General features: G+C 45.7%; 2 protein-coding genes across 6 annotated transcripts in view; one reads left to right on the top strand and one right to left on the bottom strand.

The window, feature by feature from the left end:
- The window catches only part of Cisd1 (CDGSH iron sulfur domain 1), a 13179-nt gene extending 3602 nt beyond the window's left edge, over positions 1 to 9577 (bottom strand). The window contains exons 1-3 of one of the 5 annotated variants that reach the window (XM_059281996.1): positions 5074 to 5156; positions 2358 to 2594; positions 690 to 895 (exon numbers count right to left, since the gene is read on the bottom strand). In XM_059281996.1, coding sequence (XP_059137979.1) covers positions 690 to 895; positions 2358 to 2364 — 213 coding nt within the window. In that variant the 5' untranslated portion in view covers positions 2365 to 2594; positions 5074 to 5156. Of the gene's footprint in view, positions 1 to 689; positions 896 to 2357; positions 2628 to 5073; positions 5157 to 9444 lie in introns of those variants that run through there. The other 4 variants (XM_059281995.1, XM_059281994.1, XM_059281997.1 and 1 more) reach the window with 4 other exon arrangements.
- A 1546-nt stretch (positions 9578 to 11123) lies between these two features.
- Positions 11124 to 47227, top strand: Ipmk (inositol polyphosphate multikinase). Its single transcript, XM_059282176.1, has 6 exons — positions 11124 to 11331; positions 27171 to 27256; positions 29902 to 29998; positions 35300 to 35472; positions 38660 to 38741; positions 43741 to 47227. Exons 1-6 carry the CDS (start codon positions 11193 to 11195, stop codon positions 44352 to 44354), a joined length of 1191 nt encoding a protein of 396 aa, XP_059138159.1. The 5' UTR covers positions 11124 to 11192; the 3' UTR covers positions 44355 to 47227.
- Positions 47228 to 71416: the final 24189 nt, after the last annotated feature.

The following is a 71416-nucleotide window of genomic DNA, read 5'->3' as shown; positions in this document are numbered from 1 at the left end:
GAGCCTGCAGGTGTCCATCTGACAGAATATAATTCTCATCACATCAAGTGGGTTTCAATGGATTCAATACAGCCAGGTATTTAATTACAGGAACTGTAGTTAAAAGGAGGCTTAGGATAGATATTACCAGTAAGAAATCTAAGCCAGGTGAGGTGCTACACACCTATAATCCAAAACAGGAAGGCGGGCACCAGTGTAGCCTGGCTCCAAGGAGCCTCTGCAGCTTCACAGGCTACCCAGCAAGATCCTGTCTCTCACACACACTTCGCTCACTCAGTTTCTCATTGCACTTAGGCTGTGGAATTTCCTCCCGAGATCCCCTTGGGGAAGAATTCCCGAGAGAAAATCGAAGACATTTTTCCTTCATCTTTGGGTTTTTTGATGGTTCACTCAGTTTAATTCCTTGAGGGTATGATGTAATTTCACTGCATGGCAGCTGTATATGTGAGAAAACATATTCCGCAGGAGTATGGAAAGCTGTGTGTGCTGAGGCAAGCCTGCAATCCCAGCACTGAGACAGAGGCAGCAGGTTGGCAAGTCTGCGGCTAGTCTGAGCTCCCTGGCAAGAGCCTGTCTCTCACAAACAGAAGGCAGTGTGTGAAAACCAAGGAGGACCAGACCCCACAGAAGCATGGCGGAACAGGGCTCTCCACCAGCCTGGCACACGGGCACACTGGCGCCGCACTCACCTTTTTGGACCTCCAGCAGCGGCAGTACACAGCCTTATCTCCCAGGTCCTCCATGTCGAAGGCGTGCACCACCTTGGGGTTGTCTTTCTGGACGTGAAGGTTCACCATACCTTTGGAACGAGTATCTTTAACGTAGAACTTTTTGTAAGCCAGGTAACCGAGAGCAGCTGTCCCAGCGGCAAACGTCACGGCTGCAATCCACTCAACTGCAACAGACAGGGGAGGGAGGGACCGTGAGAGGCAGTAGAGCTCCCGAAGCCCGACAAGCATAATTTTTAAAATCACATCCATTTCTTATTTACGGGTAGGTGGCATGTGCTCACAGTACACGCTGAGGTCAGAGGGCAACTTCTGGGAGTTGGTTCTCTCCCTCCATTGCGTGGGTCCTGGGAATCGAACTCAGTTTACAGGCATGGTAGAAAGCACCTGTACCTGCTGAAGCCATCCTGCCAGTCTGATAACGATTTTCTTTTTCTTTTTCTTTTTTTTTTTTTTTTTGACCACAGGTTAATTTTATTTAATCAAACAATGTAACATGTCTTTGCATTGTTAACAAAAGTGGTGGGAAAAATATGTAACACACCTTAAAATAATATTCCACAACATCACGCCTTTTGTTTGGACAGGTGGTTTAGGCCAAACAAAATTGAAGGCAACTCATGGGCCTTCTTCCCTCCCTCCATTTTTCATTCTCCCTCCTTCCTTCCCTGAGTCTCCTATAGCTGAGATCTAAGACCTTGATCCTCCTGCCTCCACACTCAGTGTTGTGCTAACTGTCTTGTGCCACCACACCCAGGCTTCTGGCACGCTAGTCAAGCACCACCAACTCCTGGATGTTTAGGTCTGGCTTTCAAAGTAGAAGTGATTTGGCAAAGCGTATGCAGAAGTTCTAAGGACGGTGAGGCTCTGCAGGCGACGGTGATGGATTTTCCTGGGTCCTCACCCACCGAATGGCAACGATTTTCAATGTTACTAAATGACCCAAACACAGTGGTGCAGAGTTCTTTTCTCAAGGCTTTCCACCACCCTCCCTAATGCAGATGTGATTTTACTACTGAGTGGACAGCTAAGTTAATACAACAGAGGGAAAAGCAATGGTTATTTTCTTTCTCTAAGACAGGAAAGGGGAAAGCAACGCTTGATAATCTTTCAAGTGCTCCTCAACATTTTCAGTAGCACCTGTACCTGCAAATACCTACTGCTTAAAGAAGAAAACAAAACCTGAAAAATAAGATTCAGGTTATAAACAAAACAGAAAGACCAGGAGTGATGGCATTCATTAGCAAATGGAGTTCACTTAAAGAGCAAAATCCCGCAGTGGCTTTGAAATGCTTTAATTTATCAAAACCCAGTGCACCTCCACACTAACACAAATAGAACCAGATCTGGACAAGACAAAGAGAGACCTGTAAACCCTGCTCCGCCCCCCTAGTCACTGAGCATCCCCAGGATCTGCGTGGCAGGGTTGGTTCTAGGTCTGAAGTTATTCAAAGGCTACCAAAATCTACAAATTGCTTTCTCACTAAAATACAAAGCAGATTGTAATAGTCTCATATGAAACATTCAATAAATTCTTCATTTCTATTTTCTTTCTGAATTTCCTAAAATTTCATTTTAAGCAAAATGTTATTCTACTTCCCAATAATAATAAAAAATTGTTGGACTAACAGGCCATGTATTTATTCCTTCTGCATCCAAGGACTCCTTAGAAACCCAAGTGCTTAGCAGCCACCTCGGCTCCAGGCAGTGATGGCAGAAGCCAGGTTCAGCATTATCTGGTTGCCCTTGGCCTCAGAGGAGAGTTGTCTAGTCCCAGCATGGAGGGGCTGCAGGAAGAAGTCGATCGGGGTCAGGATAAACACACTGGGCTGCTTCCTAGCACTTCCTCAGTCAGGTCTTCAGTGTCTGAAATGAGTTCCCAGACTATCAAATAAAGCCCTAGGGAGATAAGTACAAAAACATTTTTATTGCCAAACACAATCCCATGGGCATAGTGGACCCCAGGATGCTTCTGTCCTCCTGTCTCACAGTGGGACAGATCTGATGGCGTCTACACAGACCAAAACTGGAGCTCAATCCTTTTTTCTTTCTTTCCTCCCCCCCCCCCCCCCCCCCCCCCCCCCCCCCGCCCCCAAGACAGGGTTTCTCTGCGCAGCCTTGGCTGTCCTGGAACTCACTCTGTAGACCAGGCTGGCCTCAAACTCACAGATCCACCTGCCTCTGCCTCCCAGATTCTGAGATTAAGGGCGTGCTGGAGCTCAGTCCTAACAGCTTCACGTACAAGAGCCCCTACACCCACCCCTACTGCTTTCATCTTGGTCTTCTCATTTATTTAACAGCCTCCATCCAATGTTTCTAATGGTCACACTCTATGGATCATGGACTCTATTTCCAACTACAGTAGCATTTTTCTCTGTAGAAACCAATTTAGATTGGTTTCCATCCCAGGTCATTTCCATTTCTTCTTGCTAGGGCACCTAGAATAAACATTAACTGGTATTCTGCTATTCCCAGGTGCCACCTGACCAGTGGTCACCTGACAACTTCAAACCTTTGACCTCCTCAGGAATTTTCCTCTTTTTACAGTACTGGGAATGGACCTAAGGCTTCCAGTATTCTAGGCAAATGTTCTGCCTCTGTGATGCATCTCCAGCCCTTCAGAATGTTTTGTAACTCACATTTTGTGTAAATGTCTCTTGAACTTCAGTGTTCAAGTGGGGCTGAAATTTATTTCAACTTGCTGGACTCCCGTCCCCTTTGATGAATAGCTCAGGAAGGAGCTGCAGGTAGCTATATACCCAATGCGAAGCCACTCACAATTCAGAGGGAAGAGTCTGAGGTCAACCTTAGCTAGACATTGGACCCCGTCTCAAAAGACGAAAACCTCGATTTCACAGTGTCTGCTGACATGTACTAGGAACTCAAAAGGCAGTTACAACTCCTCTTCTAAATTAGGATTGGACCCTGTCTCAAAAGCTGAAAACCTCAATTTCACAGTGTCTGCTGACATGTACTAGGAACTCAAAAGGCAGCTATAATCCTCTTCTAAATTAGGTTAACACAGCTCCTTGAATATTGTGATCTTAGTTCTTTTTTTTGCAGGAATTTAATTTTGCAGGTAAATGACCCCACCCCTGATACCTATTTGCTGTAATGGAGTTCAGGCTCCACCTCCTGAGAAGCTTTTTACACTTATTTTAATGATCCCCACAAACTTAAAATGTCCTGAGAGTCATAGAACAACTGGCTGGCATTAATTTGGTTCAAGGTATGAAACATTCCTCCAGTCTCTTTTTTCCTATTACCATATTAATATATAGGATGACATTAGAAAACAAACCCCAAAGAAACTTTTACCTTCTCCAGAATTTTTGACCAGGGAAGAAATGAAAGCGGAACGGGCACAGAAAAGCAGCCATACCATAGACGTCACAGCTGACGCACACCCTAGGTACTCGAGGGTGTCTGTCCCATGGGACTCAACACACAGGCTCTGTGACCAAATGGCCAGCAAGGACACTGACTGCCCCGACAAGTGTCACAGTATCATATGCATGCTAGAGAAAGAGCGTCACTTCAAGTGATTGCTTTAGACTCACAGAGCTGCATAAGGCCTTAGAGGGAAAAATTCTCTTCTTCCTTCTTCCCAAATTCTAATTTCTAATCTCATCAGGGACAGATTGCTACTTTCCAGACAGAAGAAAAATGTTGCTACTTTATCACTCCATTTCTGAAGCCTCAATCAGTTTTTTTCTGGCAAAGAGTGGCAAACACCTCTGGCAACTCCAGGGCAAAGAAGGAAAAGGGAAGTAGAGAGACAGATAAAAACGATTCAAATGCCAACCCGGAGGAGGAAGAATCAGAGAGTAAGCAAATAACACAACCCAAGAACACTCAGAGCATGGCAGAAGCCTGTCTCAGAATTAGTAACTGTCAGGCTGGAGTCCCTCATCTGCCATCTGAGGCTGAGTGCCTGTTGGGGTACCTCTTCACACTCAGGGCATGGCAGGGCTGGTCTTAAGTTCACTCACAACTGCAGAGACAACACAGGACTCTGATCTGTTCTCTGCTGCCTCCTTTCAGACCGTGAGCCCTTTCCTGCCTCCTCCAGGGCAATCCTCTTTCCTTTGCTAGATACAGTTCGTAAGGGTGGGTTGTTCCTGTAGATCCTCAAACCTGTTTTCTTCTACATAAACACCATGAAAGGAAGATTAGAGCCAGGCAACAGGACAACATGATCTCTGCTTCCTCATGCTGCCTCGGGTCTGCTTTATAGCCTCTGGTTTCTCTTGGACGTGCTCCTAAACCCACAGCCCTCTTTATGACTGATCCCTCAGATATGCCTTACTGGGAGGGTTAATTCGCTTTGACTTAGAAATCTCACCCTTCTTTTCCTTCAGACTAGTTTCTGCCCAAAGGACCTTCACCTACCCACTACCACCAACTGCCACAGAACCGGAATGTGCGTGGGTCAGGAGAGGGGGAGGGGCACTGTGCTGAAACCAAACCTTCCGGGAGTGCTGTGTTTTTCCCTCAAGATTTGGTACATGTGGCGTCAACGTCAAGGGAGCACTATACAGTGATGGATGAGCAATTCACCTTGATTTTCATCTGTCCCTTCCATGGCCTCAGTGTTCTTATACCAGATGGCTTTTTCTAGACCTATGTTTAGACCTGAGATCTACTTGTCAGACTCAGAAAACAAAAAGCATCAGTCAGCCAGGAGCACCTCAGGCACCCATAGGGATGCACAGGGTTACTCTTTCCCATTCCAGAAAACATCCACCGAAGACAACAGCTCTTATTTCAGCTTCAGCTCGGAATCCCACTGCTCACTATCTGCTTACTATTTTCTTGGTGTGACCTGTACATTCTTTTGCAGAAAAAAAAAAATCCTTTAAATAACTTTCTGAAACTCATGGAACTAGAAAATATCATCCTGACTGAGGTAACCCAAACCCAGAAGGACAAACATGGTATGTACTCACTCATAAGTGGATACTAGATATAAAGCAAAGAACAATCAGACTGCAACCCACACAACCAGGGAGGCTACAAAGCAGAGGGGACCCTAGGATGACTGTGGCTTATAATAAGTTTTGGTATTATTCATTTCACTACTAGGATAAGAATTTGTACTGTATCAAGCTGATAATAGAAAAATAAATAAATAAATAAATAAAAATGAAAAAAAAAAAAAACCTTTCCAAGACTCGGGAAACTTACTGAATTAATATATTGTGATAGAATGAACTGGAAAAACACAAAGGACTCTGCAGAAAGTAAGGATATAAATAAAGGGTATAAACAGATGGGCCAGCATTGGTTATGTGCTTGTGATGACCCGGGCTTGTGGTGGACAACATAGCACATGAAAACACATAAATCCCTCTTTACACCCTGTGGACAGGACCAAGTAAGGAAATGTACAAGAGAAAGCAGGACAAGGCATAGAGCTGGCAGGAGGGCTCAGAGGATACCGGTGCCTGCTGCCAAGTCTGTCTACCTGAGTTTCATTCCTGACCCACACTGTGGGAGGAGAGAATAACACATAAGTTGTCCTCTGACCTTCACCCAAGTGCTGTGACCCTTGACCCCCTCCCCTCGAACTCATACAAAGTAAGTCATTTATTAAACAAGAATTTTGATTTAAGAGGCTGGTAGGCTAGCTCCGTCCGTGAGTCAAGGCACTTGCTGGAAAAGCCACATGACCTGGATTCTGTCCATGTAACCCACAAGACTGAAGAAGAGACTACAGAGCTGTCCTCTGACCTCTGCTCTGCTCAGCAGCAGACCTCTGTGAGTTTGAGGCCAGCCTATTCTACATAGGGAGTTCCAGGCCAGCCAGGGTTAATATAGAAAGACCCTGACTCAACAAAGAAACAAACAAAACAAATAGAAACAAGCATTGGCCACGAGATAGCACAGAGCCGGGAGAGAATGACTTTCTTTAGTCAGCCTTGTGGGAAGGGAAGGGTGAAGGATGACAGCGGCCTCTGTGAGGTGTAGAGGCATTAAGACCAGGAGGAGTTCAGAAAGGCCATCTATTGGGCAAGAGGAAGAATCATGAGATTGCATACATGGGCATCGAAGGCCACTTTCCAGAAACCATAATGAGCTCGCTGGTACTTGCCCAAACTATCTCACACTCACTATGGGGAGGGTCTCAAGTTCCATCACATTTCTGCATTGCCCCTCTCTAACTCCAGTAGTCCTGGTTTGATATCCACTTAGTTTTATTAACCACCTTCCCTCGGGACCACAGGCTTTCCATCCTCAATGTAAAGAATTCTGCAAGCATAGACATTCTCCCCGCCACCCTTAATTTTTTTTTTTTTTTTTCTTGAGATAGTCATGTTACATAGCCCAAGCTGGCCTCCAACTCTTGATTCTCCAGAGGGCTGGGATAGCAGGTATTTGCAACCACTCCTGGTTGTAAATCAGTATTTTATTTTTCAACTAAATACCAGTAGGCATGAGGGTCCAAGGTGTGGCTCAACTGGTACACTGCTTGCTTTGTTCTACAAAGCCCTGCATAAAATCCACAGTACCAAATAAACTGGGTGTGATATTGCATATCTACAATCCAGCACCCAAGAGGTAGAGGCAGAAGGATCAGGAGTTCAAAGTGATCTTCTGCTATTATAGCAAGTTAGAAGTCAGTCTGAGTTACATACAAGACTCTATAAAAAACAAACAAACAAACAAAAAAACAAACATGTTTTTCCAGAGAAGCAGGGCTCCATCCCCAGCACCCATGTGCCTGGAACACCAGTTCCAGGGTAACTGACTGACACCCTCTTCTGGCCTTCATGGGCACCTCACGCACACCATATACCAAAATACAAACAGCCAAAACACTCACACATAAAGTAAATAAATCTTAAAAGGGGGGAGGGATTTATTTCCAAGGCAATCTACATGCCAACTTTGAGGGGGAAGGAGCTGGTAGAGGAAGCTTGCAAAGCCTTTGGGACTCTCCCCATGGTTTTCATAATGATCTCTCTGTCATTCCTATTTTTAAAAAGTTACCCTATATAACAAAGGCGAGTACTTCAAGTTGAAGCTAACTGGGGGTTTCACCATGAGGTTTCATATTCCGAAGATAATGGTAAACTCATGGAGAGTCACCTCTGAGCTTCTTTGTGCCCACAAATGAAGCAAAACCAAAACCTTATCTTTTGACTGCAGGAAAAACCAGCCTGCAAATGGTGACAAGTCCTTGGGGTTCACCTTCCTTTTCAACAGCACACTATCTAAATCATGGTCTAGTATCCACTTCTACAATATGATCCCAGATTTCAAACAAAAACATATTTTGCAATCTCTTGGCTCATCTCACACATGGGCAACAGTGTTCCCACAAAATTAAAACAACTGCACCACAAATCACATGAGTATTTTATTTTGTGCAACAGTCTTATTGCCAAGAACATTGTTTTTTCAGGTGTGGTGGCACAGGCCTACAGTCTCAGCAGTGGAGAGGTTGATACAGGAAGATTTTGAGTTCAAGGCTAGCCTGGGCTACAAGGAAAGACTACGTCACAAACAAACAAACAAACAAACAAAAAAACCCAAAACCAAACAAACACCCAACAGCAAACAAAACAAAACCCCCCGATTTTAAAAACCATAAAGAAAATTTAAACTCACCAAAGTGCATGTATTTAAAGGAGTCCCAAGATGGCTATCCTTTGGAGTAAATTTTGCAAAAGAATTGTCTTTAGTAACTTTAAAATGTTTGGTCATTGGCAAGATGGCTCAGTGGGGAAAGGTGCCTGCTGCCAAGCCTGATGACCTGAGTTTGATCCCTGGGACTCACATGGTGGGAGAGAATCAACTCCTTACAAGTTCTCCTCTTACTTCCACATGAGCCATGGCACCCGGGACACTCACGCAAGTAAATGTTAAAAAAAATAAAAATAAAAGTTTTTCCTCCCTCTTACCTGCCAAGTCAGTTTCATTGACATACGGTAGAACCTTCCAGTATATAGAACCTAACTACTACAAAATTGAGGTCCAAGTTAGGAATGGTTACAGAATTGAGCACTATATTATCTATAGGTAATCAGTATTTGCTGAATGAATCAATGGGGCTCATCGTAATTAACTTTTACCTTTACTCAACTAAGGTTGAGGTAACCAAACCCTGGGGTGTGGCATTTTATACCTGGGCAGAGTCTCTATCACGCATATCGCACAGCTTGTGGTCAATTTGTACAGTTTAATCACCTTAACACTAGCCAAGTTTCACAAATTCTCTAAATTTCAGCCAGATTTCTTCAAAATACTGTTTTCAAAGCTTGGGGAAGAAGGCTACTTTCAGTTGTTTCTTGGACCACTGCCATCAGTGGCCCGATGCAAGGTGCGTCAGAAACTGGGAAATCGAAGACCTCGCTCGGATTGGGTTTCCTTCACCTCGGCTCACAAAGCCAGCAAAGTATCTACGACAATGGGCATTCCCGGACACCAGGGTCGGAGGGAGCTGCTAGTTTCCCCACACCACTTCTCGGTGCCCTGGGGGGGGGGGGGGGGGGAGAACGACTGAGGGACAGAGGATTTTCGGGGTGGACTGTAACCCGCTAGCCTGGTTGCGCACATCACGGCTGGCTGGGGAAGTGGTCCAGGGCCGGGATGCCGCCGGCACCAGCATCCGGCAACCCGCGAGCTCCCGGCAGGCCTGCGCCTGCCCTTGTGCGGGTCAAGGTGACAGTCCGGATAAGGGTGGCGGGGGGACCGGCCGCGGGCGGCTCACCTCGCACAGAGGACTCGCTGCTGATGCCCATGGTGCGGGCAGCGGGAAGGCCGTGGCAGGACCGCGCGGGCGAGCGCTGGGGGACCGCGGAGACCCGAGCAAGACGCAACCTCCGGGCCCACTCACAGCCACTGCGCAGGCGCCGCGGCAAGCTGGGCAGCGCGTGTGAGGGCGCGCCGGTAGAGTCGCGCATGCGCGGCGGCCCCAACCCCGGAGGACCGGTGAGGATTTGACAACCGCGGGACAGCCCTGGGTGCCAAGGTGGTGACTGCGTCTGCGCTGGCCGGGCGAGCCTATCCAGGCCGGGTTTTACAGGTGGTCCAGTTGTGAGCGTTTCAGGTGACTAAGGACAAGTACCCGCAGGACTGTCGCCCTATAGCCCGGCCATAAGCCCGCTTTGGCTATCGGTCACGCAAAGGGTGGCCAGCTCAAGGCTGGGTCCTGCAAATCTGGCCAGCTCCGCTGTGGGTCCCGCCAGGCCAGACTTTGCCATAGGGTGCCAGTGCAGACACACAGGCGTTGATGGAACTGCATCTGGAACCTCTGCTAGCCACACTGGGCCTCCGGACCTTCGGTCTTTGACCTTGCCAGTCATCTACCCAGAGAGTCCGAGGAAGACAAAAACAAAAACAACTTGCTCCGGCTGGCGAGGCAGGTCAGCGGTACTGTGCTTGCTCAACGGTATTGTGCTTGCCCAACACGCACAACGCTCTGCCTTCAATTCCCAGCACTGCCATGAATAAATAAACATAAGTAGAGTGTTCATCTCTTAAAAAAAAAAAAAAAAAAAAAACAAGTGTTCACTTAGGAAAACTATTGAGAAGGCCGCAGAGTCTTAGAGATTAAGAGCACATACAGCTTTTTCATAGGACCCAAGTTTGATTCCCAGAACCCACGTAGGTGGGCTCACATGCCTGCTACTCCAGCTCCAAGGAATCCTGCTCCTCTGGCCTCCCTGAGCACCGGCATACACATACAGTTAATCTTTAAAAAGAAAAGTGAATTAGGATGACTGTCAATCTCTAACACATAAACTTGTCACAATACTTTGAGGCAACAGTCAGGCTGGGTGCCAACTGGAAGGTGTGAGAAGAAACATCTTCACTCAGGATGCTCCTGTCCCTTTGATCTGGGAGGGCAGGGCGTGGTGGGAGGTCTGCCTATCACCAGCCACCTCTCTAGGTTGCCCTGCTGCCGTCTCCCAGGAGTGGAGCACCTCACATCGGGACGTGCCGGGGATGCTTGCTTGTCCCGGGAAGCTCTGGGGTGCTGGTGATGAAGCAAACAGCGGATACGTGGGACAAGAGTCCCATCCTGCGGGGCTCTGAGCATGCTCAGTGCTGTTGGGCAGTAGGCTCAGACTCGGAACCTGCTCAGTTTGGTGCTGGTCAATCTTCTGGACGTGCTCCTGGAAGGGTGAACGGGTCTAGCGGGTGGCTTCTGCGCATGTTCAGTGAGGTGCTGGCGGGGATCCAGTAGGGTAGCCTCTGGGCATGCTCAACACGGCGGGGCCGGATCCAGGCGAGTAGCGTTTGCGCATGCTCAGACTGGTCCTGTCCGGGCCGGAGCAAGCAGGGGGCGGGCAGAGGCGGAGCCCAGGCGCCCTTATCCCGGGCGCGGGCGGCCGGAGTTCAGAGTGCGGGCCGCGGAGCGGGCAGCGCGGTCTCGGTATGGGTCCGCGCGCTGGGCCTGCGCAGGCGATGCCGCCCGGTCCTTCCTGACGCCTGACGCCGAGTGTCGCCGCCCCGATGGCCGCCGAGCCCCCTGCGCTGCGCCTGCGGCCGCCGGGGAGCACCGGAGACAGCCCGCCAGTGCCGCGCCTGCTCGGAGGCTGCGTGCCGCTGTCGCATCAGGTGGCTGGCCACATGTACGGCAAGGACAAAGTGGGTGAGTGCAGCCTCGGTTCCCCTTTCTCAGTCTCCGCTGTAGCCTGTCCGGGCAGTCCCCGGCCTCCGCTGTGCCCTGCTCCGGCAGTCCTCGGCCTCCGCTATCCTCAGTCTCGGTGGTCCTCAGTACTTCGTCGTCGCCACCCCTACAGTCACCGGCCTCCACTGTCCCCACCCTGCAGTCCCAGGCCTCCAGATCGTGGTCTCAGCTGTCCCCACCCTGGCAGTCCCCGGCCTCCCATCCGGATCACAGCTGTCCAAGGCTCTTCTGTTCCCTACCCGGCAGTCTCCGGCCTCTGCTGTTCCCGATCCTGGTTGTCCCTAGCCTCGAGTTGCCAGCTCCCGCCGCCCCAAGCCTTCCCTGTCCCCAGGGCTAGGAAGCCGGGCGCCCCCAGGCGCGGCCACAGGCTCCTAGTGGTGCGGAGAGGCGTGCCCCTTCGCCCCAGGGAAGGCGAGTGTTGATTGGAGAAGGCGTTGTTAGTAAAAATAAGGAACTTGGTTTTCTTCTCTGGACCGGGAAGTAAATTCTCCCTGGAGCTCAAGATCTGTTTATAATCGGGAGTAGTAATTGCAAAAGGGACTCAAATGCACACGATGCTAATCCGATGCTTCTCTGCTTGGTGCAGCTGCATCGCTGGAGGGGAAGAAAAAAAAAACAAACTGCTATATGTTTTTAAACTTGCCTTGGCTCATCCATGATCACTCCCTGTCCCTTGAGGAGGGTTCTCGGTGTCTTTGATTGCGCTGGGAGGCGTGGTTCAGCAGTGCAGAACCTTGCCTCCTGGGTAGGCTACACGCCCGGCTGTTGCATAGATCAGTACACAAATAAAATATGCGTTCTTTCCTTGTTCATTTTTATAGACCGCTCCTTGGCATTTGTCATGTAGTTTGTGAGTTCACGATTTATCAAACAGCACAGGGTCTACTCCAGGGCAGAGACTAATTCATCCCGCTACTCACAGTGGACATAGGAAGAGTAAGATGGACTTGGAACTCTTGTGGATAGCTGACCCGGAACAACCGTTTTTGTATTTTGTATTTTGCTGATAAAGTGGTTCAGGTTTAGGCTGGTAAGGTTATACATTTTCTTTTTCTTTCTTCAGTGGTATAGAGGATTCATTTTTAAGACCTCAGACAGGCTAGGTAAGAGCATTACCACTGACCTACATCCCCAGCTCTCCTTTATCTGTTTTTCTTTTAAGACAGGGGTTCCCAAAGTGCCACTTGGAACTTTCTGTAGCCCAGGCAGGCCTTGAACTTTCCATCTTCCTGAGTGGCTGGGGGTATAGGCATGAGCCAACAGGTCCTGCTAAGGTAATACATCTTAAGACAATCTTGGTTAAGTGACACACTTGACTGAAGTCACATTGCTATTGTGTCCTAGAATCAGAAACCAGCACCCACCATATATTTTGGCCATGAAAAACACACAGACTGGAGCTCAGCTACGTTCAGGAAATGTTGAAAGACTACGTCAGAGTTAGGGAACTTGAGGTTCTTGGCTTAGATATTTCCTCCTATGCATCATGTCTGGACTCAGCTTGCCCCGAAAGACAGGATTCCTGTAATCTAAAGGTGTTAAGAAAGTGATTGTTTCCCCGGGGGTCCTGGAGAGCTGCTTCTTTGCAAAGGAGAACAGACCCAAATAAAAATCATCTGTGATTGGCACTTCAGACTAGCTTATGATACCAGCAACCTCCTTAGACTCATTGGTGATGGATTCCAAACCCTGGCTGGGTGGCAGTGGCGCTCGCCTTTAATCCCAGCACTCGGGAGGCAGAGCCAGGCGGATCTCTGTGAGTTTGAGGCCAAGTCTGGTCTATAGAGTGAGATCCACAGAGAAACCCTGTCTTGAAAAACAAAAACAAAACAAAACAACCAAGTGCCTTGAATGTGACTGTATTTCAAGCAGTGCAGAGAGAGCTAATTTCTCAGCCAAACTGCCTAATCGAAAGAATAATTTTAGATTGCAAAGAAGGTAGTCCCCAATTTTAGTATTAAGTTTTGTTTTTTGTTTCCCCCCCCAGTTTCACTAGATTCTTTTGACTCCCAGAGATGAAATTCTTCATGTTATGCCTGCAGTCTGCTGTTTGTTGCTCTGAGTTCTCAGATATTATTTACCCTGTAGACCGCGCTGGCCTTCATCATCTTCCCTGATCATAAACAGAGATAGCAAGGGAGTCAGCAGTTCAAAGTTCAGCTGTTTAGTCTTCCTCCACTGTCACAGGGAGGTCACATTGTTGAGACCAGTGGTTCTCAACCTTCCTAATGCTGAGACCCTTTCATACGTGGTGACGCCCCCCAACCATAAAATTACTTCTGTTGCTACTTCCGTAACTGCAGTTTTGCTACCATTGTGAATCGTAATGTAAACATCCGTCTTAGATGACCCCTGTGAGAGGTCTTGCAACCCACAGGTTGAGAACTTCTGGCTTAGACCCTACTCTGCACTTCCTTAGCTCTTGATAAGCTTTTGAAGATACTGTGGCTGTTTGTATTTGCAATATATATATATATATATGTTTTTCAAAACAGAGTTTCTCCGTGTAGTTTTGATACTTGTCCTGGATCTCACTCTATACACCAGGCTGGCCTCGAACTCACAGAGATCCGCCTGGCTCTGCCTCCTGAGAGCTGACATTAAAGGCGTGCGCCACCGACACCCGGCTTGTATTTGTTATCATTTTTAACTGCTGTCACTCTCGCTATGGAACTGGAGTTTTCATTTTAGGATTGATCTTATCTCCAAAAATAAAATAACTGTTGATTTAATTAATTTTTAAAACAATGAAAAACATGGGACTTAGAAGAACCCAAGTCGGCAAACAAGCCAAGTGAAAGCGGTTAGTATTTCTGACACCGCTTTGGTTTTATGTTCCTCACTGAGATCAATCTCCATCAAAAAGGACATTGAAAACTTAGTTCTCTGGATACAAAATGTTTACCTTCTGAAAGTTATTTTAAAAAAAAAAAACAGCTTGTGATCTTTTAGGAAAAGAAAAGAGTGATGCCCTTGCTCCGATTGTCCTAGGGTTAATCACTGGCGGCAGCATTCTGCCTGTCCTTGGGCTGTTGTTTTGGGGCACTTACTACGCACGTTAACAGCATTCTGAACCTTCATACCGACGATGTAGTGGCATCTGCTCTTTTTTTTTTGATCTGTGCTGTACCTTGTGGTTCATTTGATGTAGAGGTGCGATGGGGGGTACTTGACCTGTGATGGGGGGTACTAACCCTCACCAAACACACTGCTCTCTGGTGGCCTGGTGGCCTGGTGGCCACCTGGGAGCTGCCCTTTGCCCCGCTTCAGAGTGTCTCCTATAGAGTGCGCATATCTTTGCATACCTGTTCCTCTCTCGCTAGATGACGTTGTGTTTTCTGTAACAGAAGGTGTGTTAGACATTCCTGGACACAATAGCTCACCTTGCACATTGTGCCGCCAAAACGCAACAGCCACATCAGTGTCGATCCCCAGAGTTCTCAAATGTTTGTTTCCGACCCCTTTTCTGTTTTAGTAGTTTAATCACATACCACTAGTTTCACTTAAAAGCTCTCGAAATTTTAAACAAGTAGCTTAAAGCCAGAATTGGTGCCTCGGCCAAATTTGGTATGCAGCAGTGAGGTAGTTGGTGGGAGAAATGAGGGTTTAAGCTGACGCTCATGGTAGGAACCCTCACACCTAGTTGGTGTTAGTGGTCCGCTTGTTCTGAAGTTAGTACAAAGCACCGTGAAGCTTTCAGGGGAGACGAGGAACAGCGGAGAGAGGGAAAGAGGCATGTTGCCCAGTCTGCCTTCTCAGCTCCTCACACGTGACTTTTTTTCTGAACTTTTCTGTAAGTAGGTTGCATATGTCCTGCCATTTATATAGTGACACTTCTGGGTGGATTTCCTAAGAACATCCATATTCTCTTCTGTAGCCAGGGTGTATTTATGGCATGTGGGGATTTAACTGATGCAGCTCCGTTGTTATAATCCTCACCCTCACTTCGTCGAGTTTGGATAATGTGTTTCATCCCCCACTCGTGGTCCTCAGGACAGCAGCCCTCCATCTTTACCACAGGCATTCAGTTACGACTTGCTGTGTTTGCAACACAGCCCCACCCTTTCTCTTGAGTGGTGTTGACACTGAAGAATTCACGTTACACATTTTAGGAAATGCTGTCCCCTCTCGAGTCTATGAAGGTTCCATAGGATGAGACTCAGGGTGTAAGTTTCTGACTGGAACATGATGCTCATCGGGAGACCCACGGTAGCTGGCTGACCTTTATTAGTGGTTAATTTTGGTCATTTGCTTCAAGTATGGGCCGGCTTCCCACCCCGTCGTTAGTGCTTTTACCCCTGGAATGAGTAAGCTGTCTGTGGTAGACCCGTGAAGGCCGCCGTGTGGGTATCTGGGTATCTGGACCATCGTCAGACCTCACCCCTAGATTTTGATGTATAGTGATGATTCTTGTCTAAAGCAGATGGTTGTGAAATTATGATTTTCCCCTCAATTCCACCACTGCTGTTAACACTCAGCATTCTAAGAAATCACCTCTCTTTACTCCTGTGCTTGTGCATCATTATTTATGACCCGTCGGGACGCCTGTCAGACCCAACCACAGAACTAGTTTTCCCCTTGTCGTGGGGACTTCCTCTCTGTTCCAAGTTACTCTTGAATGACATGGCCCCTCCCCAGCTGTAGAATTAGCCTTTTGGGCAAGGAACCCTGGCTCCCTTTTTAGTGGTAAATGCTGTTTCTGATTTTTTTTTTTCTCTTTTTTCAGTTCTATGATTGAACTCAGGGCCACAGGGCCACTTTCCTCACAGGAAATGACCCTTGGGATCTAAGCCTTGGGTCTTAGGGGTGTTGGTATTGGGGTGTCATCGGTGGCTGGCCCTTTGTGGATGCAGCTGATGGTGTGTAGATATTTTGGAAGTCACAGCTGCATAGCTACCTGAGTCCTTCCCTTTCTGGACTCTTAAATTTACCTTTCTCCTCTTCCCCAGTGAGGACCCTGACTCCTAGTGTTCTCAGTCTATTTATTCTGTTGCGTAATGGTATAATTTTTACAATTTTTATACCCAAATTTCAACAGAAAACAAACCTACAATAAATAACTCAAGGTCAGGTCTTTTTTTTTTTTTTTTTTTTTTTACTTTACGATTTATTTATTGTATTTGTATGTGTTTGTGCCTGCACGAGTTTAGAACCACCACATGTGTGCAGTACCTGTGGCAGCCAGAGGGCATCAATCTCCTGTAATTGGAGTGTGATCAGGTGATTGTGAACCATCGGATGTAGGTGCTGGGAACCGAATCTCGGTACTCTGCACAAGCAGTAAGTGTGCCAGCCTTTAAGTCGGCTCTCTAGACTCAAGTCAGGATTCCTACCCACACAGAGATTATGAGATTAGAAACTATTCAAAGGTTTTTGGGATTAGAGTTTTTAATTATTATTGCTTTCCCCTCCCTTTTATAGTAATATTCATTAGAAATCTAGTTGGTTTCATCTGTTTCTTCTTAAATTAGTTTCCCCCTTCCCATTTTGTTCCAAAGGTCAAAACCGTAGAAAGGGTTTGGTGTGGTGGTGCAAGCCTTAGATCCTAACACTGGGGGGGGGGGGGCGGGGTGCAGAGGAAGCAGGGCCAGCCTGGTCTACATAGCAGGCAGATCTCTAGGAGTTGGAGGCCAGCCTGGTCTACATAGCAAGTTCCAGACCTAATCCTTCCACCACTTTCCTCAGCGGTCTTCGTAGGTAACACATTTCAGTATTTTCTTGTGCATCCTTTCTGAGTTTCTCTAATAACGTAAGTTTTTCCTCCTGACACATAGGGCTGTATGCTGTAGATACCTTTTTGCAGGTGGCTTTAAATGTTCACACCATCATCATCTAAAAATCAGTATGCTGTCTATGGAGGATACAGCTTTTCTTTCTTCTCAGCTCACTGTGCCCCCGGGGTGTGTAGACCACAGTTTATTCAGCCAGTCTCTTGGGTCTGCTCTGTCTCACTGCTCAGTGCTGTGTGGTAGGTAGGCATCAGGATAACTGAGTAAGCATCTTACTTTCTATTTCAGGGCGGCCTTGCCTTTTTCTGGCCCTTTGTGACCAGGTGTAGATTTTTAACCCCTCCTCACTTTCCCTAAGAAACCCGGTGAAGTCCCGCTTGGCAATGCTTTCTCGCTTCACAGATTGCTCAGGAGCAATTGATTTGATCTCTTCACCGCCCTGAGCCCTCCAGAGCTCAGACAAGTGTCACTTTCTCTCCCTCATGCCTTCCTTCTCTAGTTTCGGCAAGTGAGTGCCAGTGTTCGTAAGAGAGGGGTCATACACAGAGTTCACCAGGCTTCCCAGACTGTTTAATGGTACTCTAAATTGTTCTGACTTTTTAACGAACTTTTTGGAGGGAGGACTTTCAAATCTATAAAACATTGCCAGAACGGCTGTAAACCGGCTGTACCCAGTCACTGTGATGGCACCGTGTGTGCAGGTGATGGTTTGTAGAATTGTTTAAGAATAAATCATATCATGACCCTTTGTTCGAATAATTGTGCATCTCCTAAAAAATACGATGTTCTTCTTGCCTACTTAGGATAAAACAATAAAATTCAGGATATAGTGTTCGGCAGGTGCTATCATTGCAATGAACCTGACCTCAAATCTGGGCTCACAGGCGGCGGGGCTGACCCTGTAGCCTGTGCTGTGAGCCCTGTGTGGCATGTTCTTTCCTCTAGTACAAGGTAGCCCATTCGGTTATCGTTGGTGTTGGTGCTCTGCCATTTGGAGAATTTTTTTATTTTTTTAGTAGTGCTAGGGAACTGAACCTAGAACCTTTCGAACTAAGCGCACACTCCATCATGGAGTTAAACTCCCAGCCTTCATATTTTTTGACCACGAATTTATTTTATTTACTTATTAGTTTGTGTATATGTGTGTGAGAGAGGCGGTGTGTACGTGTTCGTGTGTGCGGCAGCCAGAAGTTTCTATTGAGAGTCTTTGTCAGTATTGCGTTCATCTTTCTCCCTCCCCCTATGGGCGTAGACATAGTTATTTAGAGGGCACATCGTGTCAGTTTGGTAAAACAGCATCAGTAGCTTCCCTACTAGGGCTACGGCCTCTCCAGCCCGAACTAACGGTACTAGAAATGAACTCCTTCCTTGGAGAGGGCCTTCAGTCCAATGAGAAAGCAAGTGGTGGATGACTCTCATACCAGACTTGGCCTATCCATCTGACCAGTCAGTCTTGTTTCACATTGAGCCCCCCACTGAGTTAGACTGTTGGTGGCAGTTCTCCACAGCAGTCTGGGTAGCACCTTCTGGCACCATTGAGGGCTGGCCAGGAGAGAGGAAGTTCTAGCCCATTTCTACTTTGATTTCTCTATGTCCCACAACGAGGGTATATGATGTCTTACGTCTGTCCACCTTATTTTTTGAGGCCACTCACTGAGTCAGGATCTTGGACTCTAGACTAGTTGGCCAGCAGACCCCAGGGATCCCCGTCGTTGTCCTAGCCTCCCCAGTGCTGGGATTCTAGGCATCACATCCATTGTTTTCAGTGGGCACTGGGGTCAGGATTCAAGTCCTCATGATTGTTCAGCACGCATTTTATCGACTGACTCATCTTCCCAGCCTACTCTTTGTGATTTGCATGTATGTGTTGTGTGTGTGTGCATCTATGGAATATGTGTGTGTGTGTGTGTGTGTGTGTGTGTGTGTGTGTGTGTGGTGCAGGCATGTGGAGACCCAGTGTTGATATAAGTTGTCTTCCTTCATTACTCTACTGTATTCATTAAGGCAGGTTCTCGTGCTAACCCTGAGCTCACTGATTCTAACTACTTGGGCTAGCCAGCTGGCATAGGCATCCGTTGGCTCTACCTCCCAGTAGGCAGCCACCATGCTTTCTTGGTTGTGTGTGGGTTCAAGGCATCTAAACTTGGGGCCTCATTTGCATGGTAAGTGCCATCTCCCCTTTATTTTAAATGTATTTATTTATTATTATTTACTGAAGCAGAGTCTTATGTAGACCAGCCTGGCCTGGATCTCAGTGTGTAGCTCAGGATGACCTTGAATTGATCCTCCTGCCTTTGCCCAAGTTCAGGGTGATAGGGATGTACTACCACATCAGATAATCATGATCTGTTTGCAGCATCTGAGATATGAGATTTTCACATACCTTCAACTGTCTGATTATTTCATTATAATTAGGGTCAGAGACAGATTGAGCAGTTTTGACATGTGAGTTCATGTGTTCTTGGATTATATGGCACAGGTTATCAATGGCATTGCTATTACCAGAACTTTGCTCACATGGCTAAGTGCTGGCTGTTGGTATTTCTACCTTGGCGTTACCATTTTTGCCATTGTAATCAAGTAACTTGGGAGGAATATTTGAGTGTTGTATACCCCTTTTCTTACTTATTTAATGTGGTAAGCATCCACTAAGAATTGCCAAGCTCATGTATCGCTGGGAAGGCCACACCATGAAATACTCCCGTCTTTCTCCAGTAGTTGGCATTGTGTGTTGGGGACCCACTTCTCTCCCCATGAATTCTTTTCTAGGATATACTAAGATGTCTCAAAATTCAGTCAGCGGATATTACCCATATTGTTGCTGCTACTTTTAATCATCACCAAAATGCCATTCTCCTAAATTTGGACAGTGGCAGCTTCTGGAGGCCCGCTCCTGTGTCTCTTTGACATTTCCTGTTTTTTTTTTTTTTTTTTTTTTTCTTTTAAAGTGTCTTCTCTGTTTCTGGCATAAAAAAAGATGATGCATGCTTGTTTTGTGTCTTCCTTGTTCCGGCCCCGGAACTGGAAGGAACTGTTTGTGTCTTTGAGAGATGAGCGGCATTTCAGATCTGGATTCCAGGTGTGCTTGGTGCTCGTGTGTAGTTCTGCTTGTCCTTTGAGCAGACTGAAGAAAGAGACAGACAGCCTCATACTTCATGTATCAGGGTTATGTGTGTTTACCTGCATGCATGTGTGTGCATGAATGCAGGCCCTGGAGACTGCAGGCAGGGCCCCGCCCATGCACAAGCTTGAGCAGCCTCTCCCCGGGCCTGTGCCTGTATTTTGAGCCCAGCATCTTAGGGCATTGTCTCCTATCTTCTCAAAGCATGATTGTGTTTACTCGCTTTGAAATCCTAAATAAACTTTTGTTCCTGGAAAATTGTTCTCATATATGTATTGTTGCTGTATGAATTTTACCTTTTTTTTTTTTTGAAATGAGGTCCCTGTAGCTTAGGCTGACTTGGGACTCCTGTGTAGTCCAGGTTGCTCTAAAGCTCATATAGGCATGAGGTACCTACCGCTCCTGGCTTTTACCATTGCTCCTGGCTTTTACCATTGTTTATTTTTATGAGGTTTTTTTTTTTTTCTTCTTTTGCCTACTTTGTCTGTGTACCACTTGCATACCTCTCGTGCCCATGGAGACTAGAAGAGGCTTTCAGATCCCCTGGAACTGGAGTTGCAGACTTCTGTGAGTCGTGATATGGGTGCTGGGAATTGAACCTGGGTCCTTTGAAAGAGTAGCAAGTGCTCTTACCCAATGAACCATCTCTCCAGTCTCCTTACCAGGTATTTTTTTTTTTTTATGTTTGCAATTGTGGTTATTTATTTTTTAAAGATGGAATGTCATGTAACCCAGGCTGGCTTTGAGCTTATGTAGTCGGGTGACCTTGAACTCTTGATACTCTTGTCTCCCAGCCTCCTAAACTGGGATTAAAGGTATGTGCCACCATGCCTAATTTATGCAGTGCTGGGGATTGAACCTGGGGACTCTGGCAACAAGGCATTGGTTATACCCGTGGAGCTGTTCCCAGCCCTTGTGATGGTGTTTATTTGAGATTATGGTCTGTACTTTTCTTAGCCATCTTTGTTGGAGTTTTTAGAGGTCACATTTATACTATTTCATGTAGAGCGGTGGTTCTTAACCTACCTAATGCCTAGACCCTTTAATATAGTTCCTCATGCTGTGGTGACCCCCAACCATAAAATTATTTCATTGCTACTTCATAACTGTCATTTTGCTACTCTTATGAATCGGAATGCAAATATCTGATATGCAGGATATCTGATATGCAACTCCCCAAGCAATCAAGACACACAGGTTAAGAACTGCTAATAAAGAGAATTGACTATAGAGAATAGCATTTGGGAGGCTGAGGCAGGAAGGTCAAGGCTGGCATGGGATGGATAGTAAGTCCTAAGTCATTCCAAGCTAGACAGCCTCTCACCAAAACCCTCTCAGACTGACCTCAAAACAAACAAACAAGTTGAAAAAGATGTGTGTTATATTATGTACCCCATTATATTGTGTACCCTAATAAACTTACCTGGGAATCAAAGGACAGAGCCAGCTACTAGATTAGACATAGAGGCCAGACAGTGGTGACACGCACCTTTAATCCTATCACTTGGGAGGCAGAGATCCTTCTGGATCTCTGAGTTCAAGGCCACACTGGGAACAGAGCCAGGTGTGGTGGCACACGCCTTTAATCCCAGCACTTGAGATCTCATGTCTTTGCTTGGGAAGGACACAGGCCTTTAATCCCAGGAAGTGATGGCAAGAAGCAGAAAGGTATATAAGGCGTGAGGACCAGGAACTAGAGACTTTTAAGCAGTTCAACTGAGACCCTCAGGGGTGAGGACTCAGGCTTCCAGTCTGAGGATTCATGGAAACGGGATCGCCTGAGGAGTTGGTGAGGTGAGGTTGGCTGTGGCTTGTTCTGTTTTCTCTGATCTTTCTGCCTTCACCCCACTATCTGACTCTGGGTATTTTATTATAAGTGTTACAGAAAAGATTCGTGTTACAGAAAGATGCTATCTTATTTCCTGAGAAATTTGATGAGATGACTATTGCTATTTTTGTTTTTGTTTGGTATTGTTGTGTTGGGAACAGTCTCTAGGAGGCCATTTTGGCTCCATTTGGATATCTTTCTCCTCCCCACCACCACCCACTCTCTTGCGATGCTGATGATTAAACCCAGGGCTACACACATGCAGGGGGATCTCTGTCAGCAGCCCCTGCCTCAGCCCTGGCCCCTAGATTTGTTTCTTCCTGTGTCAGTTTTAATAATGTGCATCTAAAAGAATCTGTCTCATGGAAGTGGTGGCATTTGCCGATGGTAACCTCATGAGCCTCTTCCTCTTCGAATGTTCATTTATTCCTGATAACGATAATTTACCTTCTTTTTTCTTCGTCTGTTCAGCAAGTTGCTTACCAGTTTTCTAGACCACTTACTTGATTTCACTGGTTTTTGTCTGTTGTCCTTTGAAAAAATTATTTATTGAGACATGTTCTTACTGTATCTCCCAGGCTGGCCTTTAACCCTTGACCCTCTTTCCTTGCTTTGGGAGTTGGGGGGGGGGGCGGGATCACCATGCCCAGTGTCAGTTTTTATTGAATTGGCTTTTTGTTTATATGTATTTATGTGAAGTTAGTACATCTTTTCTAACATATTAGGTGTGGCTCCTTTTCCTGAATGATAGAAATATTGAATGTCTTCTTTTTACGTTTATCTATTTGGAGGTGGTAGGAGATGGGCAGGGTGCCCGTGCGGAGGTCAGCAGATAACTTGTGGAATGTTCTCTCTTCCACCATGTGGTTTACAGGGATTGTGCTCGGGTCCGTAGGTTTGGCAGCCAATGCCCAAACCCACCGGGCCATCCACTATCGGCCCCAGACAGAAATATTTACAACTCCTCTTTTCACTATGAGTTGCGCTGTGCACACTTCGTGTGTTTTTGCTATCACTTGGAGTACTTTCTCATATCTCCTGTGGTTTGATCCATGTGTAATTACAGCAGGGCTGTTTCCTTCCTATGATTTGGCATTTCCCCACATGTCTTGCTATTGCTGCTGTGGTTTGAGGGTATCTTCTGCAGGATTCCAATCCTTGTCGGTTTGGGGCGTGGTAAATAGAGCGTTTATGCTTGAAGGACTTGTGTGTTCTGTTGGATGTAGTTCTTCCTCCTGTCCTGTCTTCCAGATGACCTTGACTGTGCAGGGATTTTCTACCTCAGCTGGGACTGTAGTCACAAGGTGCGAGCTGGGTACAGCTTCTCTGCTATATAAATTGGCCGTTTTTTTTGCTGTTCAGGTTTTATATATCATTACAATGCCTGCTCTGCCAAATACCAGAAAGTCTTTGTGAATTTGTTTATTGTTTCAACTTGTCATTTTTGCTCCCTGTATCCTGAAGCCCCGTTAAGCCCCATTACACATCTGTAATTTTATATCATAATCAACTGACCTTGTCATTATGACATGTCTTTCTTAAATATGAAAAGATTCCTTTCCTTGAGGATCACTCAGTGGTTAAGATCGATTTCCCAGCACCCACATCTGCTGTAACTCCAGCTCCAGAGGACCTGATGCTCTCTTCTGGACTCTTTAGGTATCCACATCCCACCCCACCCCCACAATGCACATACATATGCATGCAGACACATACACATGCAGACACACACACACATACATACATATGCATACAGACACATACACATGCAGACACACACACACACACACACAAGACCCTAATAGATGTTTATGATAGTAATTTCTGGAAGGAAGAAAAACATAAAGATATAAATTGAAATCACCTAGAATGTTCCTCCTACATAAATCAGTTCTGGTTGTTGGTTTTTTTTTTTTTTTTTTTTTTTTTTTTTTAACTGGAAGGGTCTCACTCTGGAGCTTGCTAGGTTAGCCTGGCCTTGAACTTGAAATCTGTGCCTGCCTCTGCCTCAGAGTACTGGAATTAAAGGCATGTGCCACCACCGTACCTGGTTTCCTTTCACAGCAATTTGAACATGTAGTTACCATTTTTCTGAATGCTTATTTCTGAAATGTTAAGCTCTTACAACAGTGATTATTGTGGTGAAAGTCAGTATTGAACTTACTACCATCATCGCATGCAGTAGCATCAGCCTGTGAGCTGTAAAATATTTGTTAGTGTATTATTTTTACATATGTGTATATGTGTACCTGAAAGAGTTTGTTTGCACCACGTGTGTGCGGTTGCCCGTGGAAGGCGGAAGAGGGCATCGGGTCCCCTGGAGCTGGAGCTGCAGACATTGGGAGCCACCTAATGGAGTTCGGGGAGCTGAACCCGGCACCTACATAGCAGCCGGCTGTCTCCTGCCCCAGTCTGAGACTCTGGGGTGTTTGCAAACTCCATACCCGCTCAACACTTGCCTGTCCTTGCTGCTAGCCTTTGTCCGCCACCATTCTGCTTTCTAAGAACGTGAGCGTGTTAGATGCTTCACGGGAGTGGAATCCAGAAGTACTTGGCTTATTTCAGGTTGGAAGGTTCCGAGGTATTTGTTACAGCAGCTGCAGCTGACTCGTCACCTCCGAGCCCCGTGGCTTTGAAACGGGTCTTAGGTGTCAGTTCCGGTGCAGCTGACTCACCAGAGGATTGCTCTCAGCTATTGTTTTACTCTGTCTGCCCCTTGTATGCCCGGGCCTCAGAGATAGAGCCTCAGGTGTTCCTGCCCCTTACCTAGGTACACTTGATTGTTGCTGGTCTGGGACTCAGAGCTGGCGTAAAGGCATGTGCCATCATGCCTGTCCCTTTCCCTTTTATTATTATTATTATTATTATTATTATTACTATTATTGGTTTTTTGAGACAGGGTTTCTCTGCATAGTTTTGGTGTGCCTGTCCTGGATCTCGATCTGTAGACCAGGCTGGCCTAGAACTCACAGAGATGCGCCTGCCTCTGCCTCCCGTGTGCTGGGATTAAAGGCGTGCGCCACCACCGCCCGGCTATTACTGTTTTTTGTTTTTGTTTTTTTGAGACCTTTGTAACTCTGGCTGCCCTGGAACCTGCTATGTAGACCAGGCTGGCTTAGAACTCAGAGATCTGCCTGCCTCTGCCTCCCGAGTGCTGGGACTAAAGGAGTGCGCCACCACATCTGACTTCCCTTGTGTTTTGAGACAGGGTCTTGAACTCCAGCTGGCCTTGAACTTGTGGCAGTCCTTCCTCAGCCTTCCTTGGTCCGGCTAGCTGTTGGCCTCTCTTAAAGTTCATTTTGCTCTTTTCTTCTGTGATAATTTGATTTACCCTCCCAGATCATTCCCATCTCGTGTGCTGTGTTTTTCGGTTCTGGAATTTCCTTGGGTTCTCTTAGTCTCTGTACTTTTCTCCAGTTTCTGTAGCATACACGGGATTTTGTTGAACATACTTGCTTCCTAATTATAATCATGTGGCCGTCTTGTGTCAGCATCTGTTGACTGCACTGTTCTTCCCCTTCTTCGGTATGCCTCGTAATTTGCTATTGAACACAGGGCATCCTGCTCACAGAACGCGGGAAAGCAGAGTGAACAGTTTTGCTTTTTCCTCTGGAGGGCCTCTCTCCTCTTCACAGAGCTCAGGAGAACCATGCTGCATCTTAGTTAAGGGCTGTTGTCTGTTGTCCTAGCAGCGTGGAGCTTGCTGGTTGGGATGTGGCTTTGGTCTCAGATGCCACAGTTCAGTTGGCTTTACTCACCTGGGACTGGGATTATGAAAACTTATTTTGTAGGACCCAGTGGTCTGCTCCTGTGGGGTTATATAGTCTTGGATCCAGTCCGCTCCTCCACACAGCTGGCTACAGTTGCCTGATTGCTGCTTGTAAATAAAATGTCTCTGGGAAGCTCCCAATTGTGTAGACCTGCTGTGAGAGGCACGGGGGCAGGTGTGCTGCTCTCCTGGCTGTTAATGCCTCGGTTTTTCCCTGTGGGCTTCAGCCCAGGTGTCTGTGCTAATGCCAATCTTCTTGGCTGCAGGAGTAGAGGGCATGCTTGCCCTAAGTTCCCATCTTCAGAAACAGGTTTCTCTCCAGCCATTTTCAGTTACATTAGACTAATCCTGTGGTACTCGAAACTTCTCAAGAGCCAAGCTTTCCCTTGTAGCTTACTCTCTCCTTCCTTCTGGTGCTTAGATCTTAGACTTCTGCTTTGTCTTTAAATTATACATTTTTTGCCATTGTAAAGTTTACGTCACAGCAGGGTGTGCAGGCACACTCCTTTAATCCCATCACTCAGGAGGCAGAGGCAGGAAGATCTCTGAGTGCCTGGTCTACAGAGCAAGTTCCAGGACAGCCAGGACTGTTTCACAGAGAAATCTTATCTTGAAAAACCCCCGCAAAAAAGCAAACAACAACAAAAAAGTTCATGTCAAGTGCCAAAAAGAAGTATAGATACAAGTGGAGTATCTTATAAAATTCTAAGTAGAATTTTGTCCCAATTGTCATGGTTCTGTGAAATCCCAACAGATAGATTTAAAATTTCAGTACGTAATGAGTACTGTTACTTACATTGTGCCAATGTTGGTGTGCATGTGGTGACTTGGAAAAAGACTCTTGTGTTGCATGGACAGATTATAGAAAGGCATTCTTGACCACTCCACTCTGGGACCTTGCACAGCTGTGCACAGTACATCTGAGCTGGGAAGATGAGAGAATTATAAAACATTGCCAAGTATGAAATTCGTATATGGCTACTGTAAACACACATTTTTTTCCTGTTTATAAAAATGAGCTGGATTTGTGTTACTGCTTTTTGTTTTCTTTATTTAATCATAACATATCATAGAAAATCTATGACTGAGAAGTTTCTAGAAAATCCAGGGGCCCCTAAGAGACTCCCTGAGGGAGAAGAACTGAAGATAATAACGCTTAAGTGCGCGCTGGTCTCTCTCTGTAGCAAGTACTGAAAATGTTAGTTGAATGTTAAAACTTCTGCAACAAGTAACAGTAAACCTTTATACTTAATGGAAGTGGTTGGCCTGCTATTTCAGTCAGGAGCAGATGCTCCCTGGGAAGCAGGGTACCATAAGCAGAGCATTGACCATCGCCTGATTTCTGTTGTGCAGGCATACTCCAACACCCAGATGGTACAGTTCTGAAGCAGCTACAGCCGCCGCCACGGGGCCCGAGAGAGCTGGAATTTTATACCATGGTAAGTGACGCAGGGCGCTTTGTTGTTTTACGGGCCCTTCAGTTCTCTGCTGTGACTCAGAGCGAGAAACGTGTTTGACAGCATGCTCCGGGTCCCCCGAGTAACAGACGAGCTCCGTGCTTTGTGGAAAACGGTTTATCTTCCAGGGTTTCTGCTGCAACCTAGTATTTTCTGTTCTGTTTCACGTCCTGGAGATCCTTATTCTGAGTCACTACATTGATTTCAATCAACTGGTCGTGACCCACAATTTGAACAACACTCAACAGAGAATTTGTCGCTCTCAGAAATGCTAAGTTAGTGTTTTTATTACAGCTTCTTAGAGTCGTGATTGTTTTGCCTTGTTTAGGTGGGGCCGCACTGTATATCACAGGCTGGCCGAGGACTCACAGTGCCCCTACCTCAGCCTTCCCAGGGCCGGGTGCCTCTATGCTCTGCCTCTTCCAGTCTTCAGTGTGTCTCTGCACTGTGGGAGAAGAGCTCATTCCTAATACCCCATTCATCATATGACCCAGAATGTTTTCTCAGCGTGTTCACAGTGTTCCGTGACCACCAACTATTTCTTAACTTCAAAACGTTTTAACCACGGGGCTCCACCAGCCACAGGTTCGCTTTCCCCCCCCACATGCTTGCTGGCTTCTGTGTGTCCTCTCGGGTAATCTTGTTCAGATATTTCTCCCATTTTGCAGTTGAAGTGTCTATAAAACGTTCAGTTACATCCTTACAGTGTGGATACAAGCCCTGATCAAACACAGCCGCTTGTCGGTGTTTCCCGCCATTCTTCTCACTGTCTTGGTAGTGAGTGTCCTCGCAAACACAAAGTCATGCATTTTGATCAGTGTTTCTTTCTCGCGTTGCTGTTTGGAGAAAGGGTCTTATTCTACAGCTTAGGAATTTACTCCCAGCCGTCTTCCTCAGTCTCCCAAGCACTGCGGTTACGGGTGTGCACCACCACACCCCACTCTAATTGGTTCTGTTTGGGCTTGTATTGATTTTCCTGGCTCTGATAAGAGAGCAGGGAAGGTGCCTCCACCCCACTGGGAGCTCCTTTTTCCTCTCTTGTTACCCACTGTTCTGTCCCGTGTTGTCTCTGACCCTCTGAGAGCGCTCTTCCAGACAGTCCTCACCTAACACAAGGAGTGGGAGGTCAGGTGGTGTGCTCACTCGCTAGGGCCGCCATAACAAAGGAACACAAGTTGTTTGGCTTGAAATACAGAAGCCAAGTGTTTCACTCTTAGCCTCCTGGTCAGGCTGCAGTCAGGAGTTTCTTCTGAAGGCCTCTCTCCGTCTCCTGCTCATAGGCTGTCTCCTCAGATCTTCTTCTGTGGGGTTTGTGTCTTAATGTGCTTCCTGAGAACACCCTCAGCATGACAAACCCTGGTTTTAACCACGACGGTCATGCATGCCGTCTCCAGATGTGTTCACATCTGAGGCACTGGGGTTGGGTCCCACAGGTGAATTGTGGTGGCTCAAAGCTCACACTGTAAATGACTGATTCCCGAGAAGTGAAAATTTCTTTCCTTCACTCCTGAGAGGCTTGAAGATTAGGATTAGAGCACGATGTTCCAGTCTTCAGTTTAGCCTGTGCGTGACTACTGGTCATGAGTGGTGTGCCCACACTGCACAGATGAAACATGGTTTGCTCACTTGGTAGTCAGTGTTTCTCAGTCAATTTCTGGTAGAAAGACGATAATTTATTTCCTTTCCCCTTTCTCTTAGATATGAGGTTCAGCTTCTGGTAAATGAAATTCTATCTTATACATTTCTTAAAAGGCTATTGTAGTTTCATTTTAACCTGTGTGGTATGCTCACTCATAAAATCATGTGTTGTTTAGACATATATTAAAGCTGGCCCTCAGAGTTTAAAAGGAATAAAACTTGTTTCATAGATATAAACTAGATAATATGTAAACTATTTAATTTAGTGAGAAAACCAGGCAAGTGTTACAGACTGTTCAAGGGGACGGGTAAAATGGCTCAGCCAGTAACGGAGCTTGCCTCCAAGCCTGATAACCTGAATTTGGTTGGGCACTACATGGTGGAAGGAAAGAATTGGTGTCCTTAGTTGTCCACTACACACACACACACACACACACGCACATGCACAGGCACACGCACACACATACACACACACACACACATTAAATGAACGAATTTAAAAATTACAAATAAACCCAGGCGGTGGTGGCGCACGCCTTTAATCCCAGCACACGGGAAGCAGAGCCAGGTGGATCTCTGTGAGTTCGAGGCCAGCCTGGTCTACAGAGTGAGATCCAGGACAGGCACCGAAACTACACAGAGAAACCCTGTCTCAATAAAAAAAAAAAAAATAATAATACAAATAAAAATGGCGCAAAAAGTTAGCCTAGTTGCCCCCCACCCACCAGAATTTACTTGCGTGTGTCCTGAGAATTACTTTGAATTTCGGGTCAGTTGTGTACAACTCACATTAGTGGCAGATAGTTGAAAGACATCGACAGGCAGGACTTATCACCAGGAGAGTCTTCTCCGTGGATCACCAGGACCACCAGTGTGCTGTAAGTAGCTGGTTATTATTACAAAGCCATGCCAGATGAGTTACAAATCTGTTATGCCTGGTCCCCCTGAGGGGTCACGGAACCCTGATGAGCGCTGCCCTCTCTGTTCAGGTTTACGCTGCTGACTGTGCTGATGCTGTTCTCCTGGAGCTGCGAAAACACCTGCCCAAGTACTACGGCGTCTGGTCCCCTCCCACCGCACCAAACGGTAATGCATTTTACATACCTCTCTCAGTTCAGTTCCCAAGCTTGGCTTTATGAGGGTCCGTGTAAAAGGCTGTAAAACATGGAATGAATGTGCTTTCCTTTCCTCCCTTCACTAAACAAAACTCACTGGTACTTTCACTTTTTTATCACCATTTTCTTGAATGACTTGTTACACATGAACTGATAAATCTGTTACAGTTGCATGAGTGCATCTTAGTACTGTACTAATTTACAGATGTTTGTTTCTTATCTAAAGAATAAAACAGTAAGAACCCACACAGAAGTGCCTCCCCAGCATAGCTCTGTCTCCCGCCGTACTCCCAACCTGCAGGCTTTTGGGAAACCCTGGGAAGTGCCACAGGGGAGAAATGAGATCTTGTGCATCCGTCTTGGAGTCTGGTGACGGGTTCAGTTAATCAAAGCTGCAGGCTTTGCTGATGTGGGTCTTGAACCACATTATAACACTTTTTGAGCTTTGGTTCCTAACTTAGTGTGTCAGATGTCACTCCTGGGATGTCTTGGGCTCCTTTCTGGGGGAATTCCTAGCTGAATAGTGGTCATTCTAGGGCTACGTGGGGTATTTAAGAACCACTTGTACTTTATAGTTTAGAGAAAGCTGAGGCTCTGTGGTCTTCATGGTGAGTGCCGCTTACTGAAATGCTCAGGACTAGAAGTATTTCCAGTCTGGGAATATTTGCATAGACAGAGGTGTCTTGGTGATAGGCCCCAGGCCCAGGCTTGAGACCCACTTTTATGGAAACTGAAGGCAGTTTTGATGGCATTTGTGCTGTGCCGAGTTTAGACTCTAATCTAACCTGTGAGGCCAGCATGGAATTTTCCATTTATGGCACCATGTTGGTGCTCACAAACTTTCAGAGTGTGGCCCAGATCGGATTTCAGATGTTTGGATTAGCAATGTTGGATTCATTCAGTCCATCTTTTTTTCTGTCTGTCTGTTTGTCTGTCTGTCTGTCTTACTCTCTTAAAGATCTTAGTCCCAAATATATGCAGATGTTTATGATAGAGAATAGCATTCTGAGCAACTACTCCACAGACCATTGTAACTGCCCTTGGGTCTTTTTTAATTTTTTTTTTTGAAACTAGGTCTCACTATGTAGTCCTGGTTGACCTGCCTCTGCTGCCTGGATGCTGAGATTAAAGGTGTATGCTGCCACATCCACAGGTCCTCATTCTCCGTATTCTGCCCGACACGTGGCTGTAAACACACTTTGCATTGTAGCGTCTTCCCTTCCCCCTTTTGCTGTGAGTGGCACTTGTCAGAAGTGCCATTCATGAGACCAGAGAAGGAAGCTTGCTTATCCGGGTCCCAGTGAGCTGTGCTGACAGCTGCAGCTTGACACAGAACAGTCTGTGCTGCGGACAGTGTGGGTAGAGGTCTGGGTAATGAGATACTCAGCTGAACAAGGTTCTTGGAAAGGTCTGGAGAGAGGGCTCAGAGGTTAAGAGCACTGGCTATTCTTGGATTCAGTTCCCAGCACCCGGGTAGCTCATAACGATCTATAACTCCAGGGGATCCGATACCTCTTCTGGCTTTGCAGGCATTTGCATACACCTGGTGTCTGTACATACATGCAGATAAAAAGTCATATACATAGAATAAAAAAATTTTTAAAAAGAAAATATTTCTTGAGAAGATTCTTTGGAGAACTGGGCATGATAGTTATGACTCAGATGAACATAAACATGTGTAATATGTGTATATAGTCAGCACTTCTCTTTTTCTTTATGTAGGGACTTTCTACATAGCTCTGGCTATCTAGGAATTCACTCTGCAGACAAGGCAGCCTGGAACTCAGAGAGAGATCCACCTGCCTCTGCCTCCAGAGTGCTGGGATTAAAGGTGTTCCCCGCCACACCTGGCCACTTCCTTTTTTGCCATGTCCCTAAGCTATGGATATAGCATATTAGGAAGGAAATACAGCGTCAGAAAAGTAGTTCTCACATCTGGTGCAGCATTTTTTTCTGTCTACGGTTGAAGCTAATCCATAAGACTTTCTTTAGCAGGAGGCATTGGTGTAGTTGGCAGCAGTGTGAGCAGGTGTGTCTGTGTGGGCATGGAGGAAATTGGGGAAATACATCGTGACGGCCGAGCACCCGCAAGGGCCTGCATGAGCCTGGCGATCAGATTGCATTTTGCTGCCTTAGCTCTTTTCAGCCTGAGATAAAATCAATATGTAATAAATAGATGTTCTTGTTAATGTTTAACTGTGGGCCAAGGCTTAGGATTAGCTTCAGGGTGGAAGGTATCTGTTATCCAGGGCCTGATTGAGTTGTGATTATGCCTTTTTATTTTGTGGTTCTTACATTGTATTTGTCTTACTGGGAACGGAAAAAGTTTGCTCCAGGGAATCAGTCCGCATTTGTATTTATTCTGGACGCTGCAGTTCAACTTGCATGCATGGCGACCTAACATGGGTTTTAATACCTGTCAGTCATGCTCATGTTTAGTACTTAATGTATCCTTGCAGTCCAATCCCAGTGCTCTGGAGTACCAGGTGGCACCAGGCACTGTTTGGATAAAGTGTTACCTCTCTTCCTCAGGATCAGCTCTGGAAGGCAAGGCTTAAATGCTGTTGCCTGTCTGTCTCAGAGTAGTACCTTGCCATGGGAGGTACTTCTGGAATTGTATTGACACATCCTTAGCACTCTGGACCATGATGCCTCTCTTTCATGGTGGGCCCGCGCTGGACTCTCCAATCTTATATGCCATTCAGGTGCAGGGACATGCTAGGCTGACGCATGGTGGAGCTGACATTTGTTTCTGCACATGACCCTAGCCCTTCTTCTCCCTGTTGGTTCCCACCAAAGGGATCACTCACTTCTCACAGAGGGAATTACGTGTTGTGGCGTGAGCTGAAGATCCGGAGAACTGTCCCAAGCAGGTTACCTCTGGAATCCCAGTTCCAAGCTGTGTCAGATGTTTACCTGTTGCGGTGACTGTGGTTGGGGGCTGGGTTCCCGACTGTGACAGGAGCACTTCTGAGGTCTGCACCATGACACACCGTAATGCTTGAGACACACCTCAGCTGGAAACCAGCCCCACCTCCGTACTTCCTAGATGTCAGGAATCTCTTCCTCTTTCCATTCAGTGCGCAGCTGCAACTGACCCATGGGAAAACAGCGTTCCACTCTGGACCCAGAGGGGCCTCCACGAGGAGACATCTTTTGTTATTGGTTTGCAGTTACCTCAGAAGACAGTCCTGTAGACACACCTTTGATCTTTACATAACCGAGTTCAAGACTGACCTGCTTTGACTTGAGCTTTATTCTACTTACACCACTGAAAGAATTTGCCAGTAACGTCTTTTCAAAGGGAACCAGTATTCAGGTTTACAGACAAGACAACTGTCAGTCTCACAGGCTGGCACTCGGCTTGTGGCCCGCTTTCTTACTTCTCTCTTTCAAAAGCTTGTGTTAACTGGTGGTGTTACACAGCACCAGTTCTCTCCTAAGAACACTCATGTTCCTTCCTTTTTGAGTGTTCTGGGACAAGTGCTGACAGTGTACCCAGGGCTGGCCTGAGAGCCGTGATGCCCCGGCTGGTCTTTACTCTACTTTAGTGCTCCTGCTTTAGTCTCCTGAGTGTTGAGATGACAGGCATGTATCCCCATCCCCAGAGGCCTAGAACTCTGCATGCCTAAAGCAGGTTTTGATGTTTAGTTTTTACAGCTATGAAGAAAAGGTACAAATGAAAATCCACATTTGGCACATAGAAAACAGCCTTCCATTGAGATGTGTACAGGCCTCCCGACTGACAGTACGCACTCATACCCAGCCTTACCTCAGTGTGACTCTGATGTCGTCTCCAAGTTAATGACGATGTGGCTGTGATGCCGGGTATCTCCCCTGTTAAGGCCTTTTGTCTTTACTATACTTGGGATGTGAGCCTTGTCATTGACACTCTTCAACACTGCAGTAAGGGGAAGCTATCCTCTCCCAGATTCCCCATCCTGGAGTTGGCTTTTCAAACACAGAAACTTGGCTGTGTCCACTTGTCCTTTGCTGTTTGGGCCTGTGCTGTGGCTGTGTCCAGGCCTGTTGGTGAGATGCCTGGGCGGCTTGTTTCAGGTTCAGGCTCCTAGACTTCTTGACTGCTCTTCCAGGCCGCTGTCCCGTTGACACAGTGCTAACCTGCCTGCCCTGCTTGATCAAGGGATACCATTTGCCTCTTTACCCTCATCCTCTGCAGAAGGTTTATCCCTGTTAAGTCTGAGTTCTCATTTGGTTCCACACAAATATCTTTGTCGCAATTTCAAAACTGTGCCAGTCTGGGTGGGACAGGAAAGCGGGACATTAGTTAGAGCACAGGGCTTCTCTGACTCTGGTGCCCTTTACCTGGTTTAGAGGAAACACAAACTTTCTCCAACTATACTATGTGTGTGCACACATACATTTTGCATGCATGCACATGTATGAGCCATGGCACACATGTAGCAATCAGAGGACACAACCTTGGGTGTTGGCTGTCACCTTCCACCTTGTTCAGGACAGGATCCCCTATGGGCTGCTGCCTACGCCAGAGGCAAGTTCCCCAGGATCTTACCTTTGCCTCCCATCTCTCTGTAGGAGGGCTTGGTGCAGGTTATTTGTCCATGTATTTGTTTTATGTGGGTTCTGGGGATGCTAACTCACTTTACTCCTGGTGCTTGTACGCACTGTACCCACTCATCCATCTCCTCAGCCCCGAGAACGAAAACATGAATCATGATTTCATTGAGAATTTTGACAGGATTGTTTTCCTTAGGAAGAGGGAGAATTATTTCTTCTCTCCTTTCTCTCTTTGCTCTTGGGTCCTTGCTTTCAAGGTAAACTGCAAGAAGGGGCTTTTGTGGTGTGACAGCCAGTCTTCTGTGGGCAGATGTGGAGGGGAGGGGGGCTGAAGTGAGTGACAGACAGAGCAACAGTGCGTTTGAAAGTAGCGAGAGGGAATTTGGTGGTGTCATTTGGATTCAGTCCCAAGCTTACTGATGTCACATGAAGAACAAACCATGAAATTCTTAAATACATAAGAAATCTCATTGTGAGCCCGGGTGGCGTTGTGTTCACAGGGGATGGAGTTCCTTCCCATGGCTTTGTAACGCTGCACATTCGCTTTGCTCCAGTGACGTCTGCGGTCACACATGGGAGGCAGTTCTCTGACGTTTATGCTTGTTCACGAATCTGTTGACTCTAGATTTACCTTAAGTCTGCTCTCCGCTAGCGTTTCCTCTTTGTTTTCCTCTGGAGGTTATTTGAGTGATAGGATTGCCTGTGGTTAATTACAGTTTTTCTCTAATAACAGATGTATACCTAAAACTGGAAGATGTGACTCATAAGTTTAATAAGCCCTGCATAATGGATGTGAAGATAGGGCGGAAGAGCTATGACCCCTTTGCCTCATCAGAGAAAATCCAGCAGCAGGTCAGCAAGTACCCTCTGATGGAGGAGATCGGGTTCCTGGTGCTCGGCATGAGGGTAAGAATGGTTTTGGTGAGGCGTGTGTGCTCCCCTTACACACCACTCGTGAGACGGCAGGTGTTACCTCAGTGCTGGTAGAGAAGAATGAGGGCCCTGTGCGGGTGGGTCGTCCAGGAGGCCTGTGAGCTATGAGGGCAGGGTTTTTATCTGTCTCTCACTGGTCTGTGGTCCGTGACACCGGTCCTGACACCTAGTAGGTAATTAATACACAATGACCAGACCCAAAGATGGTAATGCTGGTGATTTTGTTTTAAAGACGTTTTAAGCTTAAGTGCACAATAAATATTAAAAGCTACATATTCATTGTAGCTTCCCTATAAGAAAAGAACTATTTTATACTTTTTGTCTTTTTTTGAAACAGGGTATCACTGTGTGGCCCTGACTGTCCTGTAACTTGCTTTGTAGACCAGGCTGGCCTTGAGTTTAGAGATTTACCTGCCTCTGCCTCCCAGGTGCTGTGGAAAAGAACTATTTTATAAATAGCAAAAGAGCCCACATTATTTCATGTTTTTATTTAAAACAGTTTTTATTTGCACATAGTTCTATGACTTAGTATTTAAATTTTTTTATTTTATCTGATACATAAGAATCTCATATTTATGCTTTGATATGTGAACATTCTGTTCACCTCAGAATAGATACGAGGTTGGTGTCATCTGGTGGCTGGGGCTGCTTGGGTCTCTCGTGGTCTGGACCTTTTGTCCATATGCCATCTGGCAGAAGGTTAACTTGAGCGTCTGTGCCCTGAGACCACATTCTGAAGGGCCAGAGCACAAGCCTCAGAGACGGGAAAGACTTGCTGTCATTCTGTAGGGCTATCACATGGTCGCTTCCCACCTCCGATGTCGCAACACAAATACCAGAATGCGTATGATGGGAAGGAAGGATTATTGAAACCACAGCTGGGAAGTAATGTGGCACGTGATCCTCTAAACCAGTGTGTCTAGATGTGCCCAATGATTGCAGCTTGTAAGCACGGTCAAGTGACAGATGAGCTTCCTTCTGGGCATTCAGAGGAAGCTTTGTGGGAGGTTACTACCATGCCAGTGACGACAGCAAAGTTAAACCCCATGTTGGACTTGATGTCTTGATCAATAAAGCCGAAGAACTGTTCAAGCGGTTTTTCACTTCAGAAAACTATAATAAACACGAGCCTATAAGAAAAGACAAAAAGGAGCCTGCAGAATGGCTCACTGGATAAAGGAGCTTTCTGTGAAAGTGTCACAACTTGTTTGGTCCCCAGGGCTCACGTACAGAGTTCTCTTGGACCCCACACATGCTCTGTGGTCTTTTCTTACCTTCTCTTAGGATGGAGCTCTCAGTCTAAAAGGAGCTTTCTCCTCTGTCCCCTGCTTTTCCTTCCCTCCCAGCTCTCCAAAATCTTCCACTATTGATTCTCTCATGATTCTTCACCTTCTACCTGTTGTGGGCTTTTGTTGTTGTTTGTTTCAAGAAACCCCATGCTTACCATGCTAGGCTGGTGAGTTGCCGATTGAGCTGTCTCCCCTTGAAAACCAAAGCAGTTCCTTTCCTGTGTAAAGTCATTTCATTGCTGTGACATAGCTCTCTCGTTAGTCACAAATTGTCTGTGTCTTCTCTTTCTCCTGTTTAACCTATCCTGAGGTCTCGGTGGCTCGTATTATCATACTATAATCGAACACGCATGCTCCTTTTGGTGGCTCCGTGATGGTTTCCAGGCTTTGCGATTACCCACCATGTCACAGTGAGCCATGGGTCTGCCTCGCTCCGCCACTGTGCAGGGTGTCCTGGCACAGTCTGTGAGGTGGAGTGCTGGCTTATGGGAGTCTACAGCTTTGGTGGCTGAGGCAGTCTGCATTGTGTTGAGCATCAGTCTTCAGCTAGGCGAGCTTTGCTCCCGGGCAGGCACTTGGCAACGTCTTAGACCAGTGGTTCTCAACCTTCCTAAAGCTACAACCCTGTAATACAGTTCCTCATGTTGTGGTGACGCCCAACCATACAATTACTTTCATGGCTACTTCTTTTTTTGTTTTGTTTTTCGAGACAGAGTTTCTCTCTGTAGACCAGGCTGGGGCGCAGAGATCCTCCTGCCTCTGCTTCCCCTAAACTGGCGCCACCACCACCACTCACCTGACTCTAGAATTCAATTTTAGATGGAAGTAATAATAAAAGACATTGTAGTAAGAATACATTTTTTGGAAGCTTTTTTTTTAAAAAAAAAATTATTATATTTATTATATGTAGTGTTCTGTCTGCGTGCATGCCTGCATGCCAGAAGAGGGCATCAGATCTCATTATAGATGGTTGTGAGCCACCATATAGTTGCTGGGAATTGAACTCGGGACCTCTGGAAGAACAGCTAGTGCTCTTAACCTCTGAGCCATCTCTCCAGCCTTTGTTTTTGTTTTTTGAGGACACCATCTCGTGTAGCTAAGCCTGGCATCTTTGTTGTGTGGGTGAACTCACCTTGAACTTCCAATCCTCATGCCTCTATCTCATAAGTGCTGATATTACAGGCGTGTGCAACCACACCTGCTTTTTATTGGTGCTGGAGAGTGAGCCCAGGGCTGTTTGCATGGGGTGGGGGGGAGTATCGCTGTTACATTCCAGCTCCTCTCCACTTGAACTTCTATCTCTGTGGCAGAATTTCATGTAGTCCATTGCTTTAAACTTGCTGTGTAGCCAAGGATGACCTTGAACTCCTGACCTTCCGCTTCTACTTCCCAAGTGTTGAGGCATGTGTTACTACACTCAGCTAAGCTTGCAATATTAAGAAATGCTCTCAAGCCAGGCGGTGGTGACGCATGCCTTTAATCCCAGCACTTGGGAGGCAGAGCCAGGCAGATATCTGTGAGTTTGAGGCCAGCCTGGGCTACCAGGTGAGTTCCAGGAAAGGTGCAAAGCTACATACACAGAGAAACCCTGTCTCGAAAAAAACCAAAAACAAAAAAAATCAAAAACAACAACAAAGAAAGAAATGCTCTCATCTTGGCCCTGTAAATTTGTGAATAATTTTGATGGATTGAAATAGATAATTCTGTCATGTTGAAAATCTGTTACTCTTAGCAGCTTTTCAGAAGTGGGGCGCCAGAATGCAAGGTGCTCTTTCACGTCTGTGCGAGGGATCGTGTAACGAGTGGTGAAACGCATGGCCAAGGGCCCCCGTATTACTGTTTGACTGTTCACTGCTCCTTTATTTTGACAGGTTTACCATGTTCATTCTGACAGCTATGAGACACAAAACCAGCACTATGGAAGGAGCCTAACAAAAGAGACGCTGAAGGAAGGTGAGCACCCACCATGAATGCTTGGCTACTGCAGTCAGCGAGGTGGTTCCGATCACATTTGTTTCCGTTCTCTTGCAGAACAACGATTCAACTCATAAACTTTAAGAAAAAAGAAACCTCAATAGACAGAAGTAGGTTTACCATTATCCCTGCACCCTAGTATACCCAAGTGTGGGTTGTGAGTGCCCCCCTTCCTTTTACACTTCGGTTAGTGTCTCACTGGTAAGCTTGCTGGCCCGCTTGCTTCCAACTGCTATGATGAGGTCCGTCCAGGAAGAAGCCTTTATTCTGGTTCAGTTTCAGTGTGTGGATTCTTTGCATTGGGCACAGCATTGGAGGAGCTGTGGGGAGCAAATGTGTTCTGTTCTCTGGTGACCAGGAGGCAGGGAGGCCACTAAATGGCCTGTATACTATGAGCCCACCTCTCAAAATCCTCAGATGCCTCATACCATGTATTCAACATGGGGTCTCACAGCTCTCACGGAGCTGTCCTGTAGCAGTGTGCACTCCTGAAGTACAAACAGCTGAACACCATTGCCCACCTCAGCATCAAAGCTTTCCAATCATATTCTCCTGAGCTGGGTGGCTCATACCTTGAATCCCAGCAATTGTGGGATTAAATTATAGATTAACAAAATGTATTGAGTAGAAATTGTATTTAAAGTGCTCATTATGCAGGAGACTTTAAGGTGTGGTTTTGTGTCGAGTGTCTTTTTGTAGCTTCCTTCCCTCTGTGTAGCTTTGCCACTTCTAAGGTTATTGATGAATAAGCAGGTGGTATTGGCTTTATAAACCATTAACATATGTGCTTCTGTAAAATTCTGGTGATCTGGACATTACAAAAGGACATCTGTCTTTTAAAAATAATTTTGCATTAGGTGATTGTGGTTGTTTGAAAGAAAATGGCCCCCAAAGGGAGTGGCACTACTAGGAAGTGTGGCCTTGTTGGAGTAGGTATGGTTTTATTGGAGGAAATGTGTTATTTTTGAGGTGGGCTTTGAAGTCTCATATATGCTCAAGCCACACCCAGTGAGTCAGTTCACTTCCTGTTGCCTTTGGGTCAAGATGTTGGACTCTCCGCCCCAGCACCACGTCTGCCTGCACACTGCTGTACTCATAGCTGCCATGCTCCCTGCCATGATGATAATAGTCCAAACCTCTGGAACTGTAAGCCACCGTCTCAATTAAATGTTTTCCTTTATAAGAATTGCCATGGTCATGGTGTCTCTTCACAGCAGTAGAAACCCTAAGACAGTGATTCTTAGCTCTATGAAAAGTTGACTTGTAATGTAGAGCTTGTGGGAGCATACGAGTGTTACATACAGAAAACACATCTTCAGTGTAGTTTAATGGTTAGTTACTGTTTTGACATACTTAACCAAAGCAAGCTAGTACTTAATTTGACTATTTGAAAAAAAAAATATATATATATATTGAATTTTTAATTGAAAATAGGTTCTGTTTTTTTTAATTCAGTATATTCTGATTATGATTTCCCCTCCCCTAACTCCTCCTTGATCCTCTCCACTTTCTCACCCACCTAAATTCACACCTTTTCTTTTTCTCATTAGGATACAAACAGGCATCTAAAATTAATAATAGACTGGTGGTGGTAGTGCACATCTTTAATTCTAGCACTCAGGAGGCAGAGGCAGGTGGATTTCTGAGTTCAGGGCCAGCCTGGTCTATACAGAATGAGTTCCAGGACAGCCAGGGCTACATAGAGAAACCCCATCTCAAAAGAAGAAAAAAAGGAAGGAAGGAAGAAAGAAAAGGAAGCAATAAAGTAAAATTAGATAAAATGCCACTGCGTTTGTTTTCTGTCGGCCATCTACTGCTGGATGTAGGGTCTGGCCTTAAGAGTTGTTTGTATATCTAGTGAGACTCCATTGGAGAAAACTTGATTTTTCTTTTGAGAACAATTATCAATTGGAGATTGCGTTTGTGTTAGAGATGGGGGCTTATGTCCACTTCCCCTCTCAGCGCTGGAACGCCCATCAGGCCCAGACCTGCGTTTGTGTTAGAGATGGGGGCTTATGTCCACTTCCCCTCTCAGCGCTGGAACGCCCATCAGGCCCAGACCTGTACAGGCCCTGTGTATGCTGCCACAGTTTCTGTGAGTTCATATGTGTGCTGGTCCTGCTGTATTTAGAAGGCCTTGTTTCTTTGGCATCTACCATCCCCACTGACACACTCTTTCCTCCTCCTCTTCCACAGAGTTCCCTGATACATGAGGGGAAGGGATTGATGGAGACCTCCCATTTAGGACTGAGTGTTCCAAGGTCTTTCACTCTCTGCACATTGTCTGGCTGTGGGTCTCTGCATTAGTTCCCATCTACTGCAGGAGAAAGCATCTCTGATGATGGCTGAGAGAGACACTGATACATGGGTATAGCAAAATGTCACTAGGTATCATTTTATCACTTCAGTTCTTTAGCAGAACAGTAGGATTTGGTTTTCCCCTACATGCCTGGCCTATCTAGTCTTTGGTTTTTGGCCACCTGAGCAGTGCTGGGGATGGGTTCCATCTCGTGGAGTGGGCATCCTTAACTCAAATCTGATATTAGTTGGTTAGTCCCATACCTGTGTGCCACTACTACAGTAGTGCATCTTGCAGGTAGACCACTCTTATAGATATGAGGGTTTGTACTGGGTTGGTGTTTACCATCACCTTTGGTAGTGTGCAGGGTACCTTCCTATACCATGAGCATTAGTCATTAAGGATGAAGGCTCTAGGTAGGGACCAGCTTGACTTCTCCATGTTCATTGACTTGTGTAGGTACTTCAACAATTGGTCCTTAGCATCAGTTTGTGAATAGCAACCAATAACCTTGGCAACAGCCTGGTTGCTTGGGGGTTCCCATGGGGCTCCCTTTGGTCAACAACTCCATTAGATGTAATCCATTCCTTCGACAAGATGCTTCATTTGGTGATGAGAGATGTCCATCTGGGGCTCCGTCTCCCCATTATTTGGCGATTCCATTTAGATCATCTTCATAATATGTATATATTTTAGGAAGCTTCTGTTGTATTAGGTTTCCATACAACCCTTCAAATGGCCCTTAATTTTAGCTGTCCCTTCCCATATTTCCTCCCTCACCCTCTCTTCCCTCCTCCCCATTTGATTCTTCTGTTCCATTCACTCTGTCTTAGTCACTGTTCTATTGCTGTGAAGAGACACCATGACCATGGCAACTCTTATGAAGAAAGCATGTAGGACTCTCTAACAGTTTCAGAGGTTTGGTCCATGATCATCAGGGTGAGGAGCATGGCAGTATGCAGGCAGACATGGTAGCTGAAAGTTCTACCTCCAGATCTGAAGGCATCAGGAAGAGAGTGCCAGGGGCCTGGGCCTGGCTTGGGCTCTTGAAATCTCAAAGCCTACCCCCAGTGACACACTTCCTCCGACAGGGCTGCACCTACTCTAACAAGGCCACACCTCCTAATCCTTTCAATTAGTACCACGCCCTGGTAACCAAGCATTCAAATCTATGAACTTATGGAGGCCATTCTCATTCAAAGCACTATACCCCTAATCCATAACTATCCTCTTTCCCCTCCCTAGGATGATCCAACCTCCTTCCTAGTCCCTTACTGTACACCTAACCTCTGTGGTTATATGGATTGCAGCCTGCTTATTGAAGCCTTAACAGCTAACATCTACATATAAATGAATGCACACCATATTTGTCTTTTGGGTCTGGGTTACCTCACTGAAGATGATTTTTTCCCCCTAGCTCCATCTATTTACCTGAAAATTTAATGATTTTATTTTTTTGTTCAAACAGCTAAGTAATACTCAATTTTGTAATTTACCACATTTTCTTTAGCCATTCATCTTGACAGACCTTTAGGTTGTTTCCAATTGCTGGCTGTTATGAATTGAGCAGCAATGAACATGGGTGAGCAAGTGTCTCTCTTTGGTAGGATGAAGCATTCTTTGGGTACATGCCCAAGAGTGGTCTAGCGGGATCTTGGGTAGGTCTGTTCCCAGCTTCCTGAGGAAACACCACACTGATTTCCACAGCAGCTGTATCTGTTTACACTCCCACCAGCAATGGATGAGTGTTCCCCTTCTTCCACACCCTCGACAGCATGAGCCATCGCTTGTTCTGTTGATCTTGGCGTTTCGATTGGTGTAAGATGAAGTCTCAAAGTAGTTTTGATTTGCATTTTCCTGATGATTGACTTCCTTTCTTAAGTTTGTGCCTCATAGTGGGGGAACAAGTTACATAAAAGCAACTTGCCTAACCTGTACAATCCCAAGTATGATTCAGTATATTAAGGTGTAGCCCTTTTTTTTGAAGGTTTATTTTTTATTTTATATGTATGGATTTTCTTCCCGTATATATGTAAGTGTACCTTGTGGATGCCTGCCTGCTGCCCATGGAGGCCAGAAGAGGGATCAGATCCCCTGGGACTGGAGTTATAGATGCTTGGGAGCCCTGTGTGGGTACTGGGACTTGAACCTGAGTCCTCTAGAAGAGCAGCCAGTGCTCTTGTGGTATACCAACCATTTGTTCAGCCCAATTAAGGTGTAGTTTAAAAAGAGGGTTAATGATCTCCTTCCCTGCCTTCCTCAGTTCCTCTCTCCTTTTCCAGCATACACTAGGCAGGTGCTCTATCACATCACTAGCCATCTCCTCGATTTTTGTTTTGAGTCCAAGACTCACCAGGTTCCCCAGGCTAGCCTGTGCTCACTGTGGCCCAGGCAGGCCTGGAACGTGTAATCTTCCCCTCAGCCGTCTGTGTTGCTGGCACAGGCCTGCACCCCAGGCCTTAGAGCTCCTTCTCAATATCAATGCCATTTATCTCAAGAGTAGAGTTCTTCATTAGAGCATTCTGGTCTGGGTTTCTATGCGTCAGTCACTGTGGAATTAAGGATTTGGTTAGCTAGAAGGCATGTTGTCACCAAGTGAAGAATCTTACCTGCCATGAGCTCACTCTCCGAGTGACAGCTTCACGGATTGACCCTAACTCTGATGTGTTTCCTTCACAGGCGTCTCCAAGTTTTTCCACAATGGCTTCTGTTTAAGAAAAGACGCAGTTGCTGCCAGCATTCAGAAGGTTGAGAAGATTCTCCAGTGGTTTGAAAATCAGAAGCAGCTTAACTTTTATGCCAGCTCATTACTGTTTGTTTATGAAGGTTCATCTCAGCCAGCTACTACAAAATCAAACGATAGAACTTTGGCCGGGAAGTTTCTCTCCAAAGGCCACCTGTCGGACGCAGACGTACTGGAGTGCAATAACAACTTTCACCTGTTCAGCTCCCCGGCCAACGGGACGTCAGTAGGCAAAAGCTTATCCAAGGTGTACGCCAGGCACAGAAAGCTGTACTCCAAAAAGCACCACAGTCAGACTTCACTGAAAGTGGAAACTCTGGAGCAAGACAACGGGTGGAAAAGCCTGTCCCAGGAACACTTAAACGGAAACGTACTCTCCCAACTGGAAAAGGTGTTCTATCACCTTCCTGCAGGGCGCCAGGAGATCACAGATGTAGAAGTGCGGATGATAGACTTCGCCCACGTGTTCCCTAGCAACACAGTCGATGAGGGGTATGTTTACGGTCTGAAGCATCTAGTTGCTGTCCTTCGGAGTATTTTAGACAGTTGAGTCTCGCTGCAGTCTGTGAAGGAGTGGGCCGATCACCGTGGGGAGCCGCAGGCATCAGCTGGGCCCCTGTAATGCTCTGTAAAAAGTTTGTATTGTGAGTCAACGTTTTATTTGTCTTTATACCTTTGGTAGAAGGTTAACTTTTTTATATTCTTACTCAGGAATACTAATTTGTTCATTAGAAAACTATGAAGAATAAAGAAACAGGAATGTCGAGCAGGGAATGTGTGGGACAGGGAGTAAATAGCTGTAACATGTTTGCAAAACCATTACTCAGCCATTCAGAGTTCATGTAGCTTTCTGTAGCCAGTCACCATGGAATCTCTGTCCACTCAACCTTACCGGTGAGCTGTATCTCAACTATGACATTGCCAGACCACCTTAAGATCTAGAAAGCGCAGGTTGTGTTCATCAGGACCAGTGTGCCCGAGCTCCCTAAAACTGGAGAACATTTGACACGGAGATGAGGTTGTGTGGGCTCCACGTTAAAAGCAGAGAGCAGGGCCGGGCGGTGGTGGCGCACGCCTTTAATCCCAGCACTCCGGAGGTAGAGCCAGGCGGATCTCTGTGAGTTCGAGGCCAGCCTGGTCTACAGAGCGAGTTCCAGGACAGGCTCCAAAGCTACACAGAGAAACCCTGTCTCGAAAAACAAAACAGAAAACAAACAAACAAAAAAAGCAGAGAGCAGTGGATGAAAGGTGCTTAACCTGGCGTGGTCCACCCTCGGGGTCCCCTGTGGGGTCCCCTGCAGTTCCTTCTCTGTGCTCTGCGCTGTGCCTCATGGGAAAGGTGAGTGAGGCACATGGCTGACAACAGTCTTGGAATTAATAGCACAAATTTTTCCTCCCTAGGGTCAGGAGAAGAGAGGCTATTTGTAAAGAACAAATTACTTTTTTTTTCCCTCAAGGATTTCATTTTTGGAAAAGTCTTCATTTACTCTGTTGTGAAAAGTGCGATGCTTTTTATTACCATTCTGAGGCTTTGGAAAGGTGCATGGTGGAAACTTAGTTTTGTTTCTTCTTTAAACAATTTTTGAGACCCTTTTCCATTTAAAGAAAAATCTTTTTTTTTTTTTTTCTTAAATGTATTCCCATTTACTTTCGAGCCTTAGCATAAACACATTTCTCAGAATCTGGTTAAGCAGTGACAGAATGCCGTTCCTGGTGTAGATGGGAATCCTGTGTAGGTTTCCCGCCCGTGGCATCTAACAGAGATATCATAGTTTAATTTCACTCAGAACGAGGGCAGGCAACTTTTCCTTGAAGAAATAGATTTATAAGTGTTATGTTTATTTTACAGCTACCACCCTTTTCAAATTAACTAGTTATTTATCAGTAAAATATTTTTAAAATTGAAATTAAACCCTCAAGTCCTTTTGCTGTCAGTACTGTAGTAATGGCTTGCACTTTGACTTACTGGTGTATTACAATAATTGAACAGCTTGACGTTTCTGAAAAATATTTTTGAGTTGTGACTTTACCTTTTTTTAAAAACCCCATTTTCCTTCAGAATTACAAATGAAACTGTTATACCCCAGAACCATTTTCTTGAACGTGGAGGGAATTTTAGGTTTATCTTACTCTCCTGACCCCATCACAGGGTAGTTTTGCAAAAGCCCACGCCCAAACGTGAGCCAGGAATAAATGGGTCATTAGCCAGCGTGCCTCGGGCATGTGCGTTTCGTGAGTTTTCACTCAGGAGGCTCCAAGTCTCCTCCACAAGGACTCCATGTTCTCTGCCCAAGTGTGTACTGGCTAGAGATGGTTTTGCTTCTTTCATTTTGTGGGAGTGAGTTTCTATCGATAATTCTTAGAAAACTTGGAGTTTTACTTTTTTTCTTACAATATTGACTTTTGTTCCTGGGTGTGATTCAGTAACTCTCAAGCTCATCTGGTGAACACTAGTTTGAATCTTAAGAGGCAGTTTGGGATGATGTCAGGCTGTGTGCGATGAATAAGTCAACTCAAGTACTCAAAGCTTTGGGCACACGGTCGCTCAGTAAAGTCCTTCATCTACAGCTCTTTGAAGCATTTTGGAAGCCCAGCATCCTGCCTTCCTGATGACTAGGTTTTGTCTGAATAAAACAGGAAGCGATTCTTATCTCTGCTTTTCAGGGAAGGGATTAATACTCAATTCTTCTTGTTTACATTTTAACACTGTTGCCCACTTTATGTTACTTTTTGATTATGCTTTTGATGACGTGATCAACGTGTGTATGTAACCAACCTGTGGCGTTTTCTGGTCTGTCCTGTCTTGTAAGATGATGCTGAGATTTGCCACTTTGGGGATGAGGCGTCCATCACTAGCCAAGCATATGTGAACACAGATGTTTAAGAACTAAGCAAACGAGGAGACGGTTCGGACTGATGGAAATGCTACCCCCCTCCCCCAACATGATTTTAGTGTATTTCTTAAGGGATGCACTCTCATGGAAAGGACTTTTAAGAAATTGTGGATGTGAATACGTTTCTCAAATAAAAGTTTAAATTGTAAAATAGTTTTATAATAAAATATTTACATTAATTATTTTAATATGGATGGAAGTTGCATAAATTATAATTGTTAAATATTTAAGTCGTCTTTCGAGAGAGTTTTGAAAGTGTGTGTAAGTGGCTCTAGTAGCCGTTAAATTGCTTTGTGTGTCTGAAGGGGGCTTGTGCACTCTGCCTGTCCACACTACAGGTTGCTACCGTGGCCCTGCAGGCTGCTCAACTGACTAATAACTATTTTCTGAATGTTGATGTCCTGTAATTCAGTGGTTTGTGATCTCCGTGGCAATGCTCTTCCCACCAGGCCTAGGAACTATCAAGTTTATCACATTTGGGGGAAAATGAATTTCCATAATTCGGTTGCAGTCTTCTCATTGACTTTTGAATTTGTAGGCAGGAGGGAGTTGCTGAACTATGAAATGGACAGGCGCTGAGGCCGGCCTTTGAATGGCCGACTGTTAGTACCACTCCACTTGAGGTCTGATGTTTAAACAGCTGTTCACCCTGCTGTCCTTATCTTCCAGACCCTTGACCTTGAGTTTTGTATATTTGTAGCTGCAGTTGTCCTTTCTCTTCCCCCTAAAATGGTTTAATTGCCCAGAAACATCCAGTCCTTTTTAGAAGGCGGTTATCCTTAGGGTGGTTCACCCAGATTCCTTTACCAAGCATGCACCATGTCGAGCATTGTCAGCCCCTCTCCAGTGTACATCTGTGAACCAGTCAAGACTAACCATTCCCAGCATCCTGTCTAGGTGGAGTGGCTGCTAGGGACTTCTTTCCCACAGATCTACAGACACACCTGCATTTAAAGCTGTTAAGGAGAGTGTTTGCGTAAAGATTAAATGGTAAGTATGGAGTTAACAAATAAGGCAGATCATTTTTGACTTTTGGGCTGAGACCAAGTGAAAGTGAGGTGAGGTCAGATGTGCAGAATTGCCGCCTCCAGTTGACTCTCCATCTGGGCGGCAGTTATAGACAAGGTCAAACAACGTTCAGTTCCGCTTGTGCTCGTAAAGGTATGCTTAGCTTCATCTCTGGAACAGCATTAGCATAGCGTCGCTGCGGTCAGCCCTTACTAGTGCGAACGTTTCAGACCTCAGATTTAAATCACTGGTATTTCAGATTTGTCAGTGGATATGAAGTTACTCCTTCACTTCAGAGTAATCACATTATAACACAAAATACTGATATTTGGAGGAGTCCACATCTTTGCTGGCAATACTGAAAGTCTTTTAACTCGTTGGCCAACTTCTATTAAGAGCTGCCACGATTCATGCCGTTAAGTCAGTAGAAAGTCAGAGTTTTCTTTTTTTAATTTTTAAAAATGTATCATTGTGGTTAAACTTTGGCCCAGTGTCCACTTACAGGATTAACAGTTTCATTATTGAAGGTAGGGTTTGTGATTCCCTGTAGAGAAGGGGAAAGGCACGCACAGACACTTTGCTGTGGGGTCTTTACTGGAAGATGTACAAAATTATGGAAAATTGCACCCAAATTGTGTCCATGGTAACTACAGGCAACAGTGCCAACCCCCCCATACTTGATGAATGAATGTATTGCTGTACTTGGGTGTAAATGTTCTAAATGTCTCTAGTTTTCTTTTTCAGTGTTTGTAATTTGTACGTTGACAGGATATTCTTGGAGTGCAGGGGTCATCACTGTGTTTCTAGAATCATTTAATGTGATATACCAATTTTTATAAGTGATATTTAGATAATTCTAATAACTGTATATTCAACAACTTATTAAAATGTTTTGCATTGGAGTTTCTTTCGTTAATTACCACATTCGAACAAACTAACGGTGTAAAAGACACTCAGCAAATGCTTGGGTACTGTGGCATAAACGTGGTGTCATCGGAGGGATTCACAGATGACTGAGTTGAGAGAAGCTTGCTCATTGAATGAGGGTGAGCAGGATCGATTTGTGTGAATGCTTTTTTTTTCTATCATACAAACTAAAATCTTGGGGAAATTGGTGCTGCCATGAAAACGCTATGGGTATTGTCTTGTTTTGTGAGGCAGACTCATTATGTAGACCAGGCTGGCCTCAAACTCAGAGATCTCCCTGCCTCTTGCCTTCAGAGTGCTGAGATTAGGGATATGGCCACCACACATGGCTTTAAAATACTGTGATTTTTTTAAAAGTTAACTTGGAAAGACTTGTGTCTATTTAAATTTTGTGGATGGGTCTCCTACTGAGTGGCCACGGTATTTTCATTCATTAGGAGGAATTAGAGATATTTATCTGCTTTGAGTTTTTGATTTAGAAAAGTTATGTGTGTGGGTGTGTGCACAGGAGTGCAGGTGCTCTTGGAGGCCAGCAGTGTCTTGGATTCCCTGGGAGCTGGAGTTCCAGGTGGTTGTGAGCCGAACCATGTGGTGCTGGGAACTGAACTAAGGCTCCCCGCCTCCTGCAAACTGCTCAGCGTCTTTCCAACTTCAGTCTTATATTTAAGTGTGGTGCTTGTGAACACATGCTGTGATTCATTTGAACACTGGAGGATAACTTGGGAGAGTGAGATCACAATGGGATCTGGGAGGCTTTTGAGGCAAGTGCTTTTACCCACAGAGCTACCTTGCCCATTCACAGTTGACTTATTTTTTTTTAAAGATTTATTTATTTATTATGTATACAGTGTTCTGTCTGCACGTATCCCTGCAGGCCAGAAGAGGGCACCAGATCTCATCACAGATGGTTGTGAGCCACCATGTGGTTGCTGGGAATTGAACTCAGGACCTTTGGAAGAGCAAGCAGTGCTCTTAACCTCTGAGCCATCTCTCCAGCCCCACAGTTGACTTTTAAACGAGGTTATCACATAGCCCAGGCTGACCTCGGAACTTTCTATATAGATGAAGCTGGCCTTGGATTCCTGATCCCCCTACCTTCACCTCCACAGTTCTGAGATGATGATGATGATGATGATGATGATTATGTGCCAAAATACCTGGCTTGAGAGTTTAAAAATAGAGTCCCATAAGTCTTTCTCAAGATGTGTGCTCTCTAGTACTGAGGAAAGGCAAGTGATGGGGCTAAAAGCTGCTCCATCAGGACTGTACGGGGAACCAGTGCTGACAGCATAGAGAGGATGTGGCCCTTCCTTGTCAGTCTATACCAAGTTAATACTCATGGAGCCATGATGCCCTCACATCTGCCAAAGTAAGGCAATACTTTTTGTTTGTGGGGTTTTTGTTGTTGTTTTTTCTTTGGTTTTTGGTTTTTCAAGACAGGGTTTCTCTGTGTAGTTTTGGTGCCTGTCCTGGAACTCGCTCTGTAGACCAGGCTGACCTCGAACTCACAGAGATCCACCTGGCTCTGCTTCCCAAGTGCTGAGATAAAAGGTGCACCGCCACCGCCCGGCCCCTCCTCAATTTTAAAAATGTTATCCTATGCATCTTATTCATGAACTTCCTCAGTGATGGCTGATTTTTTCCCCATGTGTACAGAAACTTAAGAGTTCATGACAGGGACTGGAGAGATGACTCAGTGGTTAAGAGCACTAACTGCTCTTCCAGAGGACCCGGGTTCAACTCCCAGCACCCACATGGCAGCTCACAGCTGTCTGGTAACTCCAGTTCCAGGGGACCCAACACCCTTACACGTTACACAGACATACATGCAGGCAAAACACCAATGCACATAAAAAAGAAAGTTTGTGACGATGATTTTTGTTCTATATTTAGCACCATGTTAGCTCACAAAGTGGCTGTCGAACTAACTTTTCTTCTGAAAGACCAGGTTCAGTTTAGGTGTGAGAGCTGCTTGCCTCATGCAGTATTTGAGCTTCAACATGCTTCTTGGTCATAATTACAGCCCCCCCCCCCCATGTGCTTCTCATGCATTTCCCCTAGAGGAGATGCTGGAGCAAACATTTCTGTTTTGTGTTGCAAGGATGAACACCTGGCCTAGGAACTGTATAAAGACAGGTTCATCGGGCGCTCAGTTTTAGAGGCAGAAAGGTGACCCCATCTGCTTAACTCTAGGACAAAGTGTTCTGTCTGCATCATGGCATGGGGCCTGCGGTTGTGGTTGGAACTTGCCAAAGAGAGATCATGTGGAACATGGGAAGCAAGAGTTAATTCAGGGACCTTACTCAATCACTATTATATCCTCCCTCTGCTCAGAACCAACCCACTCCAGGCAATCGGAATTAGTCTATTCTAAGGTGGGGTCCCCATGACCTACGTCCTTCCATCTAGGTCCCAGCTGTGACACGTCGCAGCATTTGTCATCCTGGTTACACAGGGGCTGGGCTTCTAGCACTCAATCCTCCATAGTGTAGCAGTCTGCCTACTGTGCTTTGAGTCTGTTTTGTTGGCATAGCAACAGGACTGTGTCTTCTCAGAAGAATGATAGTTAATGTTTTGTCAACATGGCACAGGCTAGAGCCATCTGAGAGGTGGGAACCTCAGTTGAGAAAATGCCACTATAAGATTGGCCTTTAGACAAGTCTGTGGGAGCATTTTCTTGATTCATGATTGATGTGAGAGGGCCCACCCCACTGTGGGTGGTGCCACTCCTGGGCAGACGGTACACTCCTGGGCTGTATAAGAAACATTGAACAAGCCATGGGAGCAAGCCACTAAGCAGCACTCTTGTGGCCTCTACCTCAGTTCCTGCCTCCAGGTGCCTGCCTTGAGTACTGGCTCTGACTTCCCTGAATGATAGACTACAGCCTGTGAGCCAAAATGAACTCTTTCCTCCTTGGGTTGCTTTTAGTCATGATGTTCATCATGACAGGAAGCTAACCAGGACGTAGGACAATATGCAACACTCTGGGTGTAACCCATCTAGTCACGGGGCTTAATCTTGGTTTCTAGCTTGCAGCTTTTCCGTAGATTGCCTGATCTGAGGAGGAGGATGGACAGATGGGTGCTCAGTAGCTGCGAATGCACCGCGTGGCTTCTGTAGGATAAATCTGTTGCGTTTGTAGAGACCTCGCTTCTACAAAAGGGCTGTCGAGTGTTTGCTTTTTTGCAATGTGGCATTACCTTTTTGAAGTAAAGCCACAAATAGCAATTAACAATGGAGAACCTCCCCTCTACCTCGGCCTCAAACAACTGAAGTGTATTTTTCAAGTATCCTTCAAGGTGTCCTTAACTTGTTTACAGTAGTGTTTTCAAAGGCCATTGCCCATTTCTTGGTATTTCCACAAGGGTTGAGGGTAAGTGGCGGCTGTTTGACCCATATGCAAATAGCTTAGGGCCGCCTGACTCCTTAATTCCTTTCTTTGAAAGAACAGAAAGGTGTCTGAAGATGGGGCCACCCTCACTGTAGTCACCCCTGCATGCCCCCATGCCCAATATGGTACCTGGTGTACTTACTTCCCTTGCTATCGGTTTTTCTTGGTGAGTTCCATGTGCACAGGTGTCTTTTCCCAGCACCCTAACCACTCGCTCAGTCTCTCCTCCCTTCAGTCCCAACCACTGCTTTCATCCCCACGTCAGCCTCTCAACTGAGTGGGGGTGCCCTACATGTAACAATGTTACTGACTCCCCCACTCTATCTGCTGTGGTCTCTACTTCTCTCCTGTAGGTGAAACACCCCCCCACCCCACCCCCGCTACTCCCCCAACCCCCCCTGCAGGCAAGAAGAACAGAGAGGGCAAAGCCAGGTCATGGTGGAACTATGAAACCACAAGGCACAGCTGGCCTGACTTCAGCAGCTAGATAGCCACCCCCCATCATTAGCCACCCCCACCAAACCCATCCTTACACAGAACCATATCACCAGGCCCCTTCATCTTTTCGTAATTCACCTGGCCCCCCTTTATTCCCCACTAAGAAAATAGCAGCAGGCCGGGCGGTGGTGGCGCACGCCTTTAATCCCAGCACTCGGGAGGCAGAGCCAGGCGGATCTCTGTGAGTTCGAGGCCAGCCTGGACTACCAAGTGAGCCCCAGGAAAGGCGCAAAGCTACACAGAAAAACCCTGTCTCGAAAAACCAAAAAAAAAAAAAAAAAAAAAAAAAGAAAATAGCAGCAATCATAGCAGCAATCAAAAGAGATTCTCCAGGGGAATATGACCCATGGAACAATCGAGTGTTTGGCTGGGCTCCTTCCCAGAACCCGGAGACTCTGGCTGTGCTATGAAGCCATCAGACTTCAAGGGCTGCTGCTGGACAGCTGGGTTTGCTCCGGACATTTTCAGCTCCAAGGCACAAGTTTTAAGTTGGTGGCAAACTGGAGATAAGCAAGGTTTGGCTTTCCAAAGATATTGATCATTTTTTCTTGTGTGTGAAAGGTTAGGCCATGACTGAGCGGCCACAAGCTGGCCCCAAGGACAAAGCGGGTCCAGAAAGCATCGCCCTGAATGTCACAGCTCCATTCCCACCAAACCACTAGGACAAGACTGCTGTGACTGAGCGGAGCCTGTCAGAGCTGACCCCAGCAGGTGCCCCCAACCAGACATTAGGACCAATTGCATGCTGGGAAATTGCAGGCACAGTGATTCACCCTAAGAGGACTGCTCATGCTAGGCAGGTTATATCTGTTTGTAAGACACACATTCTGTTTCCATGGAAACAAAGTCCATCACCGGTTCAAAGGACAGACAGGAGCCGCTGGAAAGGGAAGTGTTTTCATCTATGAAGGTTAAAGATCTTCCCCAGCCTCCATTCCTAGCTGCTCACTACAGTTATTGCGAAGGAAAGATCAGAGTTTTGTGTTCAAATTCAGGTTTTTCAGAGCTGGTCACACACTTGAACACCCTCTCTTTTACTTAGACAGACACAAATTCCTAAACCAGACAAGAGCAAGGTAACTTGCTCATGGGCTATCATTATTTTCAGTTTGCTGGTGTGTGTGTGTGTGTGTGTATATATATATTTAGAAATCTAAATATATATGTATATATATATTTAGAAAATAATTGATTTCATTTAGCAGTTAACCTGTGAGCTTAGTGGTGGCTAAATATTAGCTAGTTGATACTGAGTCCTTACTCAGTTCCAACACCCAAGAGGCTTCAAGCCATTGACCAATTAGCAAGGAAGTACATAAACTAGCGTACTCACAGTATAATTCAACTACGATACAACACTAAGCGTTTCAAAACTACTTAGAAAAACTACTCAGGTTCCTTGCCGGCCATCCCCAGCTCAGGTCATGTCAACAGTATTTTCCCATCGGTCTCTGTGGCACAATCTGCAGGGCACTTTTCACTTCCGTTTTTCATACACTCCCGATCGATTTCACTGGCAAATCTTCTGGGTTTGTTCGAACTTCCAGCTCCCGCCTTCCCCTCAGTGCTTTCAGAGTTACCACCATAGCTTGCTCTCCTCCCAGCTCCACCCCAGGCTGCTCAGTGGAGCCCTGATCACTCCAGCGCTTCCCTCCCATGGCCCGAACTTCACCCCACTCAGCAGCAAGAAGTGACTAAAATGCCAACCAAGCAGTTCCACGGGCCCAGGCTCAGAATCCTCCAACGTCTTCTCCTTGCACTTGGGTAGACTCTGAAACCCTGACCATCCCTTCTAGAATCTTCTCTGCCCATGTCTGTGACTACCTCTCTTATCTCATTTCCTGCCACTCCTATCATGCTTAGTACCCTCCTGACAAGCGAGGCACCCGCAATCCTTTTATTGCAGCCTGTCCTTTGCACTGAGCTGCTTCCCCAGGAACCGTGACTGTCCCACGCTCTCTGAGTTCTGTAAGCTCTAAGTGTGTCATGGTCAGGAAGAAGGTTTTTCCCTGGGCAAAACCAGCTGGTGCCTCCTTCCACAGGGACGTCTGATTCTGATGGATGGGCCTCGGGAACTTTATGTGATCGTTAGCTTTAATGGTCAAGGTCCTACAACCTAGAGTCATCTGGGAGGAGGAATTGTTTGGGATGGGCTGGCCTGTGGGAATGTCTGTGGGGTGTTGTCTTCACGGCTTTAATCGATGTGGAAAGACTCAGCCTGAAAGCGTGTGGCACCATTCCTAGGTTTTGGGCCCAGGACTGTATAAGAGAAAGCTAGCTGAATGCTAAACATTCATGTATTCCTTCTCTCTCTGCTCTTGGCTGTGGAGATGATGTGACTAGCTGCCTTGATTTCCCTGCAGTGATGGACTGGAATTGAGAACTAAAATAAACCCATTTCCCCCACAAGCTGCTTTTTGTTGTTGTGTTTTTTTTTTTTTTTTTTTTTTTCCCCACAGCAGAAGGGAAACGGGACCCTGCCATTTTGTTGTTCATTGCTTCTATACCTCTTTTGGGGTTCAGAAAATGATACCTCAAAGCTTGGGGCTGCAGTATGCTGAGTTCTGTAGAACTAAAGGCTGTTGGAAGGGCCCAGGGGCAAGTCCCTTTGTGCCCTCCTGCTCTTCTAGGCCCTGCTTGTCGGGTTCTGCTTGACTATGGAACAGTCCTTAAAGAGAGGAGTGAGGATTAAGAAATAATAGATATGAAGAGTAGAGAAGTTAACATAAAAGAAAAAGACAGAAACATAGAATAGCATCGGGAGGGCTCTGGGTCAACACCACAGTCACCCCGAGTTTATTCCTCATGGGCTTTTTATACACCAGCAAGGGGTGAGGCAAAAGACCTCCCCCTCTCAAAGACAAAGTACAGGCAAGTGTAAACACTTAATTCTCAAACATCTAGTAGCCACGCCTTACGGCAAAGCATTCTGTAATTAGGCCTTGAAGTATAAGACATCTGGTAATCACGCCTTTGGCCAAAAGATCCTTATTATGCAATCTTGTGGGGCAAAACAAGCTTGGACTCTCTGACCCTGAGTCAAGATGGAATAAGACCACACTATGGAGTCTCCATGGGCCCTCACACCTGCTTCTCTTTCTTCCATGGGACACACCAGAACTTTTCTTCTTCAAAACCGTCCCCCGGCCATCAAGAAATTCTGTGACCTACCCTTGTCTGATGGAAATATGACTATCTAGAAGTCTTGGGTCAGGTTCAGTTTATCTGCCGGTTAAAGAATTAAAAGACAGGAAATAAGTTACAGTCACAGCAAGCAAACAGGTTTTAGTAAAAGCGAAAGTGCATGTAGGGCACATACCTCCTCTGCACACTCCCCACAGACTTCTCACGCGTGGGAAGGGGATCCCGAAACAGAAATACATTTTCCTTTTGGAAGGCTGGGGCTTTAAGCTGGTTTTGGTGGCCTGGAGGGGGTCTCCTCCCCTCACTTTGGATTGGTCAACTTAAGAAGAAGAAGCTGGTAGGTCCACAGCTCTAAGCAGGACTGACTTAAGGTAAGTCTGGGCAAGTCAGCCTCAAGGGGGCGCTGCTACCACCACTTCTGCGGCTGGTAGAGCCTGCCAGGCCTTAGCATGATGAAGTTTGCTGTCTTGTTGTTTAGCATGGCCCCTTTCCCTCTCTTTCTGCCTGCCAGGGTGCATCTCTGCCTTCACTATGCCACAGACCCTCCTTCCATGAGGGGTGGAAAAATCATAAAGAAGAGCCCAGGACGGCTTTTTCTGGGCTTTCCCTCCTTGGTCTACTGCAGTCAGCTCAAGTTCTGTTTCTTCTTTCACATTGCTGCACGGCCAGCCCTCCATCCTCCATCAATCCACCCGCCTACAAAGACCGCTTGCTTTCCCTTCGGCCTTGGGGTCTTCACTTCTGAAGACGCCTGCGTCGTGTAGGACTTTTCGGTTCTGCTTTTCTCTTGACTTGTTGCTTCTGACAGAATTGGTGGCTGTGGCCTTTGTGGAGGGTGAAGAACGATGTCTCTCGTCCAGCCTGATGACTGACACCTGTAATGCACTTGGCTCCGAGTAGATGCTGAATGAGAGGACGAGGGATGGATGAGTGTGGCAGCGGTTCTTGGTTGTCAACATCTGGAACGAACGCCCCCAAATGGAGGGCACACCTGTGAGGGTTTTTGCTTAATTTGAAGTAGGAAGATCCACTTCTAATCTGGATCTCTGAGGTAGGAAGACAGCCTTTAATCTGATCTTGAGTCAGGAAGACACACTGTTGTATTTTAAAAATGGCAGGAAGGAGTCATGCCATACAACAGGACCCACGTGGGAAGTTTATTGAGGGGAGGAGGAAAAGGGGCAGAGACCGGTCCTTGGGGACCAGAGGGAAGAAAAAGAAAGAGACAGGAAGTGGACAAGGCCTGTCTTTTATAAGAAAATGTAGCGAATGCACTCAGGGGGTGCTCTCAGTGGCTGTAGCTGAGGATATATCCTGTCAGGACCCCAAGGGTAGGCCAGTACAGATGCCTAAATGTTAACACACACCAAATCAACTCAGGGAGGAAAGGGTTTATTTAAATTACACTTTTTTTTAAATCCCTGTTCATCATCAAGGAAGTCAGGACAGGAACTCAAACAGGGCGGACACTTGCAGGCAGGAGCTGACTTAGAGACCATGGAGGGGTGCTGCTTACTGGCTTGCTCCTAATGACTTACTCAGCCTGCCTTCTTATAGAACCTGGAACCACTAGCCTGGGTATGGCACCACCCACAATAAGCTTGGCCCTCCCCCAGCCAATTAATTAAGAAAACGCCCTGCAGGCTTGCATACAGTCTGATCTTATGGGGGCAATTTCTTAGTTAAGGTTCCCTCCTCTCAGATGACTTTAACTTGTGTCAAGGTTAAAACTAGTCAGCACAAATGTCTATTGAAGACCAGCTGAGACATCCAGCCTTGTGGACTGAGCAACTTCTGGATTCTTCAACTTTCCCTTCACAGCCAGCCATGGTTGGATTAGCTGGACTGCAGCCTGTGAACAGCTCTAATAAATACCCTTCTTATACATAGACAGACTCATTCTCTAAGTTCCGTTTCTCTGGAGAACCCTGACTAATACAACGAGGGATGTCTTTTCATCATCAAAATTCAGGAAATGAGAACGCCCAATCCCGTTGCCCAGTAACTTCAGGGCACAGGAGGAATAAAAACATGAACACAGGTGGATTAGTCTACTGCTTTGTTTTAGCTCTTTTCTCCTCCCCTCTCCTCCCCTCCCCTCCCTTCCTCTCCTTTCCTTGTTTTGAGGCTGGGCACTGCTGGGGATTGAACTCAAATCCTTGCACATGCTAAGCACACGCTCTACCACTAAACTACAACCGAGAGCCCCAGTGTGTGTGTGTGTGTGTATCATGGATGTATGTGAGTGTGGGTGTATGTATGGCATGGCTTGCCTATGAAGCTCACAGGATAACTTCTCAGAGTTGGTTCTCTCCTACTATGGGTTCCAGAGATTGAATGCAGGTCCTCAGGCTTGGTGGCAAGGGCTTTTACCCACTTAGCCATTGTGCTATTCCTGGGGCTTTGTTTTAGAGGCTCAAGTGAAGGGTTAGGGATATATATTAGGGATATAGTTTGAGTAGTTCTCTGTTTTGACTGGTAGTTTTCAGGTTACGTAACCCCTTTCCTACTGTGCATGCTCCTTCCCATGATGCATCTAATTTTAGTCTTATACATGCCCAGTTATGCATAGGCCTAGGGTGGTAAGTAGAGGACTGTTGCAGAATATTGTTTTAAGGTGTGCTTCTTTTGTTTATGTTGCATTTGTTTAACTCTGTGAAGCTGTGATACTGTGCCTGTCTGAAACACCTGGTGGTCTAATAAAGAACTGAATGGCCAATAGCAAGGCAGGAGAAAGGATGGGCGGGGCTGGCAGGCAGAGAGAATATACAGAAAGAGAAATCTGGGAGGAAGAAGTAGTAGCCAGAGGAAGAGGAGGACTCCAGGGGCCAGCCATCCAGCTACACAGCAAGCCACGGAGAACAGGAAAAGCCCAGAGACAAAAGGTAGATGGGATAATTTAAGTTAAGGAAAGCTGGCAAAAAATAAGCCAAGCTAAGGCCGGACATTCATAATTAGGAATAAGCCCCTGTGTGTGATTTATTTGGGAGCTGGGTGGTGCCCCCCCCAAAGAAAAAAAAAACCAGAGAACTATCCCTAAATAGTTCACTTGAGGATACTTTGCCTTATCGCACATGCATTCCAAACCTGTTCAGGCCAGATTGGCCCTTTGTCTATAGTTTCTGGACATAACTAGAATATGCTCGAATGGACTCTTAAGTTTGATAGTTGTTAAGGGGGAAAGGGGATTTACTCTATTGTTCAAAGGGTGTGTTCGTTCTTGTGTGCGTGCGTGTGTAACTCCGTGCAGGTGGGAGTCCTAGGCTGCTAGCATGTTGCCAGGCACATTGTTCGGAAAGAGATGTACATGCATAATATCTGCATGTGAGGTTCTTGGGCTGCCAAGTGCATTGTTTGCAGAGGAATGTGTGCATAGCCCACGCCCAGCGGAGTCCCAGGTGACTCGGCTGTTTTCGGAGTGCTACACTGCGCATGCGGTGTCGGGTATTTTTCAGTACCTGGAGGTTTAGAGACTTGTTACTTGACACATCCTTGGTGTTGACATCGAAGCTGCGCCAGCAGCACTGGAACTCGTGCCCAGGCACTGCTCTTCTACACATAGGTCCTTTCTCAGGCACATCACAGCTCTTTCTGACCCCAGACGACGCTTTGCTGCTACGTTTGCGAAGGCCCCTTTAACCAGTGGGTACCATAAAAATGAACAACTATGAAAGACATGGAAGGCACAAGACACCTAGAAGGCACTCGTGTGCCTGGGGCCATGATGGAGGCACAACTGTCAGCCCAGCTCTTGAGAGGCTGAGGCAGGAGGATGGTGAATTCAAGACCAGCCTGGGTTACATTGTAAGATCCTGTCTCAAAAATGAAATAAGCTTATGCTTGTCATCCCAGCACTCCAGAGGTTGAGGCAGGAGGCTTGCCATGATTTTGAGACTAACCTTGGTTACACAGTGAGTTTTAGAGTCAGATTCTTTCTAAACATAATAAAAAAAAAGAAAGAAAAGAAAAAGAAAGAAAGAAAAGGTGTTTATAACAGGAGAGCTGAAATAAGGAGGCGGATAGTGCATGTTCTGTCTCAGATGTTGTTGCAAGAATGGGAGACTCAGATCTTCTGTCCTGCATATGTGTACAAGTGACTTGTGCTGGCTTGACACAACATCAATTTGACACAAGCTAGGGCCGGAGGGGAGAGGGAGAGGGAGAGGGGAGGGAGAGGAGAGGAGAGGGTCCCTCAATTGAGAAAATGTCTTTATAAGATTGGGATGCAGGCAAGCCTGTAGGGCATTTTCTTAATTATTGATTGATGTGTGAGGGCCCAGCCCATTGTGGGTTGGTGCCATCCCTGGGCTGGTGGTCTTAGGTTTTGTAAGAAAGCAGATGGAAAGGGTCATGATGAGTAAGCCAAGAAGCAGCACTCCTTAATGGCCTCTGCATCTGCTCCCTGCCCCACCTCATTCCTGCTCTGTTTGAGTTTCTGTTGTGATGTCCTTTGATGATGAACAGTGATATGAAAGTGTAAGTCCAACAAACCCTCTCCTCCTGTCTTAGAGTTTCTATTGGTGTGAAGACACACCATGACCATGGCAACTCTTATAAGGAAAACATTTAATTGATGGGGCTCATGTACAGTTTCAGAGGTTCAGTCCATTATCATCATAGTGGGGAGTGGTGGCATGCAGGCAGATGTGGTACTGGAGCTGTAGATGAGAGTACTACATCTTGAGGGCAACAGGAAGTTGACTGACTCACTGGGTGGTATCCTGAGCATAGGAAACCTCAAAGCCTGACCTCCACAGTGACACCCTTCCTCCAACAAGGATATACCCACTCCAATAAAGGCATACCTCCTAATAGTGTCACTTCCTAGGAGATTATGGGGGCTAATTACATTCAAACTACCACACCTCCCCAAGTTGCTTTGGTCATGGTGTTTCATCATAGCAATAGTAACCCTAACTAGGACATGACTGATAGACTAGTCTTGAGTTGGCTACAGATTATCGACGGAAGTTTTCCCATGTCCCACTGGTCCCAAGGAAACAGAGGCTTATACTAATTACAGACTGTATGGTCTATGGCTCAGGCTTCTTGCTAGCTAGCTCTTTCATCTTAAATTGACCCATTTCTATTAATCTATGTGTTGCCACATGGCCGTGGCATTACCGGTCTGCTGGCATGTTGTTTTTTCCTTGCAGGGCAGCAGGCTGGCATCTCTTCTGACTCCACCCTTCTCTGTCTCCCAGTCTTCAGTTTGAATGTACCGCCTAACCTTATTCTACCTCGTCATTGGCCAAACAATAACACGTATTCACAGTGTACAGAAAGACATCCCACAACAACAGATAGCTTACCAAGTGAGTGAATTTCCAAATATGGCTCCATGAGTAATGAATTTCAACTGCACACACACACATGCACACACACACACACACACACACACACACACACATAGCCCACTGGCATGCACATGCACACATACACAGACTTACATACATTTTTCTTGGAGATTCTATCTCTATGCTACATTCTCAGAGAAGTTTGAAGTACTTTCCAAGAATTCTGTGAGATCCCAGGGGATTGACTTCAAGGGAAACAAACACAGCTTCTTCCTCAGCCCTTGACCCTGTCTGCCTCTGCTTACTGCCCTACACCACACTGGCGGTTGGGTGGGATGAGACTCAGTTTCTTTTTCTTGAATGCCCCTGAACAACTTGTACAGGACTTAAGGGAAGCCATGAGAATGATAAGCTTGGTTACTGTGCAGTAATACAAACAAAATAAAACAGAAGGTTAAACAACATGTTACTTAAATAGTCCCCCCCCCTCGCTCCCACCACACTCCTGCCCTCCCTGGGAGGGTTCTTTTTTCATTGCTATGATACCCAAGTCTTTATTTAAAACAACAGGCTTGGATGAGAGAGGGTAATGGGGGTGGACATGACTGGAATTCATTATATGCATATATGAAAAGGTCAGAGGTTAAAAATGAGAATATAAAAAACCCACCAGGCTCTAAGGGGCTCACCGGACTTTCTCCCCACCTTCTCCTCAATGGCATCTGTAAGCGGAGCAGAAGGCTGGAGAATGGAGTCTTGACAGCCTGTCCTTGACAGGCATGGGTGGCTATTACAGTTCCTTCCATCCATCCATCCATCCATCCATCCATCCACCCACCCATCCATCTACTCAACCACTACCCACCCATCCATCTATCTACCCTTCCTTCCTTCCTTCCTTCCTTCCTTCCTTCCTTCCTTCCTTCCTTCCTTCCTTCTATTCACTCGTTTAAGACAAGCTCTCACAATGCAGCCAGGTTGATCTTGAACTTGTCATCCTCCTGTTGCTGCAACAAAATACCCGAAGAGAAGGTACTTGAGGGAGGAGAGATGTATTGGGGTTTTGCTGTCTCAAATGACAGCTCATCACGTGGGAAGGAAAGAGGAGCAGCATGTGGTTGGTTGGTCCTTGGCAGTGGGAGTTGAGGTGGCTGCCTGTTCACACCCGTGGGAAGCAGAGAAAGCAGGCTGGAGACAGAGGAGAGTATACTCCTCAAAGCCTCGCTCCTCGGCCTGCACAACCCTCAGATGAGTGCCGCAGCTGGGGGCAGAGGTTGGAGTCCTAACACTAGGCATACATTATTTCATTTAATTGCCATCTCAACTCTCTAGGAGAAAGTTTGCTTCTTGAGGCTGGTCTCAAACTCATCCTGTGGAGGCAAGAATGCCCCTGACCTCCTGATTTTCTGGCCTCTACCTTCCAAATGCTGGGATTACAGGTATGTTTGACCAAGAGTAACTAAGATCAGTTTTGAATATCCCCCATTGAACAAATGAGAAAGGAGAAAGTTCAGGAGGAGGTCACCATAGTTTGTTTATAGTAAGAATGTTAATAGTGAGAATCAGCCAGAGGGAGAACCTAAGTCAGGCATTTGTTTTTATGTATTATGATTACTGTTTTCACATCTCAGTTTACATCACCACCAAAAGGATTCTTTTTCTGAAGGAGCCCAGCCTAGATTTAAGATTTGCTTATCTCAGCTCTCTGGACTATTTGATCTGTAGATTAGAAAAAAGAAAAAAGAAAAAATGCTGTTTAATTTTTTCTTGCTGCCATAGAATTAAGTAGAATCTATAATAGAATTAAATGTCAAAAATAACACAAAAATTAAAAATGTGGGTTTGTGGGCTCCTGGAATCCATGGGTCTACACTGAACGGTAGAGGTAAAGAACCGAGGTGGGGTTGTTTTCATCTGGGAGTCCTGCATATCCAAGAAGATATGTTTTAACGTGTGCTGAACTATACTGGCTAAGAAGTTGTATTTATGACATGATGGTGATTTTCTGATGTTGCCAGGCAAGTCTGAGAGAAGAAAAACTAGATTGTTGGGAGTTTGGTCAGATTTTACAGCTATAAAATGTGAACCTGTACGCAAGCAAGGAACTTTCTTACACACGCGTAACTTTCAAGATTCGGATGGAAAGTTTTTTTGTTCTTATTTTTTTCTCCATAGCTTTCCTGAGATTAATTCAAGACATTTTAGTAAATTTTATCTGAATTTATAAACCTCTAAATCTTGTTTTAGCTTTCCATCACCCTCAAATTCCCGCCAAGCTTGTTTTAGTCTTGTAAACCTAAAGACAGCGCTCCCCCCCGCATCTGAAAAAAAAAAAACACTCTAGTGTCACCTAGTGGTCATTAAGTGCACTGCAAATTGAAAGTTGATAAGGAATTGCTGACATCCTGGTTAAAAAGTTTTACCAGTAGGAGGATGCTAACCAGTTTCTAACACTTGTGGTCTATCATTAAGACTCACTTTCAAAATATTGACACATTCATATAAAATAATTACTATATAAATCTTCCTAGGTGAAGTGTCAAAGCTTTAATTTTAAACATGAGTGGCGTGCTTCCTTTACAAGAGAGTTCATTTGGAGCCCATGATGCTTAGTACTCCTGGTTGATTTGGGGATGTCATGGCTAATTTGGGGATGTCATGGCTAGCCTACCCCCTGAAATTAAATGCTTCTATCCTACTCATGACACCGGTTATATTTACAGGGGTTGGCAAAACAGCGGTTGATTCAAAAGCTGGACACACACACACACACACACACACACACACACGCACGCACACACATGCACACACACGTACACATACATAATAACAAAATGATGGAAGGATACATGGAAACAGAGTCCTGGTTATCTTTGGGTATTACAAGAATCAATGAGGTTTTCCTTTTGGGTTAATTTTTCTCTTGAGTGTGTGCCTACGCTTTAGGACAAAGTATAGTACACTGGACTTTTAATAGGCAACCTAAAATTTCAAAATACTGCAAAAAAAAGGCTTGGGAAAAAACCCATTAATTTCCCATGACTATCATTTCCCTTTCTTGCTCTCTTAGCTCAGGCAGTAGCTGCAGCAGGCATAGGCTGAAGTTCAGGGGACTGGGGTGTCTTGCCTCAGCCTTGAGTGGCTCTTTGCAGGAGACTCCCATAAGTTATCTAGCTTTATGGAGCTCAAGATTGTAAGATTCATCAGTGCATGATGCAGCTAGTTTTTATGTGGTGAAACGCACCTAACACTGATAATGCTCCTGAAAGCAGTGCTTTATTGCAGAAAAATCATCCGGAGAAACAGTAATTTTAGCAGAGTTATGTAAGTAGGGATATATAATAATAATAGCCCAATTTAGATTCCAGTCCTGCCTCTACTCTTTTAAAAAGATTTATTTTTTTGTTTTGTGTGTGTGTCTCTCTCTGTGTATGTGCACCTTGTTTTGTGTGTCTGTGTGTCTGTGTGTGGGTATGTGTATGTATGTGTGGGTGTCTGCAGTGACCAGAAAAAGGCATCGAATCTCCAGGAGCTGGAGTTACATGCAGGTGTGAGCTGCCCTATGTGGGTAGGGTTCTGGTTACTGACCTTGGGTCCTCTGCAAGAACAACTCTCTAGCCCCCTGCAGCTGGTTCTTACTTCCCATGTGATGTGGAAGCAAACCATTTGACTTCCTCCTGAGCTGGGCCAGCTGGTTAACATCCTTGGTAATGTGACAATAGTAAGAACACTTGTCTTGGGAACTGGATGAATTGAACATCCCTAGCATCCGTTAAGTGCTCAAGGAATGCTAGACCTTGCTGGTCCTGTATTACTATTGCCTGTACTTTTTTAAAGAGGTGCTTGGTTGAGGTCTGTCTTGACTGTAACTTCATGAACAGTCTGATAACATTCCTTCAGCGGGTGCAGATGAAAATGGCAAGGGTGGACTTTCTGCATAGGATCCTATTTGCTTAGGACATCTAGCAATGGACAAGTAGGACCTCATCAAACTAAAAAGCTTTTGCATAGTTAAAGAAAAACCCATTCAGTGACCAGGAAGCCAACAGGATGGGAGAGAATCTCTGCCAGCTATACATCTGACAGAGGATTAATAACCAGAATAGATAGAGAACTAAAACAAAAACCAAAAAAACCAAAACAAAACAAAGCAAAGAACCAAACAAACAAAACCAAAACAAAGTGAGCTGTTAAAAAATGGGCTTGGGCTGGGTGGCAGTGGTGCACTCCTTTAATCCCAGCACTTGGGAGGCAGAGCCAGGCAGATCTCTGTGAGTTTGAGTCCAGCCTGGTCTACAGAGTGAGATCCAGGACAGGCACCAAAACTACATGGAGAAACCCTGTGGTGGTATTGTGTTCCCCAAAATATTGTGTACCCTAATAAACTTATCTGGGATCAGAGAACAGAAAAGCCACTAGACACTTAGTTAGGCAGTGGTAGCACCTATCTTTAATTCTAGCATTCCAGAGGCAGAAATCCATCTGTCCAAGGATACAGCCAAGCATGGTGACTCATGCCTTTAATCCCAGAAAGCGAGCCTTTAATCCCAGGGAGTGGTGGTAGAAAGCAGAAAGATATATAAAGCGTGAGGACCAGAAACTAACAGCATTTGGTTGGTTAAGCTTTTAGGTTTTGAGAAGCACAGTTCAGCTGAGAGCCATTTGGATATGAGGACACAGAGGCTTCCAGTCTGAGGAAACAAGATATGCTGAGAAGTTGGCCAGGTGAAGTTAGCTGTGGCTTGTTCTGGTTCTCTGATCTTCCAGTTCACCCCAATACCTGGCTCAGGTTTGATTTTATTAATGAGAACTTTTAAGATTCATGCTACAAAACCCTGTCTTGAAAAACCAAAAAAAAGGAGGAGGGGGGAGGGGCTTGGAATCTGAACAGAGAGTTCTCAAAAGAAATAAAAATGGCTAAGACATGGGGGCTGGCCGGGCGGTGGTGGCGCACGCCTTTAATCCCAGCACTCGGGAGGCAGAGAAAGGCGGATCTCTGTGAGTTCGAGGCCAGCCTGGGCTACCAAGTGAGTTCCAGGAAAGGCGCAAAGCTACACAGAGAAACCCTGTCTCGAAAAACCAAAAAAAAAAAAACAAAAACAAACAAACAAAAAAAAAAACCAAGACATGGGGGCTGTAGAGATGGCTCAGCAGTTAAGAGCACTGACTGCTCTTCCAGAGGACCCAGATTCAATTCCCAGCACCCATATGGCAGCTCACAACTGTCTGTAACTCCAGTTCCAGGGGACCCTTGCACAGACGCACACAGGCAAAACACCAATGCACATAAAATAAAAAAAAAAATTAAGACACAAGACAAAAATGTAAATGAGAAAGCAAGTCAGAACAACTCCGAGATTTCCTTTCACCCCAGTCTGAACAGCCACGATCAACTAAATAACCCACAGTAACTGCTGCAGGAAGTGTGGGGGAAAGGGAACCCTCATTCGCTGTTGATGAGATCGCAAACTGCTGCAGCCGCTCTGTAAACCAACGGGGAGAATTCTCAAAAGCTAAAAATGGATCGACCACGTGCCTCAGCTGTGCACAGGCCCAAAGGACTCACTACTACTCCACAGATACTTGCTCAGCCACGTTCCTTGCTGCTCTATGCACCATAGCTAGGAAATAGAAACAGTCTGAACACCCTTCAATGGATGAATGGATAATGGGAAAGTGGTACCTAATAATACTATTCAGCTATAAAGAAAAAAGAAATCATGGGCTTTGCAGGTTAATGATCAGATCTGGAATAGATCACATAAAGTGAGGTAACCAAGACCCAGAAAGACAAACATCACTGATGCATTTAACTCATTCCTTTATCAATAAAATATCGGGAGTCAGACTTTGGGGTAAGAACCTGAATGATTAGAGAAGCTGTGGAGAAGCCACCAGTCACCTCCTCCCTCTTCTGTTCCTTCCTCCAAAAAGGGCATTCTCTCTCAGCCCTGCCTTACTACTTCCTGTCTCCTATCTGTCTGCAGTCCTCCAAACCTCTGTGGTTAATTTTGGTCATCTAGTGGCTAGTTCTGCCCTCTGACTCAAAGCAAGTTTTATTTTCAGAATGAAATCAAAATATCACACAGCACATTCCATGTTCTCTCTCATCGGAGGCTCCTAGCTTCAGATGTTCGGATATAAGTACAAACCCTGGAGTAACTACAGAGATAAGGAAGGTGAAAAAGGAACAAGGGCAGGGAGTGGCAATAGGTAGCGGGATAGCAGGGTACAAATGATTTGAAGGAGGAAATGAGAAAATAGGACTTTAATTAAGGAGGGGGCGGAAGATAAATGCAGAAGGAGAGATGAAGGTTAAATAACAGTAAGGATGCCTGAAAAAGTCATAAGGAGTTTATTATATAACTAAAAGAAAGTCCTATAATACCTGTGTGTGTGTATATATATATATATATATATATATATATATATATATATAATGAATTTTCTCATCTGGCTGACAATGCTTCCATAAGAGCCGAAGACCATCTAACAAAAACTCTAACATCAGGCATGAGAAGACCCTTTTGAATTGTTGAGCAGAGTTTTCCAAGAGACTTCCAAGACATAGGCTATTGATCTCATCCTTAGTTGCTTCCCAGAGGTTGAAAGTAGAATTCTGAAGACATTGTATACTTCAGACCCAGGACCTAGAGGAGCCAAGCTGGTTTTGTCGTGGAAGCCTCCTCTCTGAGGAATAGTTTTCCTGGTAACAGAAAAGCAAGCTTCCAAGTGAGGAAAACAACCAATAGGCCCACCCAGCTATGATGACTTTGAACTAAAACAATGGCTAGCCTGGCATGATGACCCTAATGCTGCAACCGTGGCATGGATACCACAGCGGTGACCAACAGCTCTCAATTAGGACTTAAGGCCTTCTCAACAGGAGGGAAATGTCTGCTATGGGAATCTAGCCAACTACCCAGGGCCAATGAAGTCATGGACCTTGGAGGAGAACATACAACCACCACTCTACTAAACCAGCAGAATTTCACACCAAGTTCTAAGTATTTATTCTTATATATCTCACCCCTTTCACCCAATAAACTTCTTATAGCAGATAGAGACCATCATGATAGAAAACCACAACATATCAAAATGCATAGAACAAGTCACCATGTGGAGCCCAAACCAGTAGATACATCTACAACACAACTAAGGCTCATTGATCATAACAGAAGTGTAGGAAGACTGTAAAAGCCAGAGGAACAGGAAGTTTGCTGTGAGATGACCTCTCCTAGAAACGACAGAGAAGCTACAGCAATGAAGTCCTATCAACATGACCACCTAAAGAAGACCCTAACAAGGATAATGACAGTAGATATGCTAATGTGGTAGGGAGGAAATCTCGTGGGTCTTCCTAGACAAAGAACTAGAGGCAGCTAAGGGATGCTGAGAGCAGGAGTGGGGTAGAGTGGGGAATAGTCTTCCCCAGGGAAGAGCCCCGCAGTTGGTTATCCAATACCAAGTTGTCAGCCTTGAAATGTTATCCATATAAGTAACATTATATGAGCTGAGCGTATTTTTTTTGTATGTTTAGGAACATACATATATACAGACATAATATATATGTATGTATATGTGTAACAATAATTAAAGAAATAGAAGTCATGAGTTTGAGAGTGAGAAGTGTATGTGGGAAGTGTCAGAGGGAGGAAAATGATGTAATTATATTTTAATTTGTAAAACAACAAAACCAAACCAAGACAAGGCCAGAACTTCGGCATGAAGCACTGTCCGAGGTGCTGAAACCACAAAGATGGGCAGGGAGTAACGGTTGGAAACCTTAGCTACGGAAATTGGAAGCATGTGAAGGCATGGACACACGCATGCGTGGTCTCACAAACACACAGAAGGAGAGGAGGAGAGGAAGGGTGAGGAGGGAGTGAGAGAGAGGAGAGCCAGTGAATCCCTTCCTGACAGGCTGGAAAGCAAGGAGTTGGGACAGTGACATGCATATACATGTGTGTGCTTAAGTGTATGGATGTGTATGTGCACATGTGCATTGTGTGCTTGTGTGTAGTACACATGTACATGTGTGCATACATATGTGTGTTTTGGGGAGGGAGTTTTACATTTCTTTTTTCAACCTCCCAGTGGTGTATATCACTCCCCTCTGCACTTCCTCACTCAGTAGTTAGGAGTAGTGACTAAGGAACAGGGTCCTTGAGGAAGGGACAAGGTCACGTGCATCTTCTGAGGACAAAGGACAGTACTGATGTCTTAATGCAGGCTGTCATTGTGAAGAACTGTAGACAGGAAACAAGAGAAGTGTCTTTTCTCGGAGTCCAGGCGTCTGCTGGTGTGAGATTAAGGGCGTCAGCATGATCAGGTTCTAGTGAGGACACACTTTCTTGATTGCAAATGGCTTCTCCCTGTGTCCTTACCAGGATGGAGGCAGTGCAGGACCATGGAGGGTTCTTTTCTTTTTAAAGTATTGATTTATTATGTGTACAGTGTTCTGTCTGCATGTATGCCTGCACGCCAGAAGAGGGCACCAGATCTCACTATAGATGGTTGTGAGCCACCATGTGGTTGCTGGGAATTAAACTCAGGACCTCTGAAAGAGCAGCCAGTGCTTTTAACGTCCAAGCTATCTCTCTAGCCCCCCATGGTGGTTTCTATAGAGAGAGCTCTCTGGCCCCTTACAGGAACCCTAACCCCACCACAAGACCTCTTAATTTCCTCCAAAATACTTAAACACTAAAGATAGTTAACATGTGGGTTTTTTTTTTTTTGTTGCTTGTTTTTTTTTTGTTTTTGTTTCGAAACAGGGTTTCTCTGTGTTGCCCTGGCTGTCTTGGAACTCATTCTGTAGACCAGGCTGGCCTTGAACTCACAGAAATCCACCTGCCTCTGCCTCCTGAGTGCTGGGATTAATGGTGTGTACCACTGTCGCCTGGCTAATATGCACTTTCAAAAGAACGATGTGTATAATCCTTTTTTTTTTTTTTTTGGTCATTATTTAACCTTCTGAAGCTAATTTTGACCTACTTTTCAGGTCTAGACTTTCAAGCAGCAGAGAATTCTTTCACTCCAATGATGGGTTGGAAGATTTTACAGGGCCTAAGCCTCCACAGAATCTGAGAATTGAGCAAGGGGTATATCACTTCAGTATATCTTTCACAAGAGGACACAGGCCACTCTGTCTCTTCGGTAGTATTGGACACCCCTCTCTCATCAGGAAGCTTTGAAGCCCATTAGGTAGTGTCCCCTTTCTAGACCCTCAGCTTAGTGGTCATGAAGCTGAATTCTGCTCAGTGGGGTCTGAGCAGTGGTGATGATGCCATTGTTCTGATCCTGTCCTTTAAAGTGAGGGGTTTCCATGTCCTTAGCTTTTTACTCTTCTTCATTGGGTGTGAGTGCAGGTGCTTGCTTGTAGAGGTCAGAGGGCAATCTCAACGTTGTCCTCACCTTCCCCATATTTAAGACACGGTCTATTGTTTTGCCACTGTGCATATTAGAGGATTCACTGGGAAGCTTAGAGATTGTGCAGAGAGAGTGAACACACATTGTAGCCAGGGAGGGTTGCCATTTCTTTCAGGAGAATGGGGAAAGGATTGGTACCGTGGTTCTCAGCAACAAGGCTCTTTATTTTACTCTGCCCATGGGGTAGACTTTGTAAGTACGCTGTCATCTTGGCTTTGATGCTGATTCCTTAACAACAGCACAGGGATCATGCTGCTTAATAACTTCTCAACGTTGTCATGTAAACTGCTAGTTACCATAGCGACACGGTCTGATCTGAAGTGATAAATTTCCGACATCATCATTACTCTCCAAGACGTGTCTCTGGTGAGTGTCTAACACTGTGCAGGTGATGGGTTTGACATCTCTGGCTCTCTGGCTCCCACTTTGATCGCTGTTTAGTGTTATCTTAAGGATTCTCAGATGATGTGTTGGAACCATCTGGCTGCTACACCTTTACTGTGGTCACTGTTTACTATTCTCCTGGATTACTGACTACCTATTGTTGGTATCATGATGAGAACTAATTTGGATTACAGCTGCTCCGTGTTCTGGAATGATGAAGCCAAGCCCACCATTTTCCTTCTGGCTTGTCTTGCATCATACTTATTTAAAATCATGTGAAGACTTCCATTTTTCAAGAGCCATAGACCACCTAACAAAAACCCATGACCAGGCATGAGAAACCTCCTTTCCAGTTGTTGGTAAGGGGAGCCCAAGAGACTCCCAAAACAACATAGGTTTTTGCTGGTGCTCTCGGTTGCCTTCCAGAGGTCAAAGGTAAGTCCCTGTTGCTAAAGACATCACACAGTCAAACTCAGGACTCAGGAGGTTTGAGCTGGATTTGACTGAAAAACCTCCTTTCTGAAGTCCAGCTTTTGTAGTATCAGAAGGTGCTGTGCAAGCTGTGAGAGAGGGAAGCAATCAATAGTCCTCCATAGCTCTGATGCCTATGAGCCACAAGAGTGACCACCTAAAGGTGCA

This window comes from Peromyscus eremicus, chromosome 16_21 (genome assembly GCF_949786415.1).
Source record: "Peromyscus eremicus chromosome 16_21, PerEre_H2_v1, whole genome shotgun sequence".
In the NCBI taxonomy this organism is placed as follows: Eukaryota; Metazoa; Chordata; class Mammalia; order Rodentia; family Cricetidae; genus Peromyscus; species Peromyscus eremicus.
Note: the sequence above shows the minus strand (reverse complement) of the source record. Positions and strands in the feature narration are given on the sequence as shown.

What these genes read in the sequence shown, in the direction of transcription:
- Ipmk (XM_059282176.1), top strand. Translation starts at nt 11,193, where the DNA reads ATGGCCGCCGAGCCCCCTGCGCTGCGCCTGCGGCCGCCGGGGAGCACC. An exon ending in AGCTGGAATTTTATACCATG is followed by an intron (nt 27,257 to 29,901) that starts GTAAGTGACGCA and finishes CTCTCTGTTCAG; the next exon opens with GTTTACGCTGCTGACTGTGC. An exon ending in CCCTCCCACCGCACCAAACG is followed by an intron (nt 29,999 to 35,299) that starts GTAATGCATTTT and finishes CTCTAATAACAG; the next exon opens with ATGTATACCTAAAACTGGAA.